This window comes from Anser cygnoides, chromosome 3 (assembly GCF_040182565.1).
Source record: "Anser cygnoides isolate HZ-2024a breed goose chromosome 3, Taihu_goose_T2T_genome, whole genome shotgun sequence".
NCBI classification, from domain to species: Eukaryota; Metazoa; Chordata; class Aves; order Anseriformes; family Anatidae; genus Anser; species Anser cygnoides.
The window spans coordinates 84,787,883-84,859,971 of NC_089875.1; the positions used below are offsets into that span (position 1 = coordinate 84,787,883).

At 42.2% G+C, this 72,089-nt stretch overlaps 1 protein-coding gene across 1 annotated transcript; it reads left to right on the forward strand.

Moving 5' to 3' along the window:
* The first annotated feature begins 14,109 nt into the window (after positions 1-14,109).
* Positions 14,110-38,042, forward strand: TBX18 (T-box transcription factor 18). The gene is made up of 8 exons (XM_048079876.2): positions 14,110-14,533; positions 14,848-15,034; positions 16,604-16,705; positions 19,700-19,871; positions 26,520-26,687; positions 27,878-27,942; positions 31,819-31,913; positions 34,362-38,042. The coding sequence occupies exons 1-8, from the start codon at positions 14,263-14,265 to the stop codon at positions 35,084-35,086; spliced, it is 1,785 nt and encodes a 594-aa protein (XP_047935833.2). The 5' UTR covers positions 14,110-14,262; the 3' UTR covers positions 35,087-38,042.
* Positions 38,043-72,089: the final 34,047 nt, after the last annotated feature.

Below are 72,089 nucleotides of genomic sequence, written 5' to 3' on the forward strand. Positions count from 1 at the left end.
GCTGGTCTTCCTCCATGCAATTTCTAGTTTCTCTCCTGCTGGCAAGACAATTTGCACGCTGTTATCATCAAAGAAAAATATAATTATTTGGGCAAAAGTAAGACAGACACCACTAGACACATCCATGCATGAGGGATATCTTTGGCCCCTCCTTTGAGTTTTAACTACTTTCCCTTCCTCATCTCCAAAGGCTGTGGTGGACACAGTGGTGCAAGACCACATGTGGGTGAGGGAGACTTGCCAAGGCCCCGACACCTGGAAATGTTGTAGCTTTTTGGTCATTAGGGTGTTCACAGCTCCTCCTGACTTCCCCTTCATTTGAGGACCTGTGTGCCTCATGCCATGCACCCCTACCTACACATGCCAGCAGTTTATGCTGCCACCTGACCCTTCCCACCCACCCTAGTCCCTGCTGCCCTGCCTGGCTGAGTCCCAAGGGGCTGCTTCCCAGCTGCACACCAGTTCTTCACTCTTGTACTCCTATCACATATGCTAGCACACAAACCCAGCTCTCAGTTCCCCCCTTCCCAGCAGGGGCTGGCAGGGAAGAGGGGTGTGGAGAGCCTGAGGAGGCTCAGCCACCTGAGATGTTGCCTTCTCCTGGAGGTGGAGGGCAAGGCACAGGGGGCCAGGCGAAGAGGTTTTCCTCCTGATGGCAAGAGCTGAATTTTACAAGAGGGGTGGAGCTCTGCCTTCAGATCTTTCCTGGCTCTGCTCCCGAGGAAATCATGTCAGTGAGGAGAGCTGGCAGCACCACCGCCTCTCCCCGGCTCTTCAGCCTGGGAGGACTTGCTCAGCTCTCAGCCTGACAGCTTCTGAATGGCAGCGGAGCTGCACATGGGCCTGGCCATAGCTCTGAGCCTTTGCTCTGCCTCTCCATTTCATCTATGAATCACAGGTGTTGTGCATTTCTCTCAAAGGACTGAAAGGAGTTTTCAAGAGCTCCAAAATCACTCAAAGTTAATGGGAGCTGGGAGCCCAAAAGGCCCCTGAAGAGCCACACTGCCCCAGTGCTCTTCAAGCCCTGATGTTCACTGGAATTGGGATTCCTACGGCACAGGATGCTTTTAAATGCGTGTTTTGCTCTCTCACACAACTGGGAACCAAGAGCTCGCCAGCTCTGGTCTTGCTTCTGCAATTAAACTTTTCCAAGGCATTTAGGCAAGTCACAATCCTACTGAGCCTCTTTCACCATCTGTAAAATGGAGATAACAATATTTAACATCCTTACAAAGTAAAAGTTAATAAGGCTTCGGCAGCTTATGAATGCATAGGGTCTTGAAGATACAAGGCACTGGGAGAGCATTATGTGTTGTTGTTACTAATTGTGAGTATCCTTAGCTTTAGTTTGTTGTCAATTATTATTAAAAGTGAGAATTTGTGATCCAATGTAATATTACTCTGAAAAGATTTAGTATCTTTCACAGCCTGTAAATAACTTCGTTGTATTTGTCTGATGCAGAGATGGTAATAGGAAACAGATTTGAAAAGTGGTGCAAAAAGGAATGTGTGGTTGTTCTGACAATATAGTTTTCTTAAATTTAAACCTGATAAATCAGCTTTGGGATCATATTTTCTCCGAGGAGAATATTTTTAAAGGAGGCAACATAAATGAATTCCTTAATTAGAACATAAACATTAGCACTATGTTTCTACACTTCTGTTCATACTGATGAATAAACAGATACATGTCAGGGCTTTAAATGACATTTGGCAAGGAGGTATAGGGAATTTTTTCACAATCTGCAGGAGGAATCTTAGGGAGGTCTTCCCACTACCAGCTTTTTGACCCTACCAAGTGAAAAGTGACCCATGGATCACAAGACTAGATACATCAGTACCACAGAGGGCATATCAGCTGCTTACCAAAAACATATGTCTCCACTACCATGAAGTACCAGTCTGAAGCCTTCTAAACTTTTGCAGATGAAAATTAATTGTACTGCAGTAAAGATGTTAGATGAACTGGCTCCTCATATGGGAAGTTACTCAGGCACAGGAAAGGTCTATGCTATTTCTTTCATCTTCTTCCATTCCCCACCCCCTCACCCCCTGCCTCAGGAACCACAGGACACTAGATATACCCACTGAGGAACCGCATGAATGTCTTTTTTCCTCCTCTCTTCTGTTCATTCCTATGAGTTTGCACCACCATGAGCTTCCCTTTAGTGAATGCTAGCCCTCAAAATTATTCAATGGGCTGAATAGCTCTTGACTGTTGTGCCATGAAGAAGTCAGTCTAAGAAACACATAAATTTTCTAAGGGATACGGGATTGCTCTTTTTTCTTTTCTTTTTCTTTTTTTTTCCTCTTAGAGATTTCCATCTGCAGTTGAGCAGGTCTCCATCCCCTAACACCAAAGGGTTCCTAGCCCTGGGTCATTGTGCACCAGGTGAAGGATGTTGATGCTGTTATTCTTCTTTTCATAGGCATGAGTAAGCATATGAGTGTGGGTAACTGACGTGAAGCAGACAATTTGTCTGCAGAAAATGAGGTCTGGACTCTTTCTTACATGGCTGAGGTTTCTTTTATGCTCTCAAACCTCATAAAGCCACTGTGTATCTCCGGGTACGTGTATATTTTTGTGTGCTTTTCAATGTAGATTCTTAGATCCTTTAGATTAAAATCCATACTTTTTTTGTTTTGTTTCATTTTTTTTTTAATTGCAGTTTTGGAAGGGTCAGCTCTGATGATTTTATTATACTTGGTAGTGACTTTCAGAGTATCTGGTTCTTTAACAGAATCTCGACTTCTGTGGAGCTAAAGTAGATATGAACTTCTCAAAAGAACTGAAAGGAGTGAGAATGTTAGCCTTTTCCATATTTATAAGCAGCCAGTTATTTTTGAATCTATTGCAGATGTATCCCATTAACTGTCAAGTTACTTAGTAAACCCACCAAATTACTGCACACTCACTCAATAAAAGTGCTAGATATATAAAAGAGCAAGGAAGTTCTCAAGGTTTTTCTTAAACCTAACCAGGAAAAAGGAATTGTGTTTCTCTCTTTCTCTCTCTCTCTTTCTCCCCCACTCCCTCCCTCTCTTCCTCTCTCTCTTTCTTTCTCTCTTTCTCTCTTTCTTCTGCTTCTATCTTTCTTTTCTTTCTTTTTAAACAAGGAGCACAGCCAGGGAAAATGAATGTTAAAAACCAAGCAGAACAAAATGAGGGCTTACATTTGCAAACCTCGACATACCACATGTGCCTATAAAATACAGGAAATGGGTACAAATGTGAAGCTGCACACAGGATTAGAGGCACATGAACACATTTAAAGCAGGTGGAAATAATGTCAGCTGGAGATGTAATGTTAGGTTTGTACCAGTGCAAAGAGTAGATGGGGCTATACTGCCATTAGGGTATTCTCAGTACAATTTTCTGAAAATAAACCGTAAATACAAAGAATTTCTGGTGTCCTTAAACAAACGTACAGATGTTAGCTACATCTCTTCCCATTGCTTTTAAAACAGGAAAGCCTCCAGGCCTTCAGCTCAACTGCAAAGCTTTACAAATCCAGTAAGCTACTTTGTCAACAAAGGGAGCCTTGGGGAACATCACTGAAGTAACTTTTTTGTCAACTGGCATTACAATATCATGCAAGGCCAAAACACAACATCAAGCTATTGGGAAATCTGGCCTGGTGAGAAATTGTCCTTGAATAAGTGTGTCATGCATTAAAACAATGATGGGATGTACACAAAGCAAGTAATAAGATGGCCTGTACTGCCCCCACAGACTCATCCCTGCAAGATCAGCATGAGTGGGCGTAATCCTTCACAAAAATGTCACCATTTTCCCCTACAAATTCCCAAGTAGGATACTTTTTGGTACAGTACATCAGAAAGAGCCTGGCAGGATTGGCATAAGGTCTAGAGAGGAACAAACTTTTCATGTCTTTTCAAACAATCCTGCCAGTGGTGAGAGTAGAAGTAACTTGTCATTAGCTATGCCCAAGACTGTAATCTCCTCTCTGGAGGTCCTGGGGACAGCTGGAGCTGACAGAGCCAAGCAATCAGCAGGGAGAGGGGCCAGAGCTGGCATAGAGGCATAGAACAGGATGGTCCTTACCCTGTTTGCATCCTCTGGGATATGACTTGCTCTGTATGCACAGTTTACTGCATCCTGTATCTCTCCTGCCAAAATCTCATTCACAGTGAGGATCTAAATCAAAGGCTCTCCTGCCACTACAGCCCTGCCTCCTTGCAGCAGCTTAGATTACATATTTTCCATGAACTAGAAGAGCACCCATGTCCTACAACTTAAAAGCAAAATCTGAAGAATTGACTGGGCCCAAAGAAATTTGTGTTTCCAAAAAAGACAAAATATGAATGATTTCAGAGTCTGGAATCTGTTCAATCGGTGCCTTCCAAAAGAAACCCTAGCCTTGCATCCAAAACCTACTGAGAGAGAGAAAACAAGCAAACCTTTCCCACTTCTGAAGATATAGCATATTTGCTCCAGTGCCCATTAAACAAGATAGTAAGTTTTCCTCCTCTTTGCCAGGTTAAACTACAGATATTCCTTCCCATTCTCTTGCGCCGTCTTCCAGAGCACAAATAAAGCACCATCTGGGCCTTCATTAACTCTATTTGATTTCCTTTGATCTCATGTAAACGATGAGAAAAAGATCTAAGACTCCCTTCTCCTCTTTAGACATATGCATAACTCACTTCAGTGTCAATGGGAGTTAAACATCCCTATGGAGAGGAAGAAATAGAAACCACTGTGTATTTCACTGCAGCATCCACACATTTGCAAAATGGAAACAAAGTGGTCCAAAACCTAATTCCCAGATCAAATTCCTCCAAGTCTGAAAGTGGACCTTAGAGAGGATGTAGAAATACCAGGATACTCTGACAGGACACAATAGGGTAGTTGATGCTCTTATTCATAAAGCAAAACACCTCAGTTGTCATGAATTCAACTGGAAGCAGCTCAAAAAGGAAAATAATAAAATTTAAAATGCATTTTGAATTTATCTATAATTTACTTTATCTTCCTTTTATGTACAAGATAAAAATTGTTGCGAATTAAAGCCTGAGGTCACAGAGCCTTCCAAGATCCCTCTTCTGTTTCCTCCCCCCCAGACAACACCATCTTTCACCAGCAGAAGTTCGGTATTATCTTCCCTTATTGCTGGTAGTTTGTAAGAGTAAAAGATGTTGTCTTTATTTCAGGGCTGGCCAAAGAAGCAATGGATCCAGGGAGCTGGCAATTGCCTGCTAACACACCACACTTCCCAAGGCATGCGGGGAAGCTTGTGCCCATGTAATATCACTGACTGTGGTTGTGAAGGCTGGGAGGTTGAGCACCCCATGGAGACCCACAACCACCCAGGAAATTATGGTCAGGCAGGGAGGCAGGGATTCCCAACATCCTTTTAAATCCCCTAGTGTGAGGTGCTTAGGGCAGAGCCTGAACAAGGCCTTCACCCAATCCTGCTGCACACTCTGGCACTGACCTTCCTGCTTTGCCCTGCTGCCAGGGGGGTTCTCAGCCCCTTTCCATCCCCAGTGCCCCTTTGGGGAGGCCTCTCACTGATCCAGTGGTGGATTTAGGGTTGATTGAGCATGGCGAGAACTGACAAGCGTACCCAAGAGCTCATCAGTCCAAACACATGGGCACACCTCAGCGCTCGCCCCCTCCACCCAGCTGAGGCCCTATATGCGTGCCTATGCCCGTATATATCCAAAATATCCCTTCACACACATACACACAAGCTCTGCTCTGGCAGCCCGTCCCCTCGGGGTGTCCCCAGCTCCAGCACTGCCCGCAGGTGCTGCTTTGCCGCTGGACGGGCACGAAAGCAAAGGATGGGAAAGGGTCCGGGGGGGCGAGATCCGCGGGTGCGCAGCGCCCTGCAGGACCCGCAGCGCCGTGCCGCGGGCAGCAGCTGGGCCCTGGTTTGTTTCCCCGGCGTTTAACGCGGGCTCTGATCTGGTGCAATAATCAATAACCATCCTTCAGGCTTTGAACACCAGGGGGCTGAGAGGACTTTTCAAGACAAATTCCTCGGGCGATGATGTATACTTCACACTTACTGTGCACTTTCCACTGAGGAAAAGGAGAGAAAGAGAAATAAGGAGGGGAAAAAAAAAATAAAGAGAAACAACAAAGGAAAAATATTGCATTTATCTACGGAAATCAACGGCTGAAAGAATCCCGACCACAAGGCATGCTTATATTTAATGGGGAAGACTTTAATCGATAAATATGCATGGGCGTGTGTGTATGTAAGTTTCCATATACACACATATATACATCTATACATAATATATGGATGTATATTCTCATGTATATGTGTATGCATATGCACACACGCACTGGTTTATTTTTAAAAAGGCGCCAAGGGGCTTTACACACGCAAACCTTAAAGGAGAGGGGCTTTCAAGCCCTGGTTTGCGACACGTAGCTGGAGCCTCCACAAGCGCCTCGCCCTCGCCCCGCTCCCCGGGTAATTACAAGCAGAATGCTCGCACAGTTTTTAATAACTGTCTCCCTTTCAGCACATCGAAAAAGCAATATATTTAAAAGATATATTATGTATGCAACACTTGATAGGGAGCTCCGGGGAAATGATCTCCTGGATGTTACTCTGGAAGTATTTGGGGCTGGCTGATTGCAGAGGAATGTAATTTCGGCGAGCCAAATCCCTTCTTTTCAGGTGACACGGGGGCTCCGACCGCGCTCACGGGCTCCGCCGGCATGGGACGACGCGGGGAGCCGCTGCGCAGCAGAGAAGGCTCTTTGGTAGCTCCTTGGAAGGGTGCTGCCCAGCTGGGGCTCGGCTTTCTCCTCCACCAACGGGTTTCCACCCGAGATCCTACCCGCTTGCCCCTTGCTCCGACGGCTCGCCCCAGTCGCCCTCGCCCGCCGCCGGGGTGGCCCCGGGAGGGCGTCGGGGCACGGTGGCCCCGTTCCCACGCCGGGTCCCCCCAAAACGGGGCAGACGGGGCCGAGGTAGAGCAGCTGCGGTTTCCCTTCGGCAGCCGCTGTGCGCCCATCTCCTCGGCCCGGGGCCGAGCTGCGGCTTCGGGGGGCCGCGGAGCCTGCCTGGGGAGCCCCCTCGCAGCACCCCGGGGCTCGCCTGGGCTTCGGGGATGCCTGCGGGAAAGACAGAAAGGCGAGCTGAGCAGGGCTGAGCCTCAAATCCGAGAGAGAGGCTCCGGGGAGAAGCCCTCGGGCTCCCAGCCCCGCTTCGGCTGCCGGGTTCAACGGCAGGCAGGGAAGGTGCGCTTCAGGCAGCGGGGCGTTTCAATTCCCCTCGCATATAAACACAGGAACGGCCTTTCAAGAAATTCAGACAACTTTGTAAAACACCATCGACTCACACGTTCACACCGAGAAGAGCAGTAAAAGGGTATGAGTGTAGGGTCTGGATTTTATGTTTTCCTGTCCTCTGGGGTCTGGTTTTAGACGGAGGGAACTGGGGGGGGGGGTTATTTTAGGGATTTTTTTTTTCTTTTCTGTGTGGGGAAAGATTAACCTTTCAAGCCGAGAAATACAGGTGCTCCCTGGAATTTCCCCCTCAACGCACATATCTAGACAAGAACCGCAGAGCCGCGTTCTGCGGGACAGCGAGAAGGGAGATTACGACGTTGAAAGCTAAAACAAAGGGCTCTCGTATTTCCCACTGAGCAGTACAGGGCTAGTTAAGGCAGGGGAAAAGCCAAGTCCTTCGCAAGTGAGAGAAGCAGGAAGAAAGCCAGTTCAAGGCGGAGAGGCAGGGGCTTTCGTTCAGAAATTGATCTGCGCTTGGAGCAGGGGGGGAAAAAAAAAAAAAAAAAAACTTTTCCCTTCGCATCTGTACGATTATTTCGGTTTATTTATAGCTGGTGTGGAAACATCGTCTTTTCCTCTCCTCCCTGGAAACGGGAAAAGCGCTGGTAGCTTTCTCCTGGAGGAGAAGCGTTCTCGCCGCTTGCAACAAGCGCACTTGGCGATGCCCCCCGGTCCCCGCTCCGCTCTCGCCGCTGTCATCCCGGCAGAGCCCGTCCTTTCCCCCCGCGTTTCAGAGCACTGTTGGGAGCTCTTCGAGGCGGGGGACATGTACGAGGGAAAAGGAGGCCCGATTCTGCAGTGAGATTCGCGTACAGTTCAGAGGAAGTCTCACTGAACGCGGAGCCTAAGGCCAGCTTCTAAAGCAGCCTACTGCGTAGTTTTGTGGCCATAAAGTCCTTAAGTAACCTTGCATTTTTTTAAAAAAATATAATAAAGGAAAAAAAAAAAGAAGAAAAAAGAAGAAAGAAAGGAAGCCTTCTTTGACATGGTTCAGTAATAAAACAATCGAAAACGCTAAACCTCTCCCATCCCAACGCTCCAAGAAGGGAGTTTGCAATTAGCTGCAAAAATCCCCCTGTGAGTTAATGACCTAATTTGTGAGGTATAAATTCACTAACTGTCTTTGCTTTCTTCTTCTTCTTTTTTTTTTTCCCTCTTTCTTGGTTCTTTTATTTTATTTTATTTTCCTGGACCTCCATGGAAATGTCTTTATTCATTTGTTTGTAATACACCAAAACTATGACTGTGACACTTTGCCGCACAGTATTCAAAGAATGGAAAATACTCGCTTGGGTACCCTTGGCTTTGTAAATAACTACTTTGCCAATAGATGGCATAGTGTCCTTTCCATTGTGCGGAAGCTCCGGTTCCCCGTTTATTTACCTTGCTTGTTTGTTTTGCTCGCAGCAATTTTTTTTACGCATAAACGTCTCTTTGCGTTTCCTTCCCTGGGGTACAGAAAACATAGGTATCTTTAAAAAGGTATATTGCAAAAATTAAAATTACAGATGTAATACATACTGTGAAACCTATAAAAATGCGTTTACAATGGTTACTTAAAAAAGAAATTTATAACTTTCATATGTACCTTACTCGTGCAATATGCAACTGCCATATGTTTCCTAGTTCCATAATTCAGTTTTTCCTGGACAGCTGGAGCAGGTAGTACTTCTTAAAGTACATTTCATGTAATATGAGAAGTGGTCCTGACTAAAGACCGAGGGTTACCATAAAAAGACACAAGCCTTGCTTAAAAAAATGTTGTTTAACTACACATCATTTCTTACAATGGTATGATATAAATGTTCCCGTAGACTCAGGTTATGATAAAACGGGGATATACTGTATCTTTTTACTGCCGAAATCCCAGCCTACCAAACATAAATATTTCCAATTAGTGACTCTACTCTAAACTACGGTGATTTAAGGCTACCTAATTTAATTTAATTCCATACATGTTTTCATATTTTTTCCTGAGACAATAGTGAAAATATGAGTTAAATTTATAGGAAAGCAATAAAAAAGTAAAGCCAGAGGTTTCTTCAACCCTCATTTAGCGTTTGCAAACGTTTATTTTGTGACTGCAGTCATGAAAAGGCTATTTTTAAAAATCGTTTGTCTGAAACGAACAATAAATGTAAGTGGGAGCTTCATATTAAAGACTGGAGATTTCCTTAGAAATGATTCATACTCGTGGCTGCGTAATTCTGAATAACGGTAGTAATTTAAGCGCTATAAAGCGCAATCGCCAGAATATTTATAATTTTAACACGGGTGCCTTTAAACAGTGTTTTCAATTCTTTAATGCGATTCCTCACTGTTTTCACCCGTCTGGAAAGCCGACCGGTTGGCTGCGCGTTTATTTCCGTACGCTGATCTTATTTATGCTCAGCAGCAGCAGGGGAGCGAATATTTCTTTCCGCAGTTTTAAAACGAGACCTGAGGCTGCGGGGGCACCGGCCGGCAAAGACGGCCCGGACGAGGGGCTCGACGAAGAGGGCGGGAAAAGGCCGGCGGCCGCCGCGCGGGGGGCGACGCGAAGCTACCGCCGGGCCGGGCGCCCGTCGGCGGGCACTCCGGGCCGGCTCCGACCCGTTCGTCCCCTCGGCTCGCTGCCGCCCCGGAGCAGCGCTCCGCAGTGGTGAAGCGGGGACAAAACGCGCTAACCGAGAGTACAAGCCCTCGTCTAACCCCACGCACGGCGCCTGTTTGAGGGCCGCTCCCGGCAGGTTGGGCTTGTCTTGGAGGCGACCGGCGACGCCCGCAGCCCGCGTTAAGCCGGGGTCCCAGCAGGCGACACCGGGAGCTGTGAGCGGTGAGGGCGGTGGGGTTCCTCTCGCCTCCCGGGCCCGGTCGCCAATTTTCGGCACCCAGGCTAGGAGCACTGAGCGGGATGCTGCTTGCACCCCTGTCCCGCAGGCTGGGGCCGGCTCGTTTTCTCCCTCCCGCTGCTATGAGAGCTCCCAGCTGGGGCCGAACCCGGGTGCTCTCAGGTGCAGGGGCTCCGCTCCCCCGTTCCCCAGCCTGGCTGAGGTCTCACGGTGCGGTGAAACCGAGCCAGGCCCCGGGACGAGGACCGGGGGCTCCGCGGGCCTGAGGCCGCCGCGGTGCGGGGTGAAGCCGGTGCGCGCCCGCGGAAGGCGACCCACGGGAGCAAGGAGCCGGGCCGCTCCCGTCGGCAAGCTGAGCGGGGCCCCGCCGCCGCTCCGGCCGGCTGCTCCTGCTGGCTCCCTCCTGGCCTCTCCTCCGCCGGGCTGAAGCCCTCCTGGAAGCCGAGGAGCAGCCTGGCCGGAGGGCCGGCTCCGGGGGAGAGCCCCCGGTAAGCTGTAATACCCCGCCGTGGCCAGGGGGGCTGCAGGGGCTTCCCTGCCTCTCTGAAATTCACGCCACGCTTAACCTTATCTCAAGCTCGTTTTGACGGCGACCTGCATCTCTGGGAGAGCAGCTCCAGGTTTGCCGTGCGCCCCGTTAATGGCAAAAACGGAGGTGCTAATTCTCTCTCCAACCCACCCAGGCCTCCTGCTCATCCGCAAGTGCGGAGGGCAAGGGAGAGAAGCGGGGCGAAGGTGCTCTCTGGAAACAGGGTTTACGCACGAATTTCTCGCTGTCGTCTGTGTTTTCTCACTAGATGGTCGTGTTTGGCTGTCTAGCCCCCGTCAGCTACCTGCTGTCAGTGAAACGATTAGGCTCACTGGGGGAAAAAATGGATAATGATATAAATATGTTTTCCTTAGTGACCGCTCCTACGGTCCCCTGCTGGGAAGTTACAGCAAATCGTGATTTACAGAGAAGTGTACTCTGTGGATATTCCTTTCCTTTCTGATGGCACCCGGCTCTAATGCTTGAAAAGCTTTGCAGAAATCACGCTGCGATACGGCAATACGCGGCCGTAAGAATCTCCTAAATGTCATTCGACATTCTCGAAGAGAGAGCAGGAAAATATCCTTCTGGTGGAAAACAGTTTAGACATCTTTTTCGGAAAGTCTACGTACGCGATTCTCCTACTTCAAATAAGCAGCGCCTCACCCAAGTGCCTGCAAATGCAGCCTGCATTTTAAAGTCCGGAAATAAAAGAAAACCCAGAAAGGTGTTTTGAATATATATATTATTCCATTAGCAGATCACTATATATAGAGATTCTTCTCTCTTTCATCATCCCATAAAAAAATTAATCGGACAGACATATGGATCACAGGTTGTTCGATAAATTTAAATCCATCTTTAAAAAAAAAAAAAAAGAAAGAAAGAAAAAAAGAAAAGAAATGAAAACAACATGCCACACGTAACCTACAGAAATCTGGCAAGAAAAAAAAATCCACAACAACAACAAGCGCCCACCCTCCCGGGAAAGAAAAAAAAAAAAAAGAAAGAAAAGAAAAAGGGGGGGGGGGAGAGGGGGGGATTTGTCCCTTCCGCCGCAGCGCGGGCAGGATGCGGAGCGGGGCGGGGGTCGGGGTCTGCTCCGCGGGGCAGCGCGGTGGTCTGAGGCCGGGGGGGGTTGTCTCGAACCCCCCCGGGGCAAGACCGGCCATCCCGTGGCCGGAGCCCCCTGCGGCCCCCCCGGCCCCCCCGCGGCTCGGCTCGGCTCCGCTGCTGAGTTCGGCGGCTCCGCGCCCCGCGCCCCCGCGCCCGCCTCCCCCCGGCTTCCGCGCGGCTCCGCGCCCCCCCGGGCCCCCGGGCGGGCAGCGGCGGGGGTCGGTACCTGCTCCCGCCGGCCCCGCCGGGGCTGGGGCACCGGTGGCCGTGGCCGTGCCGCGGGTGGGCCGGGGAGGGCGGCGGGAGCGCGCCGCGGGGCCGCGGGAGGTGCCGTCGGTGCGGGGAGGCTGCCGGAGCTCCCTCGGACAGCTCGGCTCCGTTTCCTTCCTTCCTCGCCCTCCCGAGCTCATCCCCATCGCGACGGCGTTTAAACTCCGGCGAGCTCCTCTAGTTTAGCACGTTGCGACCACTCTCGCACATCTGATTTCCTTCAGATTCAGTCGCGGCTGGAATAGGCAGAGCAGACAGGCTTTAGACCACGGAACAGTTAATATGTCCCAGATTTAATGTAAAGATAAACTAACTCCGCAGCACTGTTCGTCGGTGACAGGCATCAGGCATTTTCTGCTATCCTATCGATTCCGAGCGACAGCAACTGCAGGGGAATTTTTTTTTTTTTTCGTAGTGTTGAATTTTTCTAAGACAAATTGCCATCTCTTCCAACGTGGAGATAGTTAGCGCTTCTGTGGTAACCTACGGATAACACTTCTGCGTCGGTTTCGTGGTGTGTGTTGTTGTTTTTTCTGCTTTAATCAATTATCTATCTGTCACATACCTATATTTTCACGTCTCGAAAGTGCTCCTACAATTTAAGTGCTGATAACCTCATTCGAGGGGATAATTTATCTCTGGGGTATATTTATTAGTCAGCCCTTCCTTGGCCTCTCTGACGAAGCAGCCCACTCACTATTGAAATTAGGGAGAAATTTGCATTTCGGGGATAGGTAAAATACTCGAGTGAAAGCGGTTACGTCTTCCAAGTGGCAGCTATTTCCTTATCGGGCTACAATCAGAAATCTTCCAGTTCTCTCAGCAGAGCCACTCGAAGGTCCGGACAGGACCTCCGAGATGGTACCACAGGCGAGCAAAGCTAGGAATTCCTCTCTCTGCTGCCCGATGCAGGGAAGAGAAGCCCAGATCCCATCCCACGAAACCGTGAGATTTGCCCCGGGATTTTTTACACGAGGATTTCTGCTCCTTCACCGGAGCGTGCCACCCCATTCGGCCCTGCGCAAACAAACAAGCAAACAAATAAAAGCCCCCAAAATGCAGATCTCCAGCAGAGAAACGAAAATAAATAAATAAATAAATAAATAAATAAATAAACACCAAAAATCTCGATAGCTTTTTCCCTTCCCTGAGAACGCAAAGCAAAGAGTATCTGGCTCCAAATCTGCACCTTTTAATAAGTTTTGCTCGCTGGAAAGATTCGAAAGGATTTTCCCGGCGACTATTCTATGCACCTGAATACGATTATTAGTGAAGCTGCCTCGGCTGGATGCCCCCATGTTGTACAAGGCTCGCTTTGATTCCCTTTTTAGCGCAGCTCCAGCGGGTCGGGGTTCGGGGGGTGGGGGGGGAGGGGGCTGCGGCCGTCGCAGCCGGGCGATGCATCCCCGGCAGCCGAATACCGCTGATAATGACCGACCCTTAACAGCACCAGCGGGCACAGCGTCGTTTTCCCCCATTGTAGCCCCCGGGCAAAACGAAATCCCGCGGGCAGCGCCCTGGGAGATCCCCCCCCCCCCACACACACACACTTTTCCCTCGCCGTTTCGGGGAGTCGGGGGGGGCTCATGAACCTCCAACGGGCTGCATCAGCCGGGACGGGGGGGTAGCGGGGCTATTTCGGTCGGGCCGGCGGTGCCCCCCCCCCGTCCGGGACGGGGCGGTGGGGTCCCCCCGGTCGTGTCGGGGCTGCGGGGGCCCCCCCGGTCGGGCGGCGCTGATTGGGCTGCGGGCGGCCGGGCCGGCGGAGCCCCCGCCCCGCGGCTCCGCCCGGCCCCCGCCGCCGCAGTGACACTAATGAGCGAGTTCTTCCCACCGGTCTCCTGCCTGGAAGTGCTGACAGATCAAGGCAACAAATTTCAATTACAAGCCCTAATTTGTGTCCGCAGAGCGTTTGTTACCCATGTCAGTCCCGTTCGGCCCATCAGACGGGGCAGAACGTGGAGGAGGAGGAGGAGGAGGAGGAGAAGGAGGAGGAGGAGGGGGAGAAAAAGAGCGCATCTGCAAAAAGGAATAGATTTTTTTTTTCTTCCCCCCTCTTAAAAAAAAAAAAAAAGGAAAAAAAAAAAAAACTTGGCTGATAACTTGGATTTAAAAAGAAAGGCGAGGAAAAGCCCCAGCCCCTTGCCTGCGCGGTCGGGAGGACGGGAGGGCGGCCGGGCGCGGGTGCCGGTGCCGGTGCCGGCGGGCCTGGATGCTGGGGCTGTAGGGGGGGGGGCATGGCCGACAAGCGGCGGTCCTCGCCCGGCACCACCATGAGCCTGAAGGCTCACGCCTTCTCCGTGGAGGCTCTCATCGGCGCCGAGAAGCAGCAGCAGCAGCAGCAGCAGCAGCAGCAGCAGCGGCAGCCCAAGCGGCGGAAGCTGGGCGGCGAGGACGAGGCGGCGGACGACGAAGGGGGCAGCGGCTGCTGCGCCAAGAGCTCCCCCGCCGCCGGCGGCAGGACCTGCGGCGACATGGAGCTGGGCTGCGCCGCCCGCGGGCCCGCCGGTGAGTGACCACCCCCGGCCCCGACCCCCGGCCCGACCCCCGGCCCCGGCCCCGATCCCCGCGGGAGGCCGTCGGGTGCCGCCAGGCGGTGGAGCCGCCGCCGTGGGGGCCGTTCGCCACGAACTCGTGCCGGTGCCCGCGGCTCCGTGCGGAGGATCCGCGCCCCGGGACGCGCCCGCCCGCCGCAGCCCCGCCGTGGGTACGCGGCCCGGCGCGGAAGGCCGCGGCCCAGGCCCGGTGTCGGTGCCGGGCGGGCCCCGCCGCTCGTTCCCCCGGCCCATGGGGCTTCCTCCCCGTCTCTGATCTCTCCGCAGGCAGCGGAGGCGAGGACGGCTTCCCGGCGGGGTCCCCGGCCGCCTCGCCCGGCGGTTCCCCGAAGGGCTCGAGGCCCGGCTCGCCGCTGCCCGCCCCGCAGGCGCCGCGGGTGGACCTGCAGGGCGCCGAGCTCTGGAAGCGCTTCCACGAGATCGGCACCGAGATGATCATCACCAAGGCCGGAAGGTAACGGGCACCCCGGGGCGCTGCGGGGCCGGCCCGGCACCCCGCGGCCTCCCCCAGCACCGCGACGGCCGCTGGAGGCGGCGGGCACCGGCCGCCGCGTGAAAACGGGCGAGAAAATGTCAAAAAAAAAAAAAAAAAAAAAGGAGAGAGAAATATTTACACGCCGGGGAGATGGCGAGAGTTTCAGATGGGCATGTGGCCGCGTGGGGTTTCCTGTTCGTTAGGGTGAAGCCTGCGAGCGCCGCGTCCTTCTGAGGGGAAACTTTTCCCCCTTTGCCAGTGGATACAGATGGTAAAAACCTGGATAGTATAAAAGTATCTGAACTTATTAGAAATTACAAAAACATATTTTATTGAATCCATATGCTACCTTCTGCGTTTTCAGAGAGGTTTTATTAATGATTGAAACGCAGTCTTAAACAGCACAAAGCAACATTTGTCTTAGCAGGGTCCAGTCAGGGATTTTCTTTTTTATCTTACAGGTGCACTGAAATAACAGTGCAAACTGGTTAACCACAGTCAGGTTTACCCTCCTGTGTTGTTTTTTTTCTTTTTTTTTTCTTTTTTTCCAGAAATAAAGAGAGATAGGATTTTTCTTTCCAGTAACGACTTTTAATTGATTTTTTTTTTTTTTGAAGAGCAGCAAATACTGGATAAAGTGGAACGGCTTTCAGGTTTATAAAGCACAGAAAAGTACCTTTCATTAGCTCGCAGTCAGCTCGACGTTGCGACGTTTCTTTTTTTGGCATCGAGAATGAACTTTCTTGATTAAAAGCCATGCCAAGCATACGGTGAAATAAATGCATTTTTTTATGTAAAAACCGCTGCATCAGTTAATTAATCAATTTTCTCCATAGAAGGATCTAAATTGTGAATGTATTTTTTAGAAATTACCCTGTACGTTCGTTTCTGCTTTCAATAAAGAAGTTTTACTATACCTTTCAAAGACAGAGTAACTCTTGCACTTCACCTTTAGTAAGTTGCAGACAGGAAGTCCGTCTCAATAAAGACCATATTGTTTGGTTATAGCATGGCACATTGGTTTTTATAACTGCATCCTTGCAGTGTTATAATTGTATCACCATGGATTCAACTTTGTAATTTGCTGATATACAAATGATACACCATTTGCCACTGTCAGTTAAAGCAACTGGCAATTTACATTTCTGTAAGCGTTGCTGTTCCTGGACGGAAATGGTTTTTGCACATCTCCAGAAATAAATTTCTAGTTAATATTTCTAACGGACTCTAAACACGCGTACTGCTGAAGTAGAGTCTCAAAACAAAATGATTCACTGTCTAACAAGAAAGCTGAAATGATGTGGTAATAGTTGCACTCCCAAAGCGTATCCCAAAACATACGAAGCATTGTTCAAGTAAATGCACTTTAAAAATCTGTTTTGACATATCGAATGGACCATTTCATGGCTATGTAACTGTAATCGTCAAAAAGGACTCTGTAGGCTAAAAGGAAGAACGAGAAAAATCCCACGAACTGGTTACTTTTCCTAAACAACCATTCCCAAGTCTGTTTCGTATTAAAAATGACCTCTCTCTTTCCATGTTCAGGCGGATGTTTCCCGCAATGAGGGTGAAGATCTCAGGTTTAGACCCACATCAGCAGTATTACATTGCTATGGATATTGTGCCAGTGGATAACAAAAGATACAGGTACGGTGGCTTTATGGCAAAAAACACATCGTGCAAGCTGTAGGGATCTTGGCTATTGGAAGAAAATATTAACAGCATGTGAATTAGCAGAAGGCAGTGTTTAACCCTCCTACTGATTCCTATTTTCATCCTGGTACGTTAAAAAAAAAAAACAAACAAATAAACCAACAACAACAAAAAACACTGTGCCAAGGTGCCAAGTATGCAAAAATAACTGCAGTGTTGTCGAAGCTCTTTATACCTTTGGCTTATGTTGTATGTGTGCTGTGGGCAACCACCAGGTCTTTTGCTTTCACAGACTGCAGTTCGAGTACAGTCAGAGAAACATTATCATATATTATTCCTCATCACGTCAGTGGCAATTAGTTCCTGTTAACAAATAAATATGTAAATAAACATTTTTTCTAGGGTTGCATAACTTTAACATTAACAAATAACCTTATATCATTAATATCTGATTTAATGGCATTAGAATGTAATGCACATAAGCTTTCTTGGTCGTCCTTCAAATTGATTCTTTCATTTACTTCAATAGTTGTTTATCACTGAGATACTTGGTTGCTTAGATTCACAAAGGGTAATGTTTCTAATTACTGTTTTTTAAACAATCAATGGCATTATTGTCCGAGGAATAATGTGAGGAACAAAAGTACTTGTTCTTCCAACATTTGAGAGTAGGAATTTTGTGCTTAAACTCTTACTATTGCAAGGGTAGTTTTATTTCTAGTGAGCTAGTTCCACTTCATTGAAACCACTGGTCCTTTAGAAATGATAGCAACATTGGGCCCACAGCAGTTATTCCTATGAGTTCTAGAAGTTTTGTATGTCTTGCTTTACAAACGTGATCCTGTTCTCTGTAGTAGCCAGGAGCAGCCTTGCCAAGTAATTCAGTGGAGGCAGGAATGGGTCCTTACCCGTTGCTGTTTTGATTGTTTCAACCCTATACTTAGTATAATTTACGGAAAACCGCTGCAGATTTAATTGTGGAAGTAGGAATATTTCAGACTAAGACTAAAAGGTTGGTTCTTCAGGAATGCTTCCTTATTTCCTGAACAAACACTGCACTATGTTTTTTTGCATGTCCTTACCTCATTGACTGTAATTTTGTCCTTTTCTCATGCGGTATGTAAGCAGTTTCTTATGAACATTTTTGATTTTGAATTTTTCAACAAGGTGTCTGTAGAAATGCTGAGCATGTCCAGTATGTATACCTAGGGGAGGCTTTTCTGATTGTACCGTAGGGGGAAAAAGGCTCTTTTTTCATTTTTTTTTTGAACAGAGAAGTGCAGCTGAAATGAAAGTCTTTTTTTTTTTTTTTTTTTGTCTTTGTGTTGCAAGTGTACTTTTACTTAGCAATCTAAGCATATAATTCCTAGAAGGTCTGAGCAGTTTCTTAATTCACAAGAAGAGCAAGGTAAATATTCCAGATTGAACAGAAATGTTAATATTAAAAACAGTGACAGCAAGCATGAGTTGTTTAAAATGCACTGTATTTAAAATAAATATTTTCATGCTGATCCGCACCGTCTGCCCAATGAGATGCATGGTCTCCAGATAAGCACTTAACAAAAGTTGTATGACGGGCAGTGTTTTCGTAATTGGCAAACTTAAATTTCTGTAATCATATTTTAGTACCACACCTTTAATCATCCTGCTAGACATTCATGTTTTACTTGATTCCCCTTTTCATCGTTTGCTATGCAATCTCCACATAAATTTATTGCTGACTTACTTTAACTCCTACTGTTCATGTGGCTTTGCAAACTGATTGCCTTGCTGATCTTTATGTTTGAAAGATGCAATAGCAGTCATATACTGAGCCTAGTCGCTAGCTGTCATAGCAGACAGCAAAACTAAACAGAAGTGAAGAAAATTGCATGTAGATCTAGATTTCTAGCAAATCTGGATCCCACTGTAAATATTAGGAAGCTTAAAGTGTGGTTCAAAATATTCTATTTTTATGGCATTATTTACTTTTGTAGGAAAAACGTGTATTGAGTATAAAACAACAAATATAAAATAAATGAAAAATGTTAGAATGGTTGACAGTGTGGATTAGGGTTGAGAACTTCTCTCCAGAGAGGATTCAGGAGAGGGTGTTGCCACTGTTCTAGATCTTAGTTTTCCAGCTTGATATGAATTGTATGAAGGGATTCGTGTATTGGATCACTTTGTTTTAATTTCTTATTATATTGTTTGTCTTTTTTTGCTAAGGAACTGAATTGTACAAACACATGATTTGGTATTCTTTCCTGTTTTTATTAGAAAATACAGCTCATTTACAGGAATTTTACTGTACTCGGGAAAAAATACCTTGACATTTTTAATTAGTCCTTTTTAAACTGCTCTGTGAAGCATCTGCCTTTAAAATAAGTTTTCTACCAAAGAAGGCACTACTTTTATAAGAAAATGATTTTTTCAGCGTTGGCCTATCAAATGAAATATAAGCTGTGTTTTTTCATTTTTAAGCGTTTCTGCGATATTATTCAGAAAAAATAATAGTCTTGCAGAAATAGCTAGAACTTAGTTTGACATAGCTTCATTATTTTTCACAATCATAACGTTCTTTCCCTTCAGTAGCTTTATTTATAGACTCTTATATTAGAGTCAACATGTTAAATCTTCCATATATGGAATTACTACTTGATTTGATAAATGAGGGACCAGATTCTGCTCTGTTTGCTGATGCTTTTTCAGAGTGGAGCTGTAGCAGTCAATGAATTGACACCAGCTTAAAGTTCAGCGTGGAGGCTAACGTACAGACTGTTACTGATTTTAGGAAGACTAGGTTTGGTTGAAAGCATGGTTTTTAAACTTACCTTTGTGCAAACCAGAACTGTGTTTTGAAACTTAAATGATAACATTTATTGTCCTTTCATGCTGGTCAACTGATGGGTTCATGTTATATACATGGTCCCTAGTAGGTTAATCCTGAACAGGTCTGATAAATTATTTCAGATTTTGTGGCTACAGATATTTGTTTTCTTCTTATAGGTATGTTTATCATAGCTCCAAATGGATGGTGGCTGGTAATGCTGACTCCCCGGTACCACCTCGTGTTTATATTCACCCCGATTCACCTGCCTCTGGGGAAACGTGGATGAGACAAGTGATCAGCTTCGACAAACTGAAGCTCACTAATAATGAGCTTGACGATCAAGGGCATGTGAGTACTCGCTCTTCTACAGTATTATATGTAGGCACATTGCTCAGCCCTGAAAGACTCTGACATACAGCTTCAGGGTGCCAGAAATAGGCTTGACTTTTGAAAGCTGTTTTGGAACTTTACCGTCCAGATCTAAAATCTGCTTACTTTCTGCTCTGATAATTAACTGCTTATTAGAGCCTGCTGTTTTACTCCCCCCTCAAAAATAGAACTCCTTCTGCAAAGTAAGACTTTACAAGGCTAAATTGCCTAATATGAAGGGGCAGAATTGCTCTCATGTTTTCCCACCAAGCGTGTTACTCGCAACTTCTGCTCTGATCAAAAAGTACGTTTAAATTCACAAGTGGCTAGGAGAAACATTAATAGTGTGTAATAGCTTCATGTGAATAAAAATACACTTAACTATTTGTTTAACCTAAACATTTGTGTGAAATCCCATGAGGTGTTAATAATTGCAGTCAAAAACGAACAACATGGGAGCTGGGTTCGCTCCGATAATGATTTATTGCATACCTTATGAAGCAAGACCCTTTCACAGCTGAGGCTCATTACTTCTGAAAAAACTGGCGAAGACGTATGCAGTATGAGTGTTCTGTTTGCAAGTTCTAAATTGTTTAGTTATGACATTATCTAATGTGACAAAATGTGTTATGTTAATATTTCCTTTTCTCTTCAAAACTGTTGAAACATGACAGATGTAAGCCAGTATCTTTCTAGCAATCCTTAAAATAGTTTTAGCTGACACCTTAGGAAAAAATTAAAAAATGAGAATTGTTTTTTAGTCTGAGTGGAGTCTTTAATTTTGAAAAATCCAGTAATAAATGGCAAATGTTGGCTTACTTTCAAAAAGAGCATTGAATTCCAAGTGGTAGAGTTTTAAGATGTAAGAGGCAAGTTTTGAGACAGGATGTGGATTCCATTGTCCTTAGCATAGCCCAGTTTATTAAGCGGGATACTTTCTCCTTCATGGACAGGATTGAAAGAAAACGTACCTGGCACAAAGTACAAAGATACTACACGCATCTTTCAAAATAGTTGTAGCTCTGTGACATTAAGCCAGGTATTTTCTGAACACGTGTTCCAAGTATAAGTATGACTCTTTTTTTTCCCTATTTGTGTTTGCAAAGCAGATTAACTTGAGATTGTGGTCAAATTGCACAGGAGTTAAAACTTTTACAGTACAGACGCAGGAATACAGGAGATGGGCTGGGCTGAGCAAGCAAATAATGCAGTCGCAAGGATGAAAAATCTCCCTTTCTTATAATACTATTCATAATTTTGCTATGCTCTTCCTTAAAAAGCTCATGTGGGTATTTACATCTTTTGAATCAGCAGTGCTTTTGTTTAGGATTGTAAAAAAGGCATGGTGTGTTGTTTATTTCCAGAATTGCATTTATGGGGTCTCATTTGGCATTGTTTGTTTGACTGAGTACTGGCACAGGTAGTCCCTTAGTTTCCCCAGTATCTGCCTATTTGAGACTCTCTTTGAATGGGACTGATTTCTCTAAGCCCAGAGTATATTGTAATGGTTTACAAAGTGAAGCAGATGCGAATGGGTAGAACGTCACTTTTCTGATGGAGAGCAGGCTGGTTGCTTTCTGTACTTGGTGGTTTGTGAGGGGCAATGTGTGGATGCAGTGGTCCACCCATGCACTCGCAGTCACAAACTGCCCTGTGATAAAATCTCTGATACGTAGAGAATTGTATTACTGTGTTTTTCCTTCCCAGATCTTAGCTTTGTTTTTATTCAGAACCAAAACCTGTGTAGTGTACGCAGCACGCCATTATTCATAATGTGGGGGGATATAAATTTTTCTGGTCTTTAGTTAAGTGTTTTGATTTGGAAACACGTGAAGCAAAGCTCTAGTACAGCGATCTGAGACACATTGAACTGATTCAGAGCTACGGCAGTGCCCCTCCTCCCCAAAATGGAAATTTAAGTATTAAAATAAAAGGACAAAAGAAGGATGACTGTAAAATAATTTCATATTTCTCAAATCTGGGAAATTGCAAACATGTCATTCATAATTACCAGAAAAGGCAAAAGCAGAAAGCAGAAAAGTGTCTTTTCCAATGGGTACATTTTTTCTTTTAAAGCTATGGTAGTGTGGAATGCTGTATTGAAAAAGCTATGTAGCCTCTGAATGCCTCCAGCAATAATGGAAAACGAATAATCATATTTTGTGATGAATATAAAAAACAATTGTTTCTCATAAGCAGGAAGGAACCATTTTTCTCAAGAGGGTACCAGGGGAGGGATGGTGGATTAGAAGAGCCAGAGGTCAAGGTCATACTGTCCCTGGAATATTTGTTTTTACATCAAGTGTTCTGACTCTCCCACCCCTGTAGTGGGAGAAGGGATGTGTTTTAGGCTATTAGAAAGCATTTTTTTCATCCTCTTTTTCATCCTCTGCTTAGGCAGAATGGCTCAGAGAATCCTCTGTGGGGTCTCTGCATTCTGCCTTCCTTCTTCCAGTGATTCAAGCAGCACCGGGATTTAGCTGTTCTTTGGGTACACTTTCTGTGCTGCCTGGTTCTGGGGCTTTATTCCTTGTTGAGATCATTCCTTTATTCTTACCGTCCTCCTCAGAGGTGTCAGCTATTGCAGAGTGTTTGCATTAAAATTCTAGGTCTCGGTTTTGATCTTGCGGACGCAAATTTCCATTGAGGTAGAGAGTTCGCATGAGATCAACCCAGAGCCCTTTTACCAGAGTATTAACTCTCAGAGTCACTGACAGAAGTGACTCACGTTCACGGGAACGGGCACTCTATTTGCAAACAGACGCTAAGGTAGTATTTCTGTGTAGTATTTATATTGTGGTAGTAACTAATGGCAGCCAGCTCCTCTTGCGTTGTGCTGGCCCTGTGGTAAATGGCAGCGCCGGCCCGGGATTAGCTTCTTGTTCAAGGGATCGGCCATCTCTGAGACAACTTGTTTTGCTGCTCTAACGCTTCTGGACTTCTTGCTGCCTGCTGCTATTTTCATCAGCATTTTGGGTGGGAGTTTGTGACGACGTAATTTTATAGTGCTGTTCCGTGGAGGGGTTTTGAAGTACATCTGCACGTAGGACACTCTCTGATACTTGGGTTCCCGTGCAGGCTGAGGAGATCAAGCAAAATTTGTAAGGATATGTTTTCCTTCTGTATTTTTGATCTCAGAAGGGAGTCATAGAATGAATTCCCTGCTTTGGAAAGATTGTGTGCCCTTACGGTTATTAAGGCTCGACAACACCATTAAAGTCTTTACTGTGGCATTTTTTGTCATACATCTGAGTTATGGTACAGAAAAGTGAATCTGTGTTTTGCAATTGACACTGAGAAGTGTGTGGTTTGGGTGCTCTTTGTCTCATGTGTCAATGCCGCTCACCTCCAGTCTTTGGAATAATTGCTGTGTTGTAAAATCAGTCTCTCTCTCACTCTGGTTAGAATTGGTTGATTTTTCTATTTTGTTGCGGTTTTATATCTGCATTTTGACAGAGGGCAAGAGTCAGTATTTTTGATGCTGTTCTCTGTGCTTTTCAACTAAGTATTTATTTGATGCAGAAGAACATCTAACTTTTAGTGAAAATGAGGCCGTTAGTATGTTAATTGTTCCATGGTAGTTTGTTTTTTTTTTTTCCCTTCCCCGATTTGAAAGTGGGGTGAGGCTGGAGGCAGAGGCGGGCGCTTGCTCTGCCCAGACTTGGCTCCAAGCAGTAAGCTCTGCTTACAGTCAGTGGGTAGTAACATCTTCTTGTCACAATGAAAAGCTGGAAAACATCAGCATTTGCACTTGCAGTTTCTGCCTTTGTGAAAAGAGAATTCGTGCTCCTTGGCTCCACACATTACCCTGACTGCAGAAAGCCTGACTGTGTGGGCTTTGCTTGATACAGAAAGATTTTTGGAGACAACAGCAGTGAGGTGAGGACAATGCCACCACGCCACAGCAGAACTGGGCTCACCGGTGCTGGCACTGACAGTACCATGGCAGTACCTAAGGTCTCATCATGGCAGCATCTTTCAAAACACCTGTTGAGGAGGTAATTCTGGCCAGAAAATGCTTCGTGCATTTGTAGGTGCGGTGGCCATGACTCTATGCTGCCTTCATCTCGCCCCAGCCTACTCCTGCCTTCATGCTGCAGGGCTGTTGCCTCGTCCTCCCTGCCCAGGTAGATCATATCGTGGGAGCTGCTGCGGTGACAGAGTCACAACTCTGAGAACTTTACATTTAGAGAGATGTATTCCCCCGGGAAGTGACGGTGCAGTGCTGGTAGGCGCCATCCCTCTCGGCTCTCGTCGGAGCCACTGTGCCGTTTGTCCACATGTGGTGGAGGGCTCGAATATGGTGCCTCGATACACCAGAGAAAGACTGGCTGTTTTGTAAGCCTATGGTAGCGAAGCTAATGTCTGAGGTTGGTGATTTTGTTAGGAAAATATTAGGGCACGTCTGAAGACAGCTCACTCGTTTAGGAAAACTATCTAACCCAGCGCAGGGACAAAAGAGCCTGGGACTTTGCTGTGAGCAGGGCTCCCCTGCTCTCCTTGTGCTCGTCCCGGGAGGGATGAAACTGTGCCCGGGGTCCTTCCGCACAGCTGGGCAGGGTGGCAGAGGGAGGCTCACAGCGCGGATCTGGGAAGCCGCTCTCCTCCCTGCCCTGCCCGAGGCCCCAGCACTGTTCCAGGCTTTCGGAGCGGGCGTCGCATCTGCTTCTCCTTTTACTCCCTTTCTACATGGTGTTGCTCTCTAATTCACTAGGACTTGGCAGTTAGGTATAATTTATTTAAAATTCAAAATCCCTATAACTAACAAAGATTCCCATCGTACAAGGCATGGTACAAAATGAAGAACATTTTTTTTTTTTTTTCCTGCTGTGGGTCATTAATGGGCTAACAGTGTATCAGCACAGGAAATTTCAGTACAGCACAGAGCCAAGCCAGGTTGCTTTTACGAGATGACAAGGATCAGTTTAGCCATAATACCAACCCAGATAAGGAGTGGAAAGTGCTGCTGGGACTTTACTTGTTCTGGTACGTGAACAAGGTTGTTCACAGCTGCCTGGGTTATCGTTGCATACACGGGCAAGTCTGCCGTGTGGGCAAGCAGTCATATACACCACAAAGCTGATGGGTTACAGTAAGCAGAATGGGAGCAGAGCGTGGCGTGCTCAGTTGTACACAGGCAGATGACAAGGCATAGAATAACGATGGGCTTGAACGGGGGAACAGGGCTTTCCTTGATGATTTTTTTTTTCCTGTTGCATCAGTACCTCCCCTAGTATCACTGGGTGTTCACAGGAAAACAGGGTCAGGAATGTGCTGTCCTCTCTACATTTTCATTTTGTAGATCTTTGCCAACAGAGGACTGAAAGGATTGTTATAAAGGAGAATACACATTTGTATGATAAAAATCTTGCTTATGCAAGACTCTGAAAACTGGGAAAAGGCCTCATATGAGAACATCCGTAGGGCACTCCCTGAGCAAATTAATTGGAGCCTGTGATGTCATTGTCAAAACCTTACTTACAGGCTAATAAAAACCCTGATTATCCAGAAACTTGGCTTATCCAAAATGGGGTCGTGTCATCTGGCTAGGACCAAGTGTAATAAACTAGCCAAACGCTAGTTTAGCCAGATGAATGTAATGTCTTCTGTGTCATTTGGATGAATGAACTTCCATGGTATCTGGCATTCAGGCATAAGGGCTCTGTCAAGTGCCTGCACACATACACGTTCTGAGGCTACTCAAGGAGCAGGAAATTAAAAAACTTCCCCTGAATTTTGATTAGGGGTTCCACAAGCCAATAGCCATAGGGCTATTTATTTATCAAGTTACTAATTTCTTAGGCTTTCCAAAAATAATAGTTGAGCTTCCAATTATTCTTTTTTCTTGAAATCTTCTATTTTCGTAGTGGTTAGCTGAAGTGGCGTAGAGTAAAATAAAGGAAAAATTTCGTATGTTAAATTTCCTCTAAAATTTGGGAGCAATACCAAGAATTACGTTTAACTTTATGCACTATGAGTTCATATTGTTCTTGTTTATCCTTTATTATGAATTGAGCGTTGTGTGCTGGGAGGGATTTGTGTATTGATACTCATTGTCTGTAAACGTATTACAAACCTAGGCTTAGTAACATTTTAAGCTTTTGGCTTTTGGTGTTATTTTACTCCTATTTTCTACTGGTTCAGACTATAAGAGTCTCAGATCATGTTCAAAACAAAATACATTTCCAGCCTTCTGGATATCAAGAAGAAAAATGCTTCAAGCATATCCTGAAGGCTCCAAAAACAAAAGGCAAATGCTGCTGTTGTTAATTGTGTTAGATCAAATCCAGGCTCAAGTGGAAAAAAACAAAAAAGAAAAGGGTGACAAAACTTTCCTAATTCCAGTGGGACCAGAACTTCACTCCTTTTTTTTTTTTTTTTTCTGAGCTCATCCCCTGATTGTGGAGCTCCTGAGTCATAATTTCTAAATGCTTAGGGTTGGCAATAACATAAATGCACAGACTACTGTAATAACAACCTCCAGAGGTTAAAACAAACATTTGATTTCCAGTAAGTGGCATGGTAAACACAAGCCATAAGCTGTGGTTCCAAAAAGCTATTAGTCCTGGAACAACAGGGTGTCCTTTCTAATAAAAGTTATCTTTTTCCTTTCTTTTGATTGCATAGATTATCCTTCACTCTATGCATAAATACCAGCCTCGTGTCCACGTCATCCGAAAAGACTGTGGAGATGATCTGTCCCCCGTCAAGCCTATCCCTTCAGGAGAAGGGGTCAAAGCGTTCTCCTTTCCAGAGACAGTTTTCACTACTGTCACGGCATACCAAAATCAACAGGTAACTCAGGCTTTCTGCTTAGCACTTTTCTGGTTTTTCAGAGTAGACCAGAGAAGTGTGAGACAGGAAAAAAGAATATATGTTGGTTATACCATCAGGCAGCATTGCCTAAACCCCTTTAATATTACAAGTAGCTTTCACTAGTAGTATTGCAGCAGCGCCCAGAGGCTGTAGCTGAGACTTCAGGCCATGTGGGCTAGGTGCTGCCTGTAAAAAGTCGTTTTTGTAATGAAGATCTCGCTGTCTAAGTTGACAACATAGTTAATAGTGTCTTAATCATAAATGCAGCATTGAAGAAGAAGGCAAAGAGGAATTTGTTTTTTAAAGGTGTTTTTGTACCTGTACATGTAGATCAGATAGAATTTTTAAAGCACTTTTGGGCCTGACTCCAGTAATTTCAAAACTCTGTCTGAAAAATGTGCCCCAATACTTTAAAAGAGAAGCTAAGGTCTGAAGAAAGTAGCTGTAATTTTTATTAATTGGATTCAGCATATATTATTAACTGAAATTTATCCGCACAGACTCAACGTTTGCCTCTTATCACCACTTGTTTAAATATTCATATACAGAGTGACACCATATTTAGTGTTGTAACATTTTATGAATTCCATATAATAGCTATATTTTGGGAAATTATAAATGCCTTGTTATCTTTACAGAGAGAACCATGTCAGTAATGGCAAGAGACCCAACTAAATAATGAGATACAATTACTTGGTGCCTACCATGTTTATTTAAATGAATTACAAGTATCTTATGGTTTTTTTTTGTTTTTGTTTTTTTTTTTGAGAGGATAATAGCCCAGCGATAATCTCTCTTTTCACATTTCCTTCTTGGCCCATACAGAAATAAAATTTAATTTAAGTTTTATTGCGATTAGGCAATATACTCTCTTAGGTGAAGAATGACATTTTCCAGAAGATTTTCCTCAAGAATTCCAACCTGCCAGTTAGTAGCATTAAATACCTATTAGCTTCTCAGGGGATTTGCAAAAATAATGGTCAGAAGGCTGGGCCTTATTTTGCAGTGTTTCAAGAGAGCTTTCTTAAACCATGCAAATAGTAAGACATTTCTACTTAAAATGAATGGAGCTAGAACATTCAACTGTCAGCTTAATTCTGTCAGGAGAGTCATTTTTTGGACTTCTTAGATAAATTTGTAGATACTAATTTTTTTAATCATCTTTACAGATAACTCGTCTGAAGATTGACAGGAATCCATTTGCCAAAGGGTTTAGAGATTCAGGACGCAACAGGTAGGTGCTGGGAAGGAGATGGGCTTCCTGCTGCTGACAGAATCAGTCTGTGAAGGCTAGTAGTGGGTATTCTTCATACAGATGGGAATAGCTGTATTTACAGACAAATTAGTCTGAGGACTCAGACTCCCTGAGGGAGCACTTAGGCTTCCCAGTAGCATTCTCAGTGGTGGCTTCCTGTTCCTACTCCTCTGACCCTCGGAGATCAAGAACTGGTTGGCACGTGGCTTGACTCATGTACTCAAGTTTCCTTTGGAAACTGCAGCATACTGTGAAGGCTGAAAATGGAGTCAGTGCATCCTGAGGTCTGAGATTTTTGAGGGTATGAGCAGGGTGTGCTCCAGGACTGGGGAGCAGGGAAGAACTTGCAGCCAAGGAGGCTGTGTCACCACTGTGCTGGGAGCAGTGTTCTCGGGCATTGCAGTGGGTGTGTAGGTAACGATACTGACCCAGGCATGGGAGTTTTCAAAAGCCAGAAGGCAAGTTTGGGAGGGAGCACAGCTGGCCAACAGGAGCGGCCACTCCTGAAGTCTCCTATTCCTCCTGGCTAGAGAAACAAATTTGCAGATACCAGTATCGAACTATAAGCTCAGACTCTCCTGCATTTAGTGGCATTTAGTATGGATGAGTGGCTCATTGTTTTCTCTTAAAGGGGGAGAAACTAATTCTCCTCATGCAGTAACCTTATGGTTATTAAATTTGTGTAGGTGGGAGACCTGTGTTCAAGTGTCTCTTTCGCTTAAAGAGTTTTAAATCCACTTTCTAAGTGAATGCTTTTCGTACTGGGCTATAGATGACCTTGAAACAGGCCTGGTTTCCACCTCTTCTGTTGCAGTTGGACTGATTAATTGCTTGTTCTTTCTTGATCCACGATTCTTTCAAAATAGCAATAGGGAATCTGAGTAGTGTGAAGTGGAGACTTGGGTCTGGTCCCTGTTGCCAGCACAGATGAAGTATCTTATCCAAAGACTGTTCAATGCAAAATACTTAAGCCTGTTATGAATTTCATGTTAAACCATTTCAGCTAAAAAAAGAAGCATTTAATTGTGGTGCATAGTATACATCAGTTCCAGTGACCACTTTGCGTTTGCTGTCTACAGCTGCTATATTTATGACCTCGCCTTCCAGAGAAGGGAGCAGATTGTATACCAGGAGGAATGTTCAGAGAGTATCTTTTGTTAGCTGCCTTAGTGAGCTTTTCTTTTAGCACAGGCTACAACATTAAAAAACATTTTGTGCTTCCACCTGAGTTAACTAAAGGTTGAGACAGAACAGCAAACAAAAAGTGTATTTTTTAGAAGATGAACGTGGGGTGGGGTTATAAAAATTTACAGGAGCACACTGCAAGTGTCGTTTTGGTTTACACTCTGTATTTGCTGCTTTCTAAGGTTTTTGTCTTCTAGCAAAAACCAACTGGCATTACTCTGTCCTGAAGCCTGGAAGGGATGTCCCATGCACTGGCATAAATAGACTTTTGTCCTCTTTTGTAGCATTCTATACTGCAAATAAATGAACAGTAACTTCCAGATAAATACAGTGCCTGAAGAAGCAAAACAAACCATGTGTACTTGAGCAAGAAAAAAAAGGCTGCACATGCCCCATTTGACAGCTCTCCATAGGCAGTGTCTCTGCCATGCATGCTTCTTGCAGAGCTATAAAATAAATGCTAAGGAGCCATCTAAAAAGTGTGCAACCCTGACTCCTCTGAAGCTTCTGACTAAGTGAGGTCAGAATTTCATACATGATGCTCTATGAAACAAGAGAAAATACCCTTGAAAATAGAGAGGAAAGGCTCATTCTGAAAGCAGTCCTGAACTGGATATACGTGGCCAGACACTCCCGATACTGTCTGAATATGATGTAGGTGCTGTGAGTGTGCTGCATCTGCAACTGTGCAAGTCTTGTTATAGTTACTGGGGCTGTCCAGGGAGGTTTTTTGGTTTGGCTGCTAGGAATCAGTTTGGTTCAGGCATTAAAAAAAAAAAAAAGCCGCATGATATTTGAATTGAAAACAGTTACAGTTTACAGAAATGGATTATGAGGCCAGTCTTGTAGAAAGTGCCTCTGTATAAAAGTTTCAGAATTGGCTTTAGATAAGGTCCAAAAGCTTTTACTGTCATATATGCACTCATTACAGAAGTGACTCTTGCCTGTTGCAAATAGACATTTGTTTACTGAACTCTGTATTGCTGTTTTCTTCCATAGGATCTGTGGCACCGAATAAGTAGGCTTGGGAATGCAGCTTAGATTTATAATTGTTGAGGAAAACAGTAGTTTACTCAGTTGATTATTAATTTACTCTGTTGCTGAACATTGATATTAAGTATTAAGATTCTGTTATCTTCATTGCTCTGGCTGTTACACTCATTGCCTAGGCATTTTAGTCTGCAAAAGTGTGAAAAATGCTGTGCACCATTCCGTCGAACTTTTCAATGTTGCTTTAATTATTGCAGCTACCTTATTCTGCACTGCTGCATGCAATAATTCTGTTTAATTAAAATATTCCCTTTCAGGTCATTCCCTTTCAGCCCCACAGGCTATTTTACAGAAATCAGTAGCTTCACCTTTTAAAAGCATTCCCTGTACATTTGCAAAGTGCAACAGAATTTATGTGCTGAGAATAGTTTCATTCTTCAGCTAGGCCTTAAGTTTGACCCTATAAAAACTTTTACTCAGGAAAGGACCAGAATTTCTCTCTTTAAATACTTCAGGAAAAAACATAACTGTTTTGTTAAATAAACTTGGCCATTTGATAGCATAAATTAGGGTGGTGATAAAATGTGGAAATTGTTCGAAGGCATCTTGTATAAATTATCACCTTGGCTACACTCCTCCAGGAGGTGGCTTTTATCTCTACTTTAACTAGAAATGAAAATTCACCATTACTGCAGAAAATGAAGGCTATCTTTTTAGTCCAGGTTCAGCTAATAAATACTTTATAACCATTTCCTGAAGTACATTTGTGATCCTCCTGGAAACGCAATGTGGAAGAAGCAGTATCAGAAGAACATGTTGGTAGCTTCAAATTGGTCTATTTGCATAATTCCAGTTTACATAGTGTTGCTGCGCAAAGGCAAGCACTTGTATTTGGTTTGTGCCTGATGTTGACACTTAACAGGCCTTTGGGGCTCAGCAGCCAAAAATAACAGCAAAATTATACCTCTGAGCTGCATTATTTATAAAATACTGTCAGAAAGCAAATGAGCCTTTACCTTCCGGAAATAGAGATTCTTTTAGATATTATCTGTCAAAATTGTTTAGCCAGATATTTCTGTTTTGTCATGACATTGTAGAAAGAAAATGATTGAAGATTTTTAGTTTCTAAAGGCATGTTGCCGAGCACATAATGACAGAGATACAACATTACTTTTTTTTTTTTTTTACATTTTAGTAGCAAAAGAGCTGTACACTCATGCCTTGCTCATGTTGTGAGCTTGATTTTCCAACTCATCAACAAAGACTGGAAGTCCAGTTTCAATAACAGTTGTCAGTTGATCACCTTTGTTCTAGTCAGAAATAGGAGATCATCTTCCTGGCAATTAGAGCAGTTGCTCTTAAGGAAATGTCATACTAGGAAATTATTTAACATCATAACACTTAACAGCCTCACCCCCCAAAAAAACAACATCCCCCCAAAATAATACTGAAATAGAAAAGGGGACTTGTAGAAACAAGAAACTCTTTGCATGCTATCAGCCAAGTGACTGCACATCACAGAATATCATGGGTTAGCATGTAAGATTATTCTAAAAAAACAGAATGAACTTCAAAATAATCCTGAAATGTTAATATTTTTATATGTTTCTGAGGTATTCAGAGAAATGTGACAAAATATAGCTTTCTATAATAATGCAATGATGTTTTTGTTCTAAATAGGATGGGACTGGAAGCTTTGGTAGAGTCTTATGCCTTCTGGAGACCTTCACTAAGGACACTTACATTTGAAGATATACCTGGGATACCCAAACAAGGTAACGGTCTTCTTTGTGGTTTTTCAAAACAAAAATGCATGAAGGTAAAGTTTTATGCCCATCATTCCTTACAAAAATCTAGGTAAGTGGCTCACCTGCAGAAAATGCGACCAGCCAACCCCACTGCAGGCCATCACCTCTCATCAGCATTAGTCTAAGCTAGAAAACAAGTGCTAACTTAAGGACTGTGGCAGCAAAAATATTAGGTCATAAAGATAGATCAGATCACATGTGGAGGAAGATGACATTTAAGGACAGAATAACCTTTTATTTAGTGTTACGCTCTGGCTAGCTACACAAGGCAGAGTTATTATTAGTGAATTCTGTTCTACACATCCAAACTCAAAAGTTGGAAATACATTGCGTTTAAGAAAAAAAAAAAAGAGGAATGAAAGAAACGGTGTCATCAATGTATTGAATAAATAGTTGCAAGCTTAAGTTTGCTTCCTCCTTGGAAAGCTTTCTTGATTCTTGAAGACCAATAAATTGTTCAGTGAAAGTCCCTACAAACTTTATATGTATCCTAGAGCTTGAAAAAACGGATCTCCTCTCCATTCTTTTTCCTACTCCCCAGTCCATAACCTCTTGGCTTTCATTTTCCCCATCATAGAGGTAGTGCTGTGGGAGAGGGGGGTATTTAAATGGCCTGTCTGTAGAAAGAGGGGACTTTCTGTACTCTTTTCTGAGTTCCTTTATTTCCAGAGCATCCCTGTGCGTATAGAATACTTCTCAGACTTTTCACAGCTAAATCAGACTTCTTGCTCTTGGGTCTTAACATTTCCTGCTATCAAATTTACAGACATCCTATCTGCTTTCTTGGTAATATATTCCATAGTCATTTGGCATCTTCAGAGCAAAAACTCAGAAAATAGAGAAACACACAAAAATCACTTTTTTAACTTCTCCTTAGCCCACTCCTTTGAAAATCTTGAGCATAAGGGTTTGATGTGGGCAGTTAAAAAGGAGGTTTTGTGCCAAGTCACAGATATTTAGGGTAAGCATTGGCAAACTTTTGAGCAGAGAGTGGGGCTGGGGGCTGGTCCTTTTAAAAACACCTAGAATGAGGTGGTAGCACCAGCCTTTGTCAGACTGCATAAGACTGGCAGGCAACTAACTGTGGAGTTAACCTGTCTAGGAGACAGACCAGCTATATCGCCCTGTTTGTACATAGCAGGACTGTTTGAGAGCAGGGGAATTGCTGTTGCCTGAGGTTAAGGAGCTTGTTGAAGTTACTGCTGATGTTTGCAGAGTGGGAGCTCGGATCTGTGCAAAATCTTTAATCTCATGTGCCTTGGCCAGTAAGGGTGATTTAGAGCTTAGGCAAAAAGACTTGGTGAAAGACCCCATTAGAAATCTGTCCTGATTTTTAAAAGTGGCCATCTCAGACAGGAGAGGCATTTACATAGAAATCCTAGGATTTCTGGAATTTTGAGGTATCTCGTAGTGCTTTGTACCTGTTATTTGTTAGTAGAACAACAAGCAGGAGGCAGAGTTCACTGATAACTTATTTTTCTTTTTACTAGCTCACCTGTCATGAAAACCTGCGAGCTTACTGACAGTGTGTATCTCTGCATCATCAAGCAGTTTAATTGTTAACGTGATTCACAAACAGGAGAGACTTCCTTGCTAAGTGACTTTGGCCTAGAAGGCAGTGAAAGGCCCAAATCCATTTTTCTAAGCTCATTTTCCCAGGAGACATAATTTCTAAGAAAAAGAAGCTTTTCTTGCAGCTGGGAAACATTCAGTCCTCAGAAAAGGCTTCACCTGTTGTTAGCAGTTCATTTTTAGGAACACTCAGCACTGGTATTTGTGAGGTAAAAAGTTCTGATACCAGTAAATGAACAGTTCATCCACAGTTTGCTGCAAACCTAAACCTCCACCTTCACATTCAAGAAATGAAACAGCTCCATGCACAGTACTCAGCCTACACCTTTCCTGAAGTTTTATCTATGGGAGCCTCTATCATTTGAGATGAGGTGCTGGTTCCTTAGCTGGCGCTCTGGCAGTGACAGTTGGGCACAGAGCGAAGCATATGTCACACAGAGCAAGGGCTGAAACCCACTTCAGAGTATAGCAACAACAGAGACAATTCATAACTTTGAAGAAGGCTTCCTGTGGTGTGGTACTTGGATGGCTACACCTTGGCTGCCAGAATTTTCTTCCAGTGACAAACAAAGAGTAGTTAACCTTTCGAACAGGAGCTGTAAGGTTGGATGTATGGAGTGACGGTCACAAAAGCATAGGTTCAGTTCTTGGACAGGTCATTTCTTTAAAAATATGCATGTGCCATCCACACACACCTTCACATGTATGTAACAATATTTTTGAATTAATTTGTGCCAAGTGTTTCACATCAAGGGTTATTTTTAAAAGACAAAGGTCTTGATCTGTCATCTAGAAAATGAACCTTTCCCAACATGTTTCTTACGCTGTCATATTCTCTTCCAGGAAATGCAGGTTCCTCTACTTTACTCCAGGGATCTGGCAGTGGAGTGCCATCTACCCACCCTCACCTTTTGCCGGGTTCCCCTTGCTCATCTCCAGCCTTCCATCTCAGTCCCAACACTAGCCAGCTCTGTAGCCTTGCTCCAGCTGACTACACAGCTTGTGCCCGCTCAGGCTTGACCCTGAACAGATACAGCACTTCTTTGGCTGAAACCTACAACAGGCTCACAAACCAAACCAGTGAGACGTTTGCTCCCCCAAGGACTCCCTCCTATGTCGGTGTGTCAAGTAGCACAACTGTGAATATGTCAATGAGTGGCAATGATGGGGATGCGTTCAGCTGCCCACAAACTGGCTTATCTATGCAGATTTCAGGGATGTCTCCACAGCTCCAGTACATCATGCCATCCCCATCCAGCAATGCCTTTACCACTAATCAAACCCACCAAGGCTCCTACAACACATTTAGACTGCACAGTCCATGTGCGCTGTACGGATATAACTTTTCCACATCCCCTAAACTGGCTGCCAGTCCTGAGAAAATTGTTTCTTCCCAAGGAAGTTTCTTGGGGTCCTCGCCAAGTGGAACCATGACGGATCGGCAGATGTTGCCCCCTGTGGAAGGAGTGCACTTACTTAGCAGTGGGGGGCAGCAGAATTTCTTTGACTCTAGGACCCTAGGAAGCTTAACACTCTCGTCTTCTCAAGTGTCTGCACATATGGTTTGATGAAGCCTTTAAGTAAACGTACAGTATGTTTGGTGTCTACAATGTATTTCTTTTGGAATATGAAAGGACACTCAATGTAGCTTGTAAAGTGTGTGTATATATAATATGAGAGGAAGTTTCACTGAATTTTTGACTTGTTTGCGGCCAGATTATTCTCCTATTTTGAGTTACATGGAGTTTGTTGCGGCGCAGACTGCTTTAGTTTTCTGGTATAATACACTTAGTTGTATAACACGTTGGGACATATGCAACAAATTAAGTAAGACTTCCTCCCCTTTTCCCCCTCCTCTTTTCTAACCCCTTTAAAGAATGAAATGACACTTAGTGTATTAAACAACACAAACAAGCCCACTTACATTTCCTATAGTACTAGTGAGTTTCTTTAAAACATTCATACAATGGTAAGCTGATGCACCAAAGACATTTTACAAGCTTCTTCTCTGTTATAAGGGATATGAAGGGTATTTGGACTTTCAAGTGTTAAGCATCAAGCATCCAGCCTAAAATAGAAGTTTAGCTAATGGATTATTTACAAAGTAAACGGAAAGATTAGTTTGCCTTCTCATGATACACTGTTTTTAGCTTATCAACAGCACGGCATTCTTACTAGGATTTTTTTTCAGCATTAGTCTAGATTTATGATTAGGTATTTGGAGACAAATAACGCATATTCAAATTGTGGCGATATGAGTGATTTGAACCAACAGCAGAAGAAGTGGCATTCCTTGGTATAGAATGAACTTTGGGGTGCTACGTTTTTGTCAAAGGAAGGGCTTGATGCATTTTTTTTTCCTCCATAAATATTGCCTATAAGACATTTACTGGACAGTAGGATATTCTAATGTATCTTTCTTTTTGTATTTTTACTTTTTTAAAGGCAAATGCAGGTTTGATTTAGAAAAAAAAAAGTGCACAGGATGAGAAATTCCATTATTGGTTTTACCCTTTTGTGTGTGTTGTGATTTTTTTTTTAATAAGAGCAAAAAGTCTTCCATCCTCAGTGTCTCGTAAATAAATTGCCTGTAGCCATTAGACAAACAACCCAGTTTGCCCACAAATGTTGCTGGAAGCAGCACTTTGTCATAGTTGCCTCCCTGTAACATGGTCAAATTGGGACCAGGATTACAATAGGCAAAATTTCTTTAATAGTTTACTTTGAATGCTACCGCATGACACCTACAGCCTATTTCCCTCCCTCCAGGGAGCCATCTGTCTTCCTTTCTTGTTGCTTTCTGTCATGAGGCTACTACCATTCTGTTTCTTAAACAGTCTTTGCTGGGGAATTTGTTTATTTCCTTCCAATATCTGGTTTTAACTGGTGTTTGCAAGAACACAGATCAAAACCTGCTCCTGACCAAGCCTCTGTAGAGTGACAAGGACACAAGGAGATATTTGTCCTAGGGAAACTTCTGCCCTCATCTGCACCTGTACTGCCCTGGTGTGTGCCGGTTCTGCTGCGAGAGCTGCCTTCCAGATGCCTGCCTGTTGGAGCTGAAACAAGGAGGGTATGGAAGAGATTTTAATGCTTAGGAGGATGGGTTCAACGTTGCCCTAAACCTCCTCTATACTGTGCAGTTGATGTAAAGGCGTTTTAAAGTGGGTACAAATGTAATTGAAAATGCTTTCCTTATCGGCATTGAAGGAGAATAAGGCCCTCAGACTTAACATATTTCTCTGTTAGATTTTTCAGTGAAAGTGTATTGTTAAATTTTGCAAGAGTTCCAATGTCTTTCCTGGCAAACTGGGTTTATCCACTACCACTTCAAGAAATACTCAATGCAGCTAATGTTTATTCAGTGGATTAGAGATAATATATACAGAAGCATCCCTCTCTCTATCTCTTATTATTTGGGAATAGAAGGGAGACCACAAAAGCCTTAAAGCTTGTGGCTGGAGAAGGCTTTATTTCTATTAGTTATATATATGTTTATGTTAAAGAAGACACTTAGAATGTTCTCATTAGAGTTGGAATGACAAGAGGGTGAGGCTGCAATTAAAGAGACGTGGGTTTGCTTCTTTGCTGTTGTAAACTTCCCAAGTGACCTTGGGCAATTCACTCAGCCTTTCTGTGTCTAATTTTTTTCTTCTGTAAATTGTGCTAATAGCACTTCTTTGCCTCATAGGAAATGCTGGCAGTACATTGAACATGAAGATGTTCTTTACGTCTGATGTACCATGTGCCATACATTCAGGACGAATGGCTAGGTAGTGTTCATGTGTGAGGATAACAAAGAGCTTTCATGTACTTCGGGTCTGCTGCTAGTTTTGGCATTGCAGTTTTCTTTGAGTCAGACTTGACAGCAAAGACTTGCAAAGCTAAAAAAAAACTGTTCAAAAAACTCCCAGTAATAATTTGTGAAATGGTTCTAAGATGTGTAGATGATGGGAAAATTTTCAATTATGTACATTGTCATAGCTCTATTGGTTTAAATTAACGAGGCAGTTGTGTATTGTAATTCGTGTTCCAGCCAAAACTTTGAAATGTTGCAGTTCGACAAAGTGTTAAATGGGAGGAATGGTACAATTAATTTGTACATGAAAAAGGATAAGCAAGATAATTATCCATGTCATCTGAAGGGCCGTGACTGGGTAGAAACGTGGAAGAGCTAAGTTGTGCATGTTCCTGCAAGGGGAAAAAATAGGTTGTGCATGCATGTACATGGAGGTGCTCCTGGCAAGAGTATGTACTTTGTCTCCTGAGATTTTTTTAGAACTGGTCTCTTAGTTTTCCTCAAATGATTGCTATCATATAACCACACAATATTGTTTGAAACGTTTGTTCCTTAAAATCTGAATCATATTGTAAATACTTACTGATGTGTCATTGTGAAAAGACTAGCTTTTAATCAACATAGTAAATGCTACATATGCATTATATCTATAATTATATATCTGTATTTTACAAAAATGCCACAGAAAATATATTAAAGTGTGTATCTAAACACTTTTTACTATATTTGCAAGATTGAGGGGCTTGGGCCTTTTTTTTCTCTACAACTTCAGCAAAAATGAGGTAACTCTAAGGTAAGCTCTGAAACTGAAAGACTATTCAACAAGCTACAAGTATCCAACAAGTCTACAATTGTATGTTTCAGTTCAACTGTGTGCCACTGAACCTCTCTGTCATTTGTATGCAGAGGTTGTGATAGATGGTGGGCAAGAGGAGATGCTGAGGCTGACAGCAGAGCTGTGAGGTTTTGGAAGAAGGGAGTGAGTAGCTAGCCGTGCTAATTTTTCATAACCGATCTCATCCCAGCTGCCAAGACAAGTTCAGCAGCCCCTTATTAGCCAGGTCTGGGAAGTTAACTCTTCCACGTGACCAGGTGCTTGCTTGAGAGCTCAATGCCCTTCAAATCTTCTCTCTGTGCTTGTACTAAGGCAGAGTTTACGACCTATAATCAGCTGGGTATGCTGTGCCTCTATTCAGCAATGAGCAACATTTCTCCCCACAGAAATACCCTTAACCGTAGTGGCCTTATTTCCCATTGTACTGCAATAAATGATTCCATGTGACATAGGGCACAGAGCCTGAAAATATGATTGCTTTAGAATACTAGGGTTTCGTAGTCACTTAACACCAGCATTGTTACAAATGACCAGAATTAGGGCAAGAGAAGTAGGCATGAAAATGCTTGATCATAAATATCACGCCTCTGGAGAGAATGAAAACTTCTGTTTGTAATAAGAGGAGCCTTTTTTGGAGTGGTACAATCAGACACAGAGAAATCTCGTTTCTGCTTGAGCAGAGGACAACAGGACAAAATGACAGTGTTGGCAGTAATGTTAGCAAATCTGTACTGTGAGCAGTTCAGCATAGGGGATAGTTCACAGGTTCTGTGGGTGTATTTTTCATGTAAGGGTAATAGATCTAATTAGTCTGTATAGAAGTGTGTATAAAGGCTGAAAAGTAGATACCTCTAGGAGAGATTTATGTACCAACTTCACATATGAAATTGCTATTGCACTCTTCTGAATATGCTGTCAAAATCTCATAGCATTATTATTTATGTTTACTCTGAAATTCAAGTTTTAATGTCAACTACTGCAATTATCATAAAGGAGTAATAGTCTTTATGGGCTGCCTTTTCACTTCAGCTGAAAAAAATATATTGACTTGTCAGCTGAGCTCTTCAACTTAATGGGATCCTCAGATACAATATTTCTTGTATTTAGCACAAAGGTGTTACAGTCAGTTTAATATATGCAAAACTACAGTCAAATTCATGTTCTGCCTCGTTTTCCACAGTATTCCTCATTTACCAGTTAATTCAAAACACTGACAGGCCAAGATGGCACACGCTTTCAATAGGTGATGACATGCCCAGGAAATAACATTTCTAGAGAATTGAACTTGCCTTAAATGTTTTTATCAGTGTTGTTGTGTTCATGGACATAAAAAGTGCTTGTTAACAAAAAAGAGAAGAAGTCCTATGCAGTCTCCAATTACTTTTGCATAACAGTATCAAATTTTCCATAAAACTAACTTAGATACTTTGGTATCCTACACTCCGGACAGAGAGAGCAGTTCCAGCAAATGAGAAGCTGAGTCTTCTAGACATACTTGGAGGAAGATAGGGACCTAATTAGTGATAGTTTCTATTCATTGTTGATATCAAACCTGCATCCTCTTCATCTGAAATGGTTAAAACTACAGCTTTGTACAGAAATTTTCTAAATCTGTTCCTTGCCAAACACAGCTTGCTGTAGGCTGGTTGAAAGCCTGTCCCTTCTTCACGTATTGCCACCATTTCAGTTGCTTGCCTCTCTGCTTGCAAAAGCACCAGATAAGGTTTGCAGAGGAAGGGGCTTTTACCTCAAAGTACACTTCCACAGGAAGGACTCATTACCCACAGTGAAGTATCCCCTGCCATGCCTGCCACTTTGTGCCTTTCCCTTCTCCGGTCCTGCAGCAGGAAATGAACCCCACAATCCTACCACACATTTTTCAAATGTATTCTTTTAAATATAAGTCCTGCGTGTACTGTGATGGCACCCACAACTTGCAGCTCTATCCAAATATATCTCAATGCACCTCTCACAGGACTGACAGCCAAGGCTAGTCAAGAAGGATAAAGCAGGATATGAAAATACTTGTGCTACCTGAAAGCTGGGCTATCACAGTGGGTGCTAGGAGACTTACAGCACAGACTTACTCATGTCAGCACTGCAGACATTTTGACTATGCCTTGCCCCAGTGTTCATTTGCACACCTCTGGGTTTTATTTTGATGTTATAATAGGGGGCCAAGAGCAAATTCAGAGCATATTGGAAGAAACCTGCACTCCACTGTGGCCGGCGGTAACGTTGCCATTGACTTGAGAGAGATTTTGCCCACTATCCTTTATGGATACCACATTTTCAGACCCCAAGCCATCCTGCCTTCCGTTGGTAAGTGCGTCATCCATGCAGCAGCTGTAGTCATACAATTTTGAGGCACATTCTTCTGGCTCTTCAAGGTGTTTTTCAGGTGGATAGTTGTTATCAATTTCACATGCTCATATTTTGTTTTTTAAATCTGTGCCCCTGCAGTTTTCAAGCCACAGTCTGTCCCACACGGAAAGATAAGACAAGCCTGGAAGTCGGTTCTCCCTCCCCCAAAGCATTGTCAGTGTATTCACTTCCACTGCAGATAATTGACCATATATTTCCCACAATGTTTTTATTGTATTTTACAGAGAAAGGTAATAAAAATAGAGGCCGTATCACAATCAAAGCAGTGTTTCCATTCCTCAGGCAATATTTTTCACTAACCCAAAGGAGAACACCTCCTCACCCTTTCCTGGTTGCTATGCTCTGTATATTGTTCTCGGTAAGAAGAAAACCAGATGCCATTTTTAAATATAAGATGGCAGAAACCAGAGAACCAGGAAAATGGTCCCAGTTCAGGGAAATGTTCCTGGATATCTTTGTCTTCTTTGAAGTGCAATATGGATGCTAATGCTTCCAGAGGCATCCGCAAAGATCCTTTGATACAACACCAAGAAGATATCAGCTTGGTAGGTTTGTATGTGTGTGCATACGATACATGCCTTGCTAAAACAGCATACACTACAAATTACCTGTTCTGTACTTACTGTTAGTGCCACACAAAGATGTGTGAGCAAATGCTGTTTATGTGGTTCTGATAATCCTACAGAGAAGTGTTGCTTCACAAGTGTTAAACAGACCTCAAAGCTATGTCAAGAGATCAGTTCTCAGGGAGACCTAGTTACGTGCCAAGCCCATGTAATCCAGTCATCCTCGTGGTGGTAATTAAATAGCATCTTACAATGAATATAAGAACAAGCTAAGCAGGCATTTATTTTGCTTTGCTATAACTGAAGAGGATACATTAATTTCCTCAACATTTTGGGAGGGGAAAGGGACTGAATGCCTAGGTACTGGGTACTCCAGTATGAAATGGTTCAGCCCCATAGGATTTTTATTTATCTAATTTTTAATTTATTGTTTATTTTGTGGAAAGAGGGGAGCCTTGGAAAACAAAGTTTAAATCAAGAGAAGGCAGATGAAGGCTGGTGTGGGAGCAAGCAAGCTCTAGACATCACAATATACCTCCGTAGATGCCTAAAAATGGTCTGTCTGGTGTCATGTCCTTGTGTTCCTCAGAGAGAATTGTTACATCAAGGAGTGAAACAATCCATGGAGGTACCTTTAACTTACAAAGTGTTGGGTAGCTTGAGGGCCTTAGTTTGGTAAGTTAAAGACTGAACTACTTAAAATATCTAGTATTGAACGTCTGCCATTTTAAGTCTTTAACATTCTGTTCTTTCTTTATTTATTTTGAAAGATGCTATTAGCAAAGATGAGATGATGCTTAAAAATTTCCAGCCAGATGTATCTCCAAACTTTCCCAGAGATGAAGGATATTCAGATATAGTTTGGATTCAACCCATTATATAGATAAGTTTGTTTTATAGCTGGCCACAGCTGTGAAGATTGGATTCAGATCTGTAAGTCCCCTAAACTTTGAAGACTGTAGTCAAATCTGTGGGTTTGGATTTGAATCTCCAGTTGCTTGTTGCATCAGACTGCCATTCACATCTGTTCCACCATGAGCTCAGAATGAAACTCCAATACTACTTTCAGACTCTGCGACGCTGAACATCCGAAAAGCCACTTCTCAAGCACACTGCTACAGACGAGCAGCAACAGCAGTATATTGCAGGTCTGTAGGTTAACAGCCCTCTACCTGCCACCTGAGGACTATCTGTGACCTACCACAGAGTGCTGGCAGGTGGGTCACAGGTTGTTGGCTCCCGTCCTACAAAGTATGCTTTACATACTTCCTTCATATTATGTTTCCGTGTAAGTGAACGCTGTAGCTTCCCACAGGAAAATCACATGATCCTGTATGGAAGGAGAGAGGGTTGGTGTAATTGCAAATGGGATGAAGGCTGGTCCTTGAGGCGCTCTCTGAGGGCTTATCCATGCCGAGTGGTTGCTGAGAAATAAACTAGGAAGTGAATTTACAATACGTCAGCTCCACAGGTGGGCACTCTTAACCTGCAGGCAGCAAGGGGGAAGTACTCCATGTTAGAAATACAAGTAAGCTGCACCACACAAGCGACATTCCTGTGAGGATACAGTGCTGTGAGGCTGAGGTCTTCCAATTTCCCTCTCTTGTTTGCTCTACAGGCAGACCTTAAGACTTCAGCCACACTAAAAAAAACAGCAAGCCACAAACGTCTAGCTGGGAGGGTGTCACTGGTTGTCACCATAGCGTAGACTGCCTCACCAACAGCAGTGACAGAGCCACCCATGGTAAGTACTGGACAACTCTTCTGACCTGTTAATAGTTGGTAGAGTATTTGATGACAGTTGCAAGAATCTGATGCACAGCAGTATCCTTTACAGCAGTTTAATCTTTGTCATCAAATCCCCCAGCAGCCATGATTAATAGCAGCACTTGAGCTTGTTTTGAAAGTTGTATATTTGGCAGCTATGAACTTTGATCTATGGTTTCACTTTAAAGAATCATTATGACACAAACTTTTCCTGTAATCCTTCCATCTAATTAAACCACACACACATACTATGTGGGGAAATATGATGCTATTGTTATAAGCTGTATGTTTATTACAATATTTTAGACACTTTATTAAAGTGGATAGTTGTTCCCAGAAAGATAGTAGATAAGCTCCCTAAAAACAATATCATCATCCAGGAAGAATATATAAGAGAATTTCCCAAGGCCAAATTTGATTAGAAACTTTCTTTGTTGATTAATACTGTGCCCTTGAACCCGTTAAGGGCTCAGATGTTTTAACCTGACCTAAAATTACTAGCATTTAATGAATCAAGCCTACTAAATGTGTACTTTTCCAGAAAAAGTTTGCCTTTGTTCCAGACAGTCAAAGGATTTCAATGTCTAACATGATAGTGTCTGTTGCCTAATAGTAGGTTGTTCAATATTTGTGTACAATTTAATGGAAACATTTTCAAAGATCCAAGAAAATTTATCTTCATATAAATATTTAAAACCATGAAACAAACATCCAATCTTTTTGTAGGTGGATCAACTCTAAACCAGACATTGCTTGCCTGTCTCTGTCCTGCTCTATACTCTGTGATGAAATTCCAGTCAGGAGGATAAGACTCTTGTTTTCAAACCCAGAATATGAACTGTGGGTCAGAGTCTGAGCAGTGATTTTTCTGGGGCTGAGATGCAGAGCTGCATAGTCCAGACTGAGTTGACTTGCTTGTGCATTGCACCTTCATGCCCCTGGCATCTGTGCAGAAGAGGGTTCCTTCCTCGAGTATAGGCTGTCCAGGCTGTGAGCAGTGGTTTTAAGGAGATGCCTGGGAGCTCTGGAGTTTCTCCTAATTGACCCAAAATGTGATCTAGGTGTCATAAAACTGAGAGATAACAGATGTGTAAATCACTGTCTTGAGGTTGCTGCTGCTGCCGTGTCCAGCACTGTTTCTATTTGCCAATCACCACCTTTTCTGTATTATCAGAGTGGATTTTCAGCCAACTGGCTTCTGCCTAAAACACAACTCCTTTCACTGCTGGTTAACCCCAGTGACCATGGTGTCTGAGTCAGTTGGAAAGGAGACAAAGTAGTAAGTGTAATAGTTTTCCCAAATTGTCCCACAAATTTCCAGAGACTTGATGTAAATGTAGAACAGCTGAAGCAACATGAGCGATGCCTTAGGGAATTCACAGTCAAGCGCCCTCAAGCAGAGGGAGTAGATGCCCATCACCGCTCACTGGACTTGATCAGATAGGAGTGAAACAGAATTGCTCTAGTGCAATTCCATCTCCTTGTGCCAGGTTCTCCAGTCTTGGTATTAATCCCTTGTGACCAGCTGTGTCCAAGGCTACCACAAGACTGAGCAGAATTAGCAGGGACATTTGGCATGTATCCATTGTCATGAGGGAGGTTGGATCAGTGGCCAGAAATGGCCTTGACCTGATCTGCTCCTGAATGGCTGGATGCAAGTTACTTGAGCTGTCATCGTCTCTCTAGTGCTCTTCTCTGGAAAGCAATGTGCAAAACTTGTTCAGGTATCCTGAAATCTCTCCTACAAATGCATAACCAGGGCTCTGAGTGACAGTAATTTGCTGGGCAGAGTGGAGGTGTCACATTATTCTCAACCAGCTACAAAGTTTTGTGGGTGGATACAGGGTCAAAATGTATTCCATATACAACTGGGATAAAGTTTTGTGTAAAAAGTTTATAAAACCTCCTAAGGACTTTTTACTAGATCAAGGGCCTCCTCTTGTTCTTATTGAACTCAATGGGAATTTTGCTATTGACTTCAAAGAAAGTTGAAAGGAGTCATGAGGGGTTGATTTCCACTAATACATGTGTGCTTCTGCACACCAAATTTGCATCTGGAGGGACTGTTTTAGTTGTTTTGTTCTTGTTGTTGTTGTTGCTGTAGTTGTTTTGTTGTTGTTACTTTTGTTTGTTGTTGGTGGTGGTGGTGTTTTGTTTTTCTTTGCTTTTTTTTTTTTTCTACTTGAGAGTTTGTATAAGCACAAGGTCTGCTACATGTAAATTGTCTGCACGTATGAGCAAACATCTTATTTCTATTGAGCAAAAATACCCATACAATACGCATTGCATACATTCTTTTAGAGAAATTGATTCATTGAACTACCTACTCCAAGTGGCATCATCCTCCAGGAGATCAAAATATTTCCTAAGCACATAATGACTGCTGAAGCAGGTTCTGTTCTTATCACTGTCAGCTGCAAGAAACCAAATCAAATATAAACGAATCCTTTACAGGTCCTTTCAGAGGCTACAAAATGGAAAGCTTCAGCTTCTGTTCTATAAACAGTAGTAGAGCAGCCTTAAGAACAGATTTAAGAATTTAAACAGTTGTCAAAATGGTTTAAAACTTACTGTAACTTAAACCATTTCTGAGTGCAGACTTGTCCGTTCCTTTTCTGTAGCAGTTTGCAGAGAATGAAATTTATCAAATACACCAAATGTAACACTACCTTAGATAACTGGGCTTCTTACAAAGCAGTGTGAGTTAAAGCTCACGTTTCAGAAAGTGGTATGAAGTTGTTAGATGGGGGCACAATTTAAAAAGTAGAGATTCACTGGAGAGGAGAGTGAACAGGAAAGTGACCTTGCAAATACCTGTCAATTCTGTAAAAATCATGTGTGCCCTAGAGATTCCTAGAGACCTAAGCAAAACCAGACTGAACTCATCTCTATGTTACTAATGACATGCTCTGTCTTATTTACCATTGATTGAGACCGTGCATGACTCTTTCTGTGTTATTTAAAGAATGGAAATGGAGTAGAAGATTGCTGAAGCTTCATAGAAGATGACTTCTGCCAAATTGGTGAGAATTCAGGGAGTGGTAAGATGTAGATAGGCAGAGATTTCAGAGAGTATCAAGTAGGGAGGCTTGGAGAAAACCTACACAACCTCAGGGTAAAGAGTTTGGGTAGTCCCATAAAGCATCAACACCTGGTTGCTGATGGGAATAAAAGCAGTTTTCTGAGCTGACTGATGTTTCTTTCCTCTTCATGAAGAATATATACTAAGGATCTCACGCTCTGAAGCTAACCCAGTCAACTTTTCAGAATTGGTTTAATATCTTTTGTTGTATTTGAGGTCAAAGGGCTTTGCTGCAGCTGCAGCTCAGCCAAATAATCTGTACTTGTTGCAGGAGTTACTAGTCAGAGCTCTGATTTGTGTCAGGTGCAGGTTCAAACCAGATGTGACAGGGATACTTTCTGGTGTTGAAAGCTAGGGAAGGTGTCCCACACTTCCTGGGAGCTTAGCCCTGGGCAGTATATACTGAAGAAAATAGACTTAAAAGGCAGACAATAAAAAAGTGACATTGGAAACTGAGTTATAATTCATCTAATAAACAGAAACATCCTATGCCATGGCTGCAGTTGTACCTAGTGTTGATTTTTTTATGCTTTCTGGAAGACTTGCTTTATGTTCAGGATTAGCTTTTCAACATCCAGTGGTGATAGGGGCTTTTGAAGGGATGTGGGTAGCCAGCCATAAGATAAGGGGACAGAGCAGCTAGTAGATTTCTTTTCATTAAAGCAAACATAGCTGCCAAACCTGAGATGGACTGCATCCTGGGGACAGGCACTGACACATAAGCCTGATTTGAAGATCCATGTCTCTTAAAGGGTGGAGTTTAGACTAAGAAGGAGGTCTTTGTGGTCAAGAGAGAAAGAGTAGATTGAAGGGATATCTGCACATGTAAGTCACCCATACATGCAAATCGGAGCTCGTGGTATAACAGCTGTGCTAGGCTTGCCTGTCATCTAGGTCTGGCAGCCCTCAGTGTGGAGTGAACAGGTAAGGACTTAGCGCTGACCTTTGTCGCCCATTGTGACCTGACAAGCAGATGTTTCAACCATAGTGTTTCACACCATTTTGTCACAGAGGTCTATGCCCATAGGTCCTGATGGTATCTCATAGATCCTCAGTTTGCGTTAACAACAGTGTTTCAATGTAAAATAGTCAGTAACTGAAAATATGCTGATGGACAGTTTAATTGCAACAATTAACAGCAATTTCCTCACCTTGATTAAGTCAGACTCTTTTTTTTTAAACTGTTCAGGCCACTTGCCTTTCAGTAAGAGTCCAGCATTGCACCCTGCTTCCCTAAATGTCAACAAAAACAACTGTGTGAAATACCTATATGTTATCGTCTGTTCCTTAAAACCCCAAAATACACTCTACATATGTAAAAGTGCAGCACAGCTCTCTTCAATAAGCAAAACGACAACACATGTATTTAAATATCAGAGTCTGAATGGAGTCTGCTTCTTTTCCCACACCTCTGTAAAATCAAAGTTTGAAACCCTGTAGGAGCTCTTTTAAAATATCCTGGCTTCCTTGCTGCAGACCATATGTTGTTTCAAAAACCAGGACTGCAAACTCGAATAATTGCATGACTTGCATTCTATCACTGTAGACTGTGCTCCACTGGCTTCAGCTGGCACGGTTTGGTAGCTGTTACAGATGCCACAAGTCATTGCTTTGAAGTTTGCACATTAAAAAAAAAAAAAAAAAGGGTTTGGGAGGAGGGGAGAAAAGAGGGAAAAAAAAACCTTTCAAAAGATTTGCCTGACTTTCTGTTATAAATAAGTCGGCATTTTGTAACATCTGTCATGGTCCCTGCCACTTTGGCTTTCTCCCTCCACCCAGGCTTGTGATTTTACACTAATACTGGACCAGCTGTGGATTCACACTCTGAGTGACGTCCAGTGGTGAGGGCAGGTAAATGCTGAGGATCAGGCTGAGAGGTGCTGCCTTGCTTCTGCCAGCATAGGGTAGGGAACAGAGAGAGCAGGGATATCGCAGCAACATCCATCTGGAAGCAAGTTGTCATTACAACACTTTGCAATAGCCTGTCCCTGTGGGAGAGCCTCAGGTCATTCCTGAGGAGTCTACAGGGACCCCAAACCACCTCCCAGCACTGCTCAGGCATTTACCCCTTCCTCTTTACTGCTCTGAACAAGGTGCTATGGACAATTGGGTCCGGGGTCACTGGGGTCCCACACAGGCGTGCAGCTAGTGGCCCTTTTTTCTTGCTGTTCAGAGGCCCAGAGCAATGAACCCATGTCCTGTTCGTCGTGACTAATTCAGGTGTTACCATCAAACAAAGCAAGCTTTCCCTGTGCTGTTTCCTCGGTTATTGGTTTTCATATTCCTAGATGCAATCTGCATAATCTCATTCAGCTGTTGAAGGACAGGACGCAGAGTGAAAAGCGTGTCCCAGGTGGGCTTGCTACCAGCTTGTTTAATTAGTTCTTGAAAGTGACTATTGCCAGCCAAAGACAAGAGTGGTACCATAAGTTTAAGCTTTGACTATTAAAGTACTCAAACACCAAGGAAAAGCACTAGGTGCCTTCACTTTGGCAACTCCAGCTGGTTGTCCAGAGAATTCGCAGCATGGTATCGCTTTGCACGCGTTAAAAAAACAGTGCCAGCCCCTCCTCGGCATGTTGCTCGCGGGGTTCTTCGCATAGTGCTCATGCCTGGAGAGGAGCCCTGGCCGTCTGCAGGGCTCGGGCTATGCCGAATGTTCGCTCTTTCATTCAGGCTCTGCATGGAATAATTCTACCCAGCTTGTTTTCAGGTTTGAATTTGGGGGCTGGAATTCATCACCTCGGAGGGCTGCTTCCCCCAGTTTGGTGGTGTGTTCGATCACAAGCATCTGTAATCCCTGTAATCCATTTCACCCCGCTTGCCTTTCGCAGGGAGGATGGGATGAGAAACGGTCCCACTCCATAAAAGCACATAACACTGCCTGTGACCCTGCTTAAAAGCCAGAGGAAGGTGTCCTTGAAGCTATTAAGAGGAACTATGTGACAGCTCTTTTCACTATTATTTTAAGTATCAGCTTCAGCTTCCTTATTCATTTCCAGTATATATTTTTTTTTGTTTTATTTTGTTTTTATTTCGTAATAATATCCTGAGCACGGCACTCATCTGGTTTAGCTGAGGTGGTGCTACTGAGGTGTTTTTTTTTTTTTTTTTTTCCCTCTATACTGTTGGTCTGTTTTATAGAACATGGGAAAAGGGTCAGGGCAAACATAATTAAAATGCCAGCACATGAGCAGATTTTGTCCACATGTTCCTAAGATCTTGTTGTTCTCGGGTTTGCTGTTTCTATGCACCAGGTGTTAAGACGCAGTTATGTTAAAGGAGTTCCATATTAAAAAAGTATATTTGATGTGGTATATTATTAAAATCAAACTAGCTGGCAGTGGCGCTGTCTTATCCCAGTTAGGTGAAACAGAAAATTTTTGTGTAGTGCTGCACTTTGCAATCTTTTGCAATGGGAAGCATCTAGGTCTTGGGAAAGTGCACGCGTTTCAGCATATACTGCTTTGTCTCTCCCCTGTCAGTCATAATTTGGGAGGGTTTCTAAATCTTTGCCACTTGAAATCTCATTGAGTTGAAACTTGCCCAAAAACTGTCAGCCTTGTTCTTTTTTTTTTTTTTTAACATGCTGTTCATTACTTCCATATACCTTCTCCCACAAATAAAAGTGGCAAAAAAAAAGAAAAAAAAAAAGGAAAAAAAAGAAACAAAGGACTTTTTAAAAACTGCTAAAAGACGGATTTCTAACTGGTGGTGATTTACAATCTTTGCAAACAATTAGGCTTCAGTGAACGCAGATTTATTATTATTATTATATTGATGATTAACTTTGTTAAAGAAAAATATTTCGAAGCCTTGAGATATAGATGTTTGTAAAAATTAATTGGAACCAGTTGCATTTTTCAGAAGGATGTGATTGCCTGTCACGATACTTGCAAGAAGTTCAGATTTAAGATTACAAAACATTTATCCAGGATCCCACATTTAATTAAGAATCAATGCAAGAGGCAAGCATGAACGGAAAAGTAGTTAGAGGTAGAAAGGGACCTCTTCTCATGTAAAACTCATGAGCAGAAACCACCTTTGCTCTTGCTCCTGCCCTTTTTAGTTATTAGGGTGCCTGGACTGGAGATCAAAGTGACACAAAAAAGCGATCCCCTGAACAACCAGAGTTAAGGCTCAGCTGCAGCAGTGTTGTTATCTTTCCCATACCTTCTAAAAGAGCTTTGAGTGCAGAATCCAGATGGGACAGGCAGGAATGAGGATGGAACAACGTAGACATTGAATGAAATGAGAATATATCATACATGCATGCATATTCCATGTCTGGGTCATGTCACTGGGTACAATGGAAGCTCTACCAGGAAGGGAAACATGAACTGAGCAGCCACTGTTTGTTGAAGACTGGGCTCTGTGCGCATGCATAGGCTTTTTTATATATTCTTCACAGAAATCCACAATATACGAGCTGGTTGTCCAGTTACTCCTTTATAGCCTGTAGCAAAAAATTGGAACTTCTAGGTTTTCATTCCCCTTTTTCCCTCAGAGAAGGCACGTAAACCAGGTCAGATGGATTACATTTTACAAGCACCCTTAACTCTCCCAGAATTACAAAGGAAACCTAGGTGTCTAGCTCAGATGTAGCATGCAGACGTCTGTAATTAGGTGGAATGAATCTTACTTAGAAATCACCTTGCTAATGACTCTGATTTCCTACAGACCTCCTTGCACATGGGCAAGTGTCATGTGCAACACATGGCAGCACTTGCTCATTGTAACTGCTTATCATTTTTCCTAGTTTTGCTCCTTCCCGCCTTGTGGTTTCTTCATAAAGGGAAATGCATCTCTGTCACACACTTTGCAAGGTGTTACCCAGGCGGCAGGGCGACGCTGATACCGGTGCCTGGAGCTATATCCCCTGTGCTTGGCTGGGCTGAACATGAGCCTTTTCTGTTTCTTCCTGAAGTGACTCTGAAATGTTTTGGTCTCGATCCTGGAGGTGCACAATTGTCTGTTCAGAAAGGTAAAACTGAGCGTTTTGAATATCAGCTGAGGGCCAATTCTTCACTGGAAAATAATAAAGACAACACAGCTTGGCAGCCTCTTTTCATAAAAATTGGCCTTGAGAGCTGAGAAGGACAATAATTTTAGCAAAGTTAAATTCCCTTTCCTTTGTTGAAGATCTCAAAGATCCTTAGCATAACCGAGAATTAGGTGTGGGTCGGTCCCTCCCTCTCTTTCTTGCTCTTTTTTTTTTTTTTTTTTTTCTTTTAAAGAGATGTGTACCCATCTGTAGTTACAAGTTGTGTTGTTATCAACATCATGGCAGTTTACACAAAGTGGAAAGCTGTAATTTCACTTGATGTAACTCACTAGCAGTAAAACAGCCCTGTATATTTACTTATCTGTGCTGAAATAAACACACTACAGCAGTTGGGGTTGTTATAGCCGAGACTGAAGAGAAACTTCCAGTTATAACTCCCACTTTTATATCTAATTTTAATGTTCTTAATCTCATACAAACTTTGCTTGGCTGAAACATTGTATTTGCACTCATTTGAGAAAAGAATTCATGGTTTTATCAGTCATGAGTAATGTAGTCATTTCTATTTCATACCAATATCTGCATAATCTTGCCTTGATATTATATTATGTTTACATATGTAACTTGTTATTATTTTATATGAGTACATATGCGTATTTACACATACATACGCAGACCAACTGATAAGGAAAAATATTTCAGCATTAAGCTTTCAAAGAATTATGAAGTTAGAACAGAGTGAGAGGTTCACAGTGAAACTTAAGACTTTACTGGCTATAAGATTTCATTGCTAACACAAGATTCAGTCCAATACTTTGCTCAGGCCAGGGTCAATTTATTTTTAGCAGGAAGGATGGTCTTGTTAAAATACAAGCAAGAGTAAGGTTTGATATTCATTGCTACAGAGTAACTCCTCAGAAAGAAAAATGAATAAAAGAATAAAGTCTGCTAATTGGCAATAATTTAACCTTGCTAAATGCAGTGCAATTTATTTATTTATTTATTTGTTTGTTTGTTTATTTATTTATTACTGGCATTGCATGGGAGAAGTGGGTGTGAAATAGCTCCTACATGCAGGAGCCAGGAATATTTCTTTAGAGGTCAGTGTGGATAGATTCTGCATCCTCTTTTCTTTCTTGTGTGTGTGGTCTCGTGCCAATAAGAAGGCTTTGCAGGGAGGGGGTGTTAATACACACACAGTTACACGCGGTTCCTGAACAATCGTCTTGGCACCAGCACTGCAGTTTCAGGAGTCACCTCCTCCGGCAGGAGGCAGGAAGGCTTCCTGTTTCGGTCAGCCACACGGAGTGGGAATGAAGAGAAAAAGGTTCTTGTAACTGCAGTAGTCACAGAGCACAGTTAACTCACAACCAAGGTACATTTGCACAATCAGCTCCAAGTAACAACTTTATTTCTAAGCTTTGTTTGTAAAGTAGAAAACCTACTTTCTTGGTATCGAGAAGCATCAAGTAGATATAAACAAAGTAGGGTCTTAGAAAGATGAAAAACAGAAAGAGGAAAAGAAGGCAGTTTTCCCCCTGTTGATTGCTCAACACTCTTCACTAAATAATTCATTTTTATTTAAAAAAATATATATATCTTGAGCTAATAAAACTACATAAAAGTTGATGACTTTGCTGATAGATGTTATACGTGAGAAAAGTTGAGAAGGGAGAATGAGCCAGTATCTCTGTTATGCAATAAAGCTTCAAAACATTCATCATCAGGAATTAGGTTCTTGCATCTCTGAAGCTGTTACACAGCATGGACCAATCTGTGACATGTTCCCCATAAAGGTTTTGGAAAAATAAATACACACATTGAAACTTTACACCTGCCACCAGTTCCCTCCCCTCTGTGCATGGAAAACAATGCTTTGTGAGCAGAGACATTTTAAAGCCCTTTTATGGAAAGACCGTTGTGCCCAGTATTGTGCTAATATTTTCTTAATCTAAGCAGATGTTTAAACAAAGTTATGAGTGCAGCATCCGTGGCTGCTGGGAATTGCAGTTTACATCCCTGTTCCAAAGGCAGAATCGTGGAAAGCTGCCATAAGGAATTATTCCTCTGAGAAAATGAAGCATAGGTTTGGAGGTGACAGGCTCCCCGTGAGGAGAAACAAGGAACCCCTGGAGAAGTTCTTTTCTTTGGCACTCAGCTTTATACGAGTTAGAAGCCCCCCTGGGTCTTCTGCAATTTTTCCAATGGGTGGGAAACGCAGTTAACATTTAGGAAAAGCAATTTCTGACTGCCAAAACTGCAGTGTCTGACAGTTTTGCATCCAAGCAGAACTGATGAAAATCCAAATATTTGTGGATTTTGCTTCAGATGCAAATATTTTGTATAGCTTGAATCCCAAATTGAAGTCCCAATGGATTTTTGATTAAAACTCCTGATATTCATACTTCAATGTTTCCCTCATTTCAAATAATATCAAGCTGAATCTTTCTTAATAACTTTCTGAGTGGGTATACATGTCAGAAACATTTTAGCCTTGTATATGTTTATAAAGTGATATGTGTTTTTTCAAAGCCGACTTCAATGAGGATTTTTATACAGGGTGTGTTTTATGGCCAAAATAACAAGCAGAAAAGATGATTATTTGCCAGGAGGTATCATTCAAACAAACAAAAAAAACCACACACTTCTTGGCCAGAGGTCAATTGTGCTATCAATTGCCTTATAAAAAATCAAACTCTGGAGCAAAAATGTCATGGCCTAAAACAATGGTCAAGCCTGTGATACCATTTGGATTAGCAGAAAGGGTGTTGCCAAGACCAAATACGTATTACTATCTTCTGTCAGTCAAGCAGACACAGAAGAACTGATCTCTGGAAAGAGAATTAGGTATGAACTGGTCTCAATTTTTATGAAAAAAATATCTCTCTGTGTTTTGTTTAATATATCCATTGATTCCAAATACAAGCCTTCATATTAGTTCTTGGAAGCCCACAGATGAGGGATATGATTGAGCTGTTTCTTCCTTCTTGAAAATCCAGAAAGCTTTCAGCAAGGTTTCCTCATCAGTGTCTGCTGTAGAAAGTAAGCTGACATGGGATGAGAACCAAAACTCTGATGGCTAAATAACTGATTAAATGGTAGGAGAGAAAAGGTTAGGAACAAAAGGTGGAGGGAAGTCACGAGTGAAATCCTGCAGGATCTGTGTTCTGGCCTGTGCCGTTCAACATGTTCATAAGTGATATGGAACAAGGAATGAATAATGAGGTGACAAGGCACCCTGATGATAGTAAGTTATTTAGGGTGGTAAGGACAAGGGCCTCTTCATGGTCAAAGAAAGACCTGACCAGATTAAGTAACTGAGTAAATAACAAGATGAAATAACTGAGTAAATGAAAGATATTTGAGATAGGTAAATGTAAAATTATGCATAAAAAAAAAAAATATATCTATTTTTACCTATTCAGTGTTGGGCACAAAGGTCTGTCATCACTGTCTTTTTTGAATGAGATTCTGGTGTTACAAAACACACTTCCACGGAGACACCACCTCAGTGCACATTAACAGTGAAGAAAACAAACCAGATGTTAGGCACTGGTGAGAAACTGGTGGGCAAGAAGCCCATGTCATTACACCACCCTACAGCCTGTGGTGTCCCAGTCAGTCCTGAGCAGTGTATGAGGTTCTGGCCTCTGTCTCCACAAGGATGTAACAGAGCTGGAAAAAGGTCTAGTGACAAGCAGAAAGAACTGTCAGAGTAGGGTACAGCTTCTGTGAGAGTGACTGAGTAGAGCAGGAGACAACTGATGAAGTACAGTACTGCTCTGTACATTTATGCTTGTCCTACAGATGGCAAGTAAGAAATAGATACCCACTGTCTTTTCCAAGGTAAAGTTAGTCAAAACAGAACAACGAGACCTCATATGAAACTAATGGGTGACAAGTGTCAAAGAAACAAAGGCAATATTTCCTCCATAATTCATTGGTAAACTATAGAAAACCTTGGGAATGGGTAATTTGGATGTTAAAGTTACTACTGGACAAAGAAATTAAACAAACCCTATTGAAGGTGTGTAAACACTCAAAAAGAAGCAGTTTTCGTAATAGAATACTCCCCAGACTACAAATAGCCGAGGCCTGGGATTGTATTTTAGGGAAATACTACTGCCGTCTTGTCCTGTTCTTACTGCCTTCCTTAGACATCTGCTGCTGAAAATCTTGGAGATGGGATGCTCAGCTAGATGGCTCTCCAGTGTGGCTCACTAGAATTACACTTATGTTCTTGTATTCACTGCTCGTGATCTGTGTTAATTTGGTTACATCTCCATTGACAAGTGAACACTTAAGTAAGCAAAGAAAAAAATATTGTGTGTCCCTGCCACCAAAAAAGAGTGAAAAAGGGAGGGAGGGAGGGAGGGAGGGAGGAGGGAAGGAAGGAAGGAAGGAAGGAAGGAAGGAAGGAAGGAAGGAAGGAAGGAAGGAAGGAAGGAAGGAAGGAAGGAAGGAAGGAAGGAAGGAAGGAAGGAAGGAAGGAAGGAAGGAAGGAAGGAAAGGTGTATTTCTGGTATAATTCTAGTATAAGATTAGCTGAATAGTGATTTACAATCAGAAAATAGTTTGATGGTCCCAAATGCAATTGGATTTCACGTGGAAAAACAAAGACAGCTAGTGTGAATCCTTCCATGCTCAATAAACTCACCTTAGTATTTCTGTTCTGAATCAAATCATGCCAGTATCTTTAATCCTGCTCTGGGAAAAGACCCAGGAATATTTCCATGGGTCACTATAAAAACTTTTATTTCTCTCTCTTGGCCTTTTTTTTTTTTTTTTTTACTGAAATAAAAATGTCTTATATGTCAAACTGGTTTGAGACACACTGTTTAGTCACATCATAGAAAGCTACAGCAAGGCATTAGTTAGGCAATATTCCTTATCCAATCTTTCTACAAGCCTCTCCCCTGTATGAAAGGAACTTGACCTGGCAATCACAGAGCACACAGGGATGACTCAGTCCTGGATAGTGTACAACAAACAGGCAGCACTGCCATCAATCCTGACAAAAATAAGAAATTCAGAGTCGTTGAAATGACAGACATGAACACTGTTCTTGCAGAAGAGATAGCAGTGCTACCAACCAGAAAGAAGAGCAGCAAGAGCAACTGTTGCTAAACACAAGGGGATTTTTGACAGGCTGTGATGATAAGGAGTTCTCAGCTGGCAGGCAGACAAAATGCATCCCTGCAGAACATCTTTAAATCAGGGGATGCCTTTGAGCCAAAGTGGATGCAAAGCAATAGTGTTATGCGAAATGAGAGTGAAAGATAGAAATCATGTGGCAGAAACCACAATGAGAGACGCAAATTTTAAAAAGTAACATAACCTTGTGCCACTGTGAAGTCGTACTCAAACTTTTCCTAGCCAAACATGCCTGCTGCAGCAAAATGTGTTTCTAGCATTTCTGATGTTTCGTATTTATGCTAACTGCTGTCAGTCACAGAAAAAAAACTCCCCAAAATTTGCTAAGAAATCCTGGGTGTTGAAGCTCCACTCCACTGGTTCTAATTTCACTGTCGTCAATGGGAGACATTTGCACTTAGTATTTTTTCAGCTGCAAATGCCTTTTATTGAAGCTGAACACAATCCAATACCATTTTCTTTGGGTTGTTGATTGAAGAAAAAATATGATATTTAGCTTTTTCCCTTCTGCGTTAAAATGAGACAATAATTTGAAGATCTCAACATTTTTCAATGTAAGAAAGAAAGAGAGAGAGAGAAGAAAAAGAAAGGGGAAAAAAAATCTGTCACCAGCATCAACTTCCTTCTCAATTCTAACAAGAATTATTTAAAATCTAGAAAACGTGTTAACTGTGAGATTCCCCTAGAGCGTTGTCTCTTTAGCTCATCAGAAAGAAATTACAGAGTCACTTGATTACGGTCCACGGCGAAAATAGCTCTGGTAAGATAAAGATACAATGGTACAGTGTGCTTCACTGATGGGAAACTCAAAACAATCAGAAAGAGAGAAACATGGTAACTGACCAATGAGATAACCAATGCGATAAAGTTTTTCTTCCAGGAAATTTTCAAGTGTGGGTATTTCCCTCAAACACACATTTGATTCAATGCAAGCTCTTGATCTTGAAGCAAGAATTCAGTCAGGAAAGTCCTGTATCGTCAAGGGCCTGAAAAGCAATATGATCCTTTTACAGCCAGGGGAAGGCAGAGCCCTGAAGTGAGTCACATTTGTGACAGGATTGGCACCCAGCCTGGCAGAATCAGCTGTCAAATGGGCTTTTTGGGAAGGGGCCACCTTGAGCCAGTGCTCAGGGGTCTCAAACAGTGCAGATACTCCTCAGGTCAGAGGCCCTGTTCCAAACAAGGAAGTCCAGCTCGGTGCCAATCCCTTTCTGTTTCAAAGAGCAGCCCCACCATGGCAATACCTGATCTCCTCTTTTCAGACATCACAAGGCAACCTTCTGTGCACACTCAGATATTGTCTTGATCAAACTGAAATGAAGAACTTCCTGAAGTCATAGGAAATTGGAGCCCAGATGCTCTTTCTTGCAGAAAGCAGGGTGTCCATGAGACAACCAGAAGATAAGGGGGGATTTGTAAGAAGACTGAGACTGTTCTCCTTGAGGGCTTCTCCTTATTTTGTTAATAGCATACCCTGAAGCGTCTATGCTTAAATCCCATCAATGCTCTTAGTCAGTTCCTTACCTAGCACAGAAATGACAAAGTCCTGTCTGAAATGATGGATTTGGCCAGGTACTTTTTTTTTTTTTTTTTTTTTTCTTTTTCCCCTGCAGCCTCTGACTTACTATTTGCAAGAACCTACTTTGGCTTCTGGAAGAACTCTGCTTTGCCACACACTATCGTGAAGAAATTTAATTGCTGTGCAATTATAATGATACCAAATTCCATATTGCAAGACCAAATGTGGGACAATAATAATTTATATATGCTCCCAAATCGTGTCTGTTTGGTTCGGTGATCTCTGCAAGGTAAATTTTCTGAAATACAAAAAAAAAAAAATCTGTTCTGGTCCAGAATAACCCCTGATTAAATAAACTGCTACAAGTGGTTTTAGATATTCCTTTGCCTTTTATCTTTTCTTCATCTCTTCTTCTTTAAAATATATATATATATATATATATTGCAAAATGCTTTCCTTGAAGAACAAAACATTTAGAGCAACTAAAGATGGAACAATTAAAGAAGAGGACACTGGGAGATGCAACTGAGCTCTTCCAATGTGAGCTCCTTGGATTCCCAGCCATAATTCTTTTTACTTCAGCACTTATCAGCAGTTGAATCCTCCATAACTCTAAGGATCAGCTCATGCTTCCACTTCCCATCCAAAAAATAAGTAATAAAAAATCTGCTCAGAAGAAGGTTATGATGCTGGCTTCATACCATCACAGCTATGTGCTAGCTTCAGCAGGGTTGCATGCTTCTGCATGTAAAGCATGCTGACATTTACTGATGCCTCCATGAACAACTGGCATGATTTGTGATCTGCGCTTTGGGCAGGTGAATGGCAGGCAAATGCAGGCTCTGCACTTAGCTGGTAGACGCCTGTCCTTGCAATCCGAATCCCTGGCTGATATAAGAGAGACAGTGTATCACTATTTCTGCTCTCTTGGCGTCTGATGCCTTCTTAGTTATTTATTTTTAGTTGGACCTGAGAGGAAAGTGACACAGCAGGTTACCCAGCTGGTTCACTTATAGTTTGCTACCAAACTATCTCTTGGGGCTTGCCGAGCTCAATACTACTTGCAAATTGCTATATCACAACACAAGAAAGGAAAGGAGGCAGGAAGGAAGGAAGGAAGAAGGAAAGAGGGAGGAAACTAGAAGAAACATCACTAAATATGACTCTTCAGATGCAGGTTCTCATTTTCTGTACAATTAATGTATAAGCAAAGTGCATTTCCATTTCATTCAGTCAGGACGCGTGTCTGGAGAAGGTAGTCATTAATCAAACAAAAAAACAAGCAAACAAAAACAGAAAACACACACACAAACAAACAAACAAAAAACAACAGAAAAGGATATGATGCATGCCTACATGCCATCCGTAGCCTCATCACTTGTGTTGTCTTTGGCATTCATCAAGATGAAGAGGAGACTTTGAGTCACATCCCTGTGAATCTGCAAAATACTGTTGAATTCACTGAATGTGGGCTGTGTTTGGGTGTTCTTTACGTATCATGAGGTGACTGAAGTTCACAAATGTTTGCTCAGTTTCAGAGACTCAGAACGTGAAATACAGAAGTATGCCTAGTCATATTAGCAACAAGCTTCTAAGGACAAACTGAAAGTACACAAGATGAATTCTTGCTTGGAAGGGAGTCACTATTTCCTCCTTACTTTTCTGGTGCGAGCCCTGAAATGGCTGAAGTCTTTGGGAGTAGGAAGCTTGCTATTGACATCTATTGATGAAGAGGGAGAAAAGCAGCTCAGACTGGCCTGAGTGCACCACGTATCAGTGGATGGATAGGGCTGGGAGCCTCTTGTGAGCATCTGCTGGTGAACAAAGGGAAACAACTAAAACAGACCAAACTTATTTTCGTCTTTTTTGTGGCTTCATATGCTAAAAGTGCTTCTGGGTATGGATCTATTCTAAGAATCAGTTTTACTTAGTAAGAATTAAACTCAAAGGTCAGACCATAAAAATATACTATTTACAGCTAGCATTGTGGATATAATGTTGTGTTCTCTATGCTATTTAATTTTTATCTTCTTTAGATCATCAAGTCTTATCCTAAGATGTTATACCATAGAGGAGGACTATATGCCTTTTTCTACCAGAAATTAAAATAATTTAAGAACTAACATTGTGTTTCCACAGCACTTACAATGTTGTCATATAATGGTTATGTATATACATAAATCCCAGCTTTCATTGTGTGTACAGAGTCAAAGACCAGGGGATCATTTTCACATGTAGTTATTTGCTGTAGTTCCCTCATTAATGCCTAAGTGTGGTTTTAGTTCATTTGCCAATTTTTCAGCTTTTCAAGAAGAAATACAGGCAGGAATTGCCATCAGGTTCCCATTTCTAGTGATTCAGTTTGCCCTGTGTCATAAAACCCTTTGATACACATAAATATGCTTTCACATGCATGCGAAGAATTGTTTTCAGAGTACAGCACGGTCCCACAGACAAGGAAAACTGCTTGAACATGCTTCTAAACATGGACCAAACAGTCGGTTTGACTGGGTTTGACTGCAGTTCTTCTCAAGTAAATAAAGTTGTATCCATTTACACCAGGTCTGAATTTAGCCCTATGCTTTCTTGTAAAGAACAAATAAATCCCAACAACAACAGCAAAAACAAGCCTGAATGTATTAAGCAGCTATTTAAACCGTTAAACAATATGGGCTTTCTTGTGCATCAGCAGGGAGCTAAGCTTTCCCCACTAGCACTCTGTGATGGATGGTGGTGCATTTGTGTCAGCTCAGCTGGCAGGTCCAGCACCTTTAAGGAGGGTCATGTAGCAGTTTGTACTAGGCTTAGAAAAACTGGGAGGAAGGAAGCAAGCTTCTTGGTTCCTATGAAGAAAGTCTTTGGTTATTGCCCTTTAATTGAGTAGATGTAGATCCAGAAATGGCAAGGCATTGCACTGTCACCTAGACTGTTAGAACATCAATAAAAGACAAGGTAGGAGATGCAGAGGATTGTGTGTAACTAGGAAGTTCACAATGCAGTAGAAGCCAGGCTGCTCTTTGATGCCTACTTTTTTCTTTTTCTATTTTCTCTTCCCCTCCCCCCCCTTTTTTTTTTATTTTCTGTGTCTAATGAAGTCTCACTGTTTTTTCTAGGCTAAATAAAAAAGAGTAAGTATGAATAGCACAATAGCAGCCCTCTCTTGAAGCTCTTACAGCAGGTTTTGTGAGGACTCTTAAATCTACACAAACCCCAACATGAAAACAATGGCAAACCTCACTCACCATGTTCATCCCAGGCTTTTTCCACATGTCAGTCTTCCACCTTGCAGGGGGCTGTGTGGTTGTTTTAGTCAGGAAAGCAAACTGCATGGATAAATTAGGATGCTAAAAGCATAAAACTACTGACTCAAGTTACCTCTTCTATGAATTACAGTTTGCAAAGCAAGGACATTTACATATAAACTTATTCTGGGTTTTGTACATATCAAAATACAAATTTGATAAACAAAATCATCATTATGTTTTGCCTTTTACTGTGAAACCCTAAGACTTCTTTGAAGTCAAGAGGAACTATCCTTTCTGAGAGGTAGACATCTTTCTTTAGAGGTACTCTGGAGAGGTGCTGCATTGTAATGTCAACAGAAGTTGACAAGCTCCTTATGTCTTCCCAGTTCCCTTTGTGAATGCTGGCTGTTTTATGTACATATGTTTCTGTCTATATGATATTATAACTAGGCATTGAAATAGGACAAAAGTACTTGGGCCACCTTTGCTCCTGGATGCAGCACTACAATTCAAAAGTCTTGTGTTTAATCCATTAGCAGCAGAAGATAACTGCCTCTTTATTAAAACTTGGCAATCTGTTTCATATTAATAAAAACACTGAGAAGAAGAGTATAAATTCTAAGTGAGCAGTTCTCCAAACGTACGTTTGATTAAAATGATGCCTCTTCAGAGAAGTAGACTGTATTTATGTATTTTGGATGGAAGGCTTATATTTTTTGGCAGGCCCACACATAGAATTTGCATGTTAATATGCTAGTTTGGGTATGCTCTTTTTAAGTAGCACACATCAAAACTCGTATTGTTTTCCTTCGAGTCCCTACCACAACATTGCTGACTGTAGGAGGTAGATGAGGCTTTTCAGAGAACCTAGGAGTACAAAACTGTTGAGCTTCACAACTTCTAAAACTCATTAACTACCAGCCTGTGCAAAATTTTATAACATTTGAAGCATTTAACAGCTATGCCCATGAGAATAGAAACCCAGGAAAGGATAAGAAAAAATGACACAGTCAGGCTTGTCTATACCCTAAGCCTATAGATCATAAATTCACAATACATTTCATTGCCATTCATGATACTGTCCAAGCAAAAGAAAAAACATACTCTGAGATAGCCATCATTATTCTAATGGCATGTTTATGAAGCAACACCTTTTAGTTTTATTATTCCTTCTTGTGAAAACTGAAGTTTTATGCTTGGTGTTCATTTGCTATTTCTGAAGACAAAACGATTCCAGAAATGTGAAAGCCTGCAATATAGATATATATTATAGCCCTCTCCAGAATCCACCACAATATATTAATCACAGCTTTGTTTTATTTTCTTCTTTATTTGCTCAGATATTCAGTATTAATAATACTAACAATAAAAACACTCCTTGATATCCTCAGATCATTTACATGTAGTCTTGGCCAAAAGAGGTTTTGACTGTGCTCCTTTGTTCCCCACACACTTTGGCCTGAAACGCTGCATATCATAGTAGAATAAAATTTGCTTGTTAGAATGACATTTGAGATTTCCCCATCAAGACAGCTTTCAAGAAAAGCTGAAGTTAGAAGGATATATTCAGAATGAAGAATCAGCTACTTCCTGCAGGTGACTCAGAAGTTTTCTACTTTTGAACAAAGTCACCTATGCCTATGAATGTCATGGTCACATGGTAGATGCTTCAGCGCACTGGCAGGAGCATGGATTTTATTTTGGAGTCCCAGGTACCTAACCTGAGTGAGTATTACACAGCAGGAGTCAGCATTGACCACTTCTTACGGGTATACTTCCACTGTGAGAGACTGCTAGAATAACATCTGAGAGATGTAGTTTAGAAGGTATAGCTTGTTAAAGGTAAAACTTTCTGAAAGTAGCATAGAAGGAAAGGATGTCCATAATATATTCAAGGGATGAATGGGGCCAACATTTTTCTTACAACATGTGCATGCAGTTTCCGATTTTTTCAGTCAGACCTGAAAAGCTCCTATTTAAGAGCTAGATATGATAAACTCTTTAGGTACTTATAAGCTAAGTACTGGACTTTAGGGAGGCATCCAGTCCCCATAGTCAGGTACAGAAATTATGTGTACAGTACAGTGGAGGGAGAGGTGTGCAGTGCTCAGTGGTTACAGTTCTTTCCCCTAAGAAATTAGGGGCCTGGCTGGGGACTGCAAGAAGTCACCTATTCCCACATGCATACTTGGCATCCTCTCACACAGAGGGTCCCCCAGATCCAGTTGCTAAAAAACTGGCAGCATCTGTGAGCCCTGCCTGTTTTCTGATAATTTTCCAGTATCACAGCCCTTCTCCACAAGGTAGAAAATTGAGTGAGATGTTCAGTGCCCTTCTCAGTCTTCACAAGCTCAAATTTCCATATCCCAAGAAAGCATCCTAATCACAAATAGGGAGGTGCCTTACAAATGTGAACAGCTTCTGAGTGAGAGGAATGGAGGTTTTGGACCTTAATCTGCTTGACTCTGGCCACGATTCATATATCATTGAGAGAGAGGGAGAGAAATGAACCCAAGGTCCTCTCTTCAGCAGAAGCCTACACACATCTCTGGCCACATGGTGATGTGTTTGAGTATCTGGGGTCAAACTGGAGCAGGAAAGATGATGCAGCTCTTCAGCGTCCTCCCACAAAATTACTTCTGTCCCTGTGAGATGTCAGAACGAATTGCCACTCACAGTAGATTGTGCAGCTGTTCAAACTATGATTGTGCTGCCCTCTGGGTGCTTGGAGCTTGGCTCTCTCTCATGCTGAACATGCCTCTGAGCAAGAAATTCCCAGATAATAGTGGTAAGATAACACACCAAAGTAGCTGATACTATTTTTTAAAAGGTTTTATCCCTCTTTCCCTCCCTTAATCTGGTGGTTAACATCTTAGATATCGAGCCGCTTGGGGAAGGGCCCACATCTTCCTATTTTTAGAATGTACCCAGCACATTATAGGCCTGATGCAAGCCAAATATATTATTATAAGTCAGTATTGGAAACAGGTTGTTGTTAAGAGCAATGCTCTTCTGAGGTTGCCAAGCAGGCTGTGGGGACTGCTCGATGCGACAGAGCTGATTCACCTCCTCCCACCCAAATGCCTCTTCCCACCTTTCAGAAACTGACAGCGGCCGCTCTGCCGAAGATACTTTTTACATGACTTCATGCCTGTGAAACTTCATCAAAGTGCTTATCCACTCCTATCTCCTTGAGGCTGAAACAAAAGCGATCACTGGATTCTTCTTAGTATTTCTTCTTTCTTCTCAATGTCCTGGCAATGACAGTTAATTGTGTGCCCTTTGTGCAGATCCAGCTTCTTCTGGTCAATGACATTTGTTCAGAGAAGTTGCTTCAAAAATTTCTTCACAAATTCTATTCCTTCTGAATGTCCTTAACAGTGATCCAAAAGATTTCCTTTCTTTAGCAAACTCATGTTAGACTATTGTAACCCTCTCACAACTAGGTAAATAGGTTTATTTATTTTAAGCAAGTTCTTTTCACTAAGATTTTATCAATTCTATCTATCAACATAGGTATTAATATAATTTATGTCATTCTCCATACCCAAAATCTTCTGAGAAGTAACTCCGAGTGTTCAAGACTCAGGAGTTTAATAATGATCTTTTCCAGGTCTCCCTTGCCACCATATCAAACAAACCATGTTCTCCATTCTGTGTTTAGATAAATTGCAGAAAGCATACCAGAGACATTTTAAAGAAGAAGCAAGAAAAAGAATAGATATGTTCATGCACTTTTGATTTCTGATCTACATGTTTTTTGCCAGAATAGATTTACACAGCTGGAGGCTTTCCAGTTAGCAGTCTCTCTAGAATACGAGAGAAAAATAGAATTGTCATGTATGCTTCTCAGGGACATTACTTTCTGAAGTCTGTAAGACATAGTAATGTACTTCCAATTTTCTTTCATATTGTAAGTTCCGTTCAGAAACCATAGGACAAAAAATCCATCAAATAATACTAATTTATATCTATAAACAGATTCTATGTTAGACAGACACTTCTCTGAAGTTATGTTTGTCTTTGTCTTTATTTCATGTGTTTCTCTTACTTCATAAGATATGCTTCATTTGGATGAGTTATTAGTGTGGGTGATTCAAATGCACTGGACTAGGTTCATTGGTATTTTAATCTCATTTAATATCTCTTACACTAACGTTTTAAAACATGTAAGTCTGTATGCATATATCACATTCTGTTTTGCTTGGTTTTGTTTTGTTTTGTTTTGTTTTGTTTTGTTTCTTACTACATTTTCTCTGTGTCAATTGCAGGTGTCTGATCTACTTTTACTGTGTAGATCTGGGATACATTACAGCTCAAAGATTACTGTGTGAAGAGGAAAGCCAGTGAAAGGCACTAGGATTAGTTCTGTAATGTGATTTTTCTGTAGTCTGTAGTTATATTAAGTAAAACTCAGGTGTAGTTCATGAAGAATTAGTCATATCCTAGGGACTAAGAATTGATTATAAAGCTACATAGTGATATTTCTATGAAGTGTTGAAATATTTACTTAAATTAGATTAAGTAATCTTAAATTAGTTAAATTTAAATTAGTAAATTAAATTTAAGTAATCTTAAATTAGAACAAAATACTTACTGTCTTAAATTAGAACAAAAGTAAATTTAGATTTTTAAAACTTCCAAGAAATACAGAGTAGTTGATAGTATTATCTGTGTATTTGCTACACCTGCTCCACATTTCTGTTGAATATGATGGTCATAGCCACTGAAACATGTAAGATCTTCTCAAGCAATGGTGTGCGAGCCTGGCGTATTTCTGTGATAGGATCTGTTTAACTTCCTTTCTTCAAAAACCTTTTAAATGTAAAAAAATGTAGATGATATCCCAAGGCAAAGTCAGCTCTGCACTGTGTATACTGGAATAGATCACAGTGTAAATAGAGGAAAAATGAAAATAAAATTCCAGCTGAAATACTTGTCCAGGAATAGTCTACCCAGATTTAAAGGTTACAAAAAGCCAAAACCAAAGAAGTCTTTTCAACACTAATCTTATTTTCAAATTATTAATGTCTTTCCAATAATAACATTGGTTTAAAAATAATAATAATATTTACCATCCCCTAAGTGCCAGGAATCAAACGCTTTGGGATATTCGTTTTTAGTTCCTAAGTGACACATGGCAAGATAATATTACATGCCAAGATTTTCTGTGCCTGGGCTGGTGGCTCAAATGGGTATGCATTCTCCAGACCTTTGGGAGCTGTCTCTGGGATGTGCCAAAATCTTGTTTCTCGCTGTTGTTTCTATTAGATATTGCTATGTAGTGCCACTGTTTAAATACGTCACTAGCACATTATAGAAAGAAGTAGGCAGGCTACGTGTGGAGTCAGGGGTAAATACACACCTTGGAGAACATTCACCATGTCTTTTTGCTTTGTAAACATACAGTTGCTTCTAATAATGGATCTGGGCTTTACTGCTTAGATTCACTGTGAAACTACAGGAAGCTCTGAGAGTAGGTATTGTTGGTAATGTGAACGACATTGCCAGGAACTAGGAGTGAATATGGGGATGTGGGTTGTTGTAGATCCACACATGACATCCATGTATATAGACACACATTACAAGAAATCCTTGAAACCTGCCCTACTTGAGCTTATTTTTCTGCAAGGCAAAAACAGGGAATAAATGTATTACCTTTGTCAAAGATGAGAAAACCTAACAAGGAAATCTTCCAGCGAGACTTGGAAAAATCTTTCCTGTTGATTTTGCAACATAACTTTTAGTTATTCAGTAGCTGATTCCAAAGCAACTGAAACAGCTTTTCTTGGCTGCAGTCAAAGCAAGCCAAATTTCACCAGGAATTAATTGGGTTTATGGTATTTTTGAGAATGGCAGTTATGTGGAGAGGAAATTCGCCTACGTCCTTGTGAAACAATACCTGAGGTGGAAAACATAAAGAAATAAAGGTAGAGAAAACCTACCAAAAATGATGGTGGTTTCTACAGCAAACACTATTAGTTGTGGGTTTTATTCTTTATTTATTTTTTAAATATCACAGAAACAGAAACACAGTCATACTTGCGATTTCAGAGTGAAAGGTGACTCCTATTGTGAAGTTCAGAAAATAAAAGAGTAATCGAACATTTTCAGAGAAAATAGTAGTAATTTTAGTAGCAAAAGCTACTTTTTTTGAAGAACTTTGGTCTTTCTGTTCTTTAGATCAGATATGATCGTATGTCTTTATATTATATTTAGATCATATATCTTTAGATATGTTCAACTAATAAAGCTTACCCTTAAATGCTGCTGAACAGACCCCCAGCTTGGTGTATTTTCTCACATTTTATCTTTACATAAAAATCTGAAACAATCTTCTTTCATCCTGGTTATTGGTATTTCCAGAAGGTACAGAAATAAGTTCCTCTTTGCCACCCAGGTAGTCCTTATGATAACCTGCCAATCAAACTGAATGGACTGTCCTTAAAGCTGAGGAAATTTGTTATAGTTTGGACACTTGTACAATGTCAAGTGATTTCACTTATTGAGGCTGGAGATGATGTGAGGAGTGATTAGCACGGCACTTGTCCAAGACACAGCAAGGGTTATGGCCGCCCTTATGGTCAGCAACTGCACAAATATGAAATGGGCTGAGTTTGTGGAAGTAGGTTTCCACAAATTATTTGAAGTGTGAGGCTACCTCCTATCTCTATTTATTATTCCAGTTCTTGGTGTAGCACTGACGAAAAACTCTGTTTACTTTAAGCTGTTCCCATTATTGGGACAGTATTATAGGCATTTTTCCCCAATGTAGCTTCTACAGTAAAGCACTGGCAAATGTGACATTATGACAACCTTGTTTAAAAATATTCGGTTTAAGATGAGGAGTTGTATTTGTTCTGTAAACGTCTTGGTGTTTCAAAAAACAAACTTGCACGTCTGTCACCTTTTGGACCTAAACACTCCCGGCATAGGATCTAAGGCAAATAAATATTTGTCCATTTTGTGTCAGGGGTTGGGCCAGAGCTGGGAGCAGATACAAGCCCTGAAGGACATTGAGAACAACCCCCAGATCAGTGAGGCCTCTCTTGGCATGTACGCATGATTTGGGAAAGCGGCTCCCGAGAGCTTCAGACAGCACAACGAGAGCTCCTGTCTGGGAATCCCTTTGTGAGAGGTTATGGATAGGTCTAACATGTTCAGGCCCATGCTTTCATTTCAAGCAATACTGGCAGCAGATGAAGACATACAAAGAAACCCTTTTAGACAGGCTTTATTACTCCAATCGTCTGGTGTACCCTCCACCCCCCAGTCACGATAGGCTTGGCAGACAGAAAAAAAGGAGTCTCAGAGAGATTTTACTGGTTTGTTGTCACTGTCAATAAGTAATAGCTCTGTTTTTAATAGCCAGCCTCTGGGTAGTGCAGCCTCCACCGGCCGCCCAGCAGACATCTGAGTAAGCGCTTTTCACAGAAGCGGCAGATGGATGACTATATATTACATAACCTGCTGCTGCCAAGTTCTGCGCAGTTCCATGTGTGACGCTTTAAGCAAAGTTTCAAATAAGTCCATGAAATGTGCATGCTTGCAGATTTGGATCTGGTTGTAAATTTTGCCAGATGGTTGCTCTGCTCTACCCTGAGCAGTGCCTCTACATGCAGTGCCAAGCTGCACCCGGCATGATGCAGGATGCTGCAGAGGCACCCTTGGCCTTGCTGGGAAGATGGCCATGTGTGGGCCTTACTGGGGAGAAGGCCACACATAGATCTCACTGAGGAGATGGGTGCATGGAGGCCTCACTGAGGAGATGGCAATACGGAGGCCTCACTGAGGAGAAAGCAACATGTAAACTTCAATGAGATGGCCACACAGAGACTTCACTGAGGAGATGGCCACATGTAGGCCTCACACTGGGGTTGCCTCATTCATGAAGGATGCTGCAAAGACATTCATAGCCAAGGGACTGGTTGGCTAGGGAATGGCTTCTCAGAGCAACTCGAAAGAAGAGAGGGTGGCAGTGTAGTAATGGGATTTTCTCAAGGGTAACTCTTCTATTCAGAAATGGACTTGCTGCTATCTGGGGAAGAACAGAAAATGAGTATCACTCCAGGAGTTGCCTGACCCTTGTTCAGCTGGAAAGCCTGTTGCAGCAGCCTGCATAATGACAGCTGTCTGCCAGGGACTACCAGCTACCTGGCTAGCAGGAGTTGTGAGTCCTTCAGCAGAGACAGGAGCCTAGTTGCATGCACTAAAGGTGCAACAAGGTAGAATATCTCTTGATTAATATGAATAATAAATCAGACCTCAGAAAGAAAAATGGAATTTAAAGTATTGTGTTAGGTGTATGTTAGTGCTACTGATGTACCTCAAGATAGTACCTAGGCCTTACCAAGTCTTTAGACACCAAAATAGTTTACAAAGGAGGGCAGAGAGAAGCAAGAGGGAAACTGGAAGGAGAGGAACTTTCAGAGAAGCCCTAACAGCCCTTTTACTGCTCTAGGATAACGACTTGAACAGTGAGTACTAACAACCTTGGACTTGGAAATGACTGTAGACGCATTTGTTTTGATGGTAGTCCTACCTACTGAACTGTAAACTCTGAGAAGAAAGTGGCCTTGTGCTCTTCTCTGTTGCCTTATCTTGGGTGTACACAGAGTGTTTGGATACCATTCTGAGGATGATGACAGAGGAAAAAACAAACAAAAAAATTCAGCTAAAATACAGGACAGAGACTTGGCTAACTGAAAAACAAGTCGTGCTGAATCATGACTACAGCATCATACTACACAGTTCTGCATGTGTATGTTTTAATGGGGATACAAATGAGTGACTCACCCAGTGCTCTGCTTTATAAGTCACTAGATCACGAACATGGCACAGTTCAGTTTCCAGCTAAGCAACACTTCATTCAGCAGTTAAGTGAGTTGTTATCTGGCAGTCATTATATCTGTGATTTACAAGGAACATACAGATCTGCATTACCAGTGTCAAAGACCACCAATATAAAATACAGCAAATGGGATTTTTATCTTTCAGCACACAGCAAGAGTGGATGCATGAGACACACTTTTCAGGCTGTATATAATCAATCTAATGTAAGACGTTATCTCCAAAACAGAAGACTAAACTTAGGACTGCTTTACATGACTTCTTACCTTTAAATATATTTGACAATCTGCTCCCCTGGTATCTTACAAGCTCTCTGTGGCCACTACAAGATGTTCATCACCAGCATGAAATGGTTACTGATGCAAAGTGAAGCTATTATGTCAGAGGAGTCTGCTGACAGGCTAAGAAGCCAACACTTAACAAAAATCAAAGTCCATTGCTATTTTGTGTTTTAAATCTGTTTCAATAATCTCTCAAGATGAGAAAAATGTGCACAGACTAGAAAAGCGGGCAAGGATTGAATGAACGACATTTCTCAAGACAGAAAGAAGAAAAGGGTAAAAAAAGGAAAGTTAAAAAACAAATTAAGGATTTAGCAGTGACTGTGTATCTTTCATATATTGCAGAGTTATTTTCTAACAAGGAAGAATCTGAGAGTGGGAAAAGAAAACAGAATGTCTTAAACTTTGCATCTGGAGCAGATATGGGTATCCTTAAAGCAAATAATTTCTGGGGCTGGTTTTCGGAAAGTACAAAGCTTCCTAATTGTGTTCAGAAAACCATCATTAGTGTAAAATTTGGACCAACACTACTCTCCCTCATTCTCAGAGCATATGAACAATCAAGAGACTCTCAGACCTGCTGGGCACCCTCAGTGGGAAGTGAGAACTCAAGACCTAATGACACTTGGATCATTTCATTCACTTAGGTGGGCTCCAGTCTGGCAAGCACTTAGGATGTAATGATTAGGGCTGTGTAAATAAATGGAAAATTATAGCTTTGCTATTATTTCATAATTTTATTTCAAAAGGAAGCTGAAAAAAAATAATTGAATAAAACATTTAATTTAACCCAAATGAAATGTTTCATCTCAGGTACATGCAAGTAAACTATAGGAAACAAATGGTGTGAAAGTCAGAATAGTTATTATCTCTTTCTTTTCTACATAAATCAAGCCAGGGAAAATATTTTCACAGACAAAACTATTCAACATTCTCCACCCAAACTTGCTAATAGACTTTGGATGACCAAAACCACATGTTCTGGGGTTCCGTTAAAGTCTTTTTTTACCCAATTCTTGTGCCTAATTTTGCATATACAGACATATTATTTGAATGCAGTGGGGCTATTCCAACCTACAAAAAAAGCGAAGTATTTGCCATATGCAGCCTTTACATGTGTGTTGCAATGTATATTGAGAATTTAGAGCCAATTTTGTTGTGAGCAACCATATGGATATTAAGAGAATTTTACATGAACATTTCCTTTTCATTTTGCTGTGTTAATTGATAATAAATGTCTTATATTTGTTAACATGCTAGGACAAACTTAAAAGAAAGTGGATTTAAATTTGGGATGAATTGGGTTTGTATGTTTATATCTCAGAGAGATTTTTTTGAATGTTTAGTGACAGAGCAAGAAATTATTGTGTCCTATGATCCCATTGTTGTGTATTTATAACTTGGGTTAAAGGTGACATCATAAACCTTCAGAAAGTCCTTGTATACAGAAAAAACAATGAGGGGGAGAAGACTGCTGACCTCTCACTCACATCAAGAATGATCAGTCATAAAATCAAAGGTTGGTATCAGTAATTTTTGTAAGCCACAAGTTTCCCTACATGGTAACTCTGTGATGAGAAACACAGTGTTCCTGTCTTACAGATTGACTGTTAAAAACCCTTTTAAGTGTGGGATTTGGGACTTGATGTTATTGTTAATAGTCCTCACTGCAAAACCTAGGGAAGGAGAAAGAGAAGAAGAAAATAGAATTCCTTTTCAAGTTGTCCTACATATGTAAGAAAAGAGTCTATCTGCTCTCTGCCTTTCAAGGGGACAGGCTGTGGGACTTGCTGTAGCCCAGTAACTGAGAAGTCAAGGTCCTTCATTCCTTATACATTTACTCCATGGCTCCAGTAGCAGTAGAAAAAAGTAATGTTACCTTTCTCTGGGAAATTCAACAAGGTTATGTGTATGTGTGGGCCCCTTCTACTACTCCCTAGGAATGACCTGCCCCACTCCTTCCCAACACACTCTTCTCTTTCTCCCGTTTTTCCCCAAGTTAACAAGTCTGGAAATAATTAAGAAATCCAGTCAGCTCTCCAGCACTATATAATTCAATTTACTGCTCAGTGTGTGAAAATTT

What these genes read in the sequence shown, in the direction of transcription:
- TBX18 (XM_048079876.2), top strand. Translation starts at nt 14,263, where the DNA reads ATGGCCGACAAGCGGCGGTCCTCGCCCGGCACCACCATGAGCCTGAAG. An exon ending in ATCATCACCAAGGCCGGAAG is followed by an intron (nt 15,035 to 16,603) that starts GTAACGGGCACC and finishes TTCCATGTTCAG; the next exon opens with GCGGATGTTTCCCGCAATGA. An exon ending in GTGGATAACAAAAGATACAG is followed by an intron (nt 16,706 to 19,699) that starts GTACGGTGGCTT and finishes TTCTTCTTATAG; the next exon opens with GTATGTTTATCATAGCTCCA.